At 42.8% G+C, this 72089-nt stretch overlaps 3 protein-coding genes and 1 pseudogene across 3 annotated transcripts; 1 reads left to right on the forward strand and 3 right to left on the reverse strand.

The window, feature by feature from the left end:
* Positions 1-20255: 20255 nt before the first annotated feature.
* Positions 20256-21512, reverse strand: LOC123990380 (sex-determining region Y protein-like). The gene is made up of 2 exons (XM_046290943.1): positions 21118-21512; positions 20256-20920 (listed from the first exon to the last, which is right to left on the reverse strand). The coding sequence occupies exons 1-2, from the start codon at positions 21494-21496 to the stop codon at positions 20256-20258; spliced, it is 1044 nt and encodes a 347-aa protein (XP_046146899.1). The 5' UTR covers positions 21497-21512.
* A 10339-nt stretch (positions 21513-31851) lies between these two features.
* LOC123991714 (39S ribosomal protein L15, mitochondrial-like) lies at positions 31852-48924 on the reverse strand. The gene is made up of 5 exons (XM_046293363.1): positions 48743-48924; positions 37081-37238; positions 36670-36835; positions 36245-36368; positions 31852-32269 (listed from the first exon to the last, which is right to left on the reverse strand). The coding sequence occupies exons 1-5, from the start codon at positions 48845-48847 to the stop codon at positions 31932-31934; spliced, it is 891 nt and encodes a 296-aa protein (XP_046149319.1). The 5' UTR covers positions 48848-48924; the 3' UTR covers positions 31852-31931.
* Positions 48925-51392: 2468 nt separating this feature from the next.
* LOC123990309 lies at positions 51393-55307 on the forward strand (annotated as a pseudogene).
* Positions 55308-57446: 2139 nt separating this feature from the next.
* LOC123991715 (regulator of G-protein signaling 20-like) lies at positions 57447-69126 on the reverse strand. Its single transcript, XM_046293365.1, has 5 exons — positions 69029-69126; positions 67131-67291; positions 58891-58974; positions 58411-58645; positions 57447-58187 (listed from the first exon to the last, which is right to left on the reverse strand). The coding sequence occupies exons 2-5, from the start codon at positions 67286-67288 to the stop codon at positions 57993-57995; spliced, it is 672 nt and encodes a 223-aa protein (XP_046149321.1). The 5' UTR covers positions 67289-67291; positions 69029-69126; the 3' UTR covers positions 57447-57992.
* Between the last annotated feature and the right edge of the window lie 2963 nt (positions 69127-72089).

Consider the following 72089-nt stretch of genomic DNA (forward strand, 5'->3'; position numbering starts at 1 on the left):
GCGTGTGTGTGTGTGTGTGTGGGTGCGTGCGTGCGTGTGTGCGTGTGTGTGTGTGTGTGTGTGTGTACTCGATAAAACATGGGAATGATAATAGATTGACCATGACAGTGCTGGGCATGGTCACTATCTGGGGCCATATGTGTCATTAGGATTCTGATCTTCTTAGTCTCTTGATAAATACTGCATCTGGCCAATGAGGAGAACAATCCCACTCCACCTGAGGAGGAATGTCATTTGAATGAAGATGAGACAATATCTCACTGGGGGGAAAAACTGGTTGAATCAATGTTGTTTCCATGTCATTTCAACAACAACAAAATTAATGTGATGATGTTGATGTTGAATCAATGTGAAAAACTGAATGGATTTGCAAAAAGTTATCAACGTAAGGGAATTTCTTAGTTTTCTTCACCCAACTTTTAACTTAAATCCACTGACATGGTGACATCTTTTGCTGAATTGACGTTAGCTCACCACGTTATCTCAACCACGTCAGTTCACCACGTTATCTCAACCACGTTAGCTCAACTGTAAATCTAAACAAGAAGTTGAACTGACGTCTGTGCCTAGTGGGATATGCTGATGAATTGCTGAAAGCAAATTTCACATTACAAAACCTGCTGCCACATCAACTACCACATTAATATAATGCAAGGCACTAGTAGTAGATGACATTTTTTGATTCACCAGTGTGGTGCAATAAAATAAATTGCCGCAGAATTGTGATGTAGTGGAACGTATCTCTGATGCCACAATATTGTACGGTGGGTGATGCACAGTTTGAATTTCACTTGATTAGCTATGAGGTCAATCACAGATTTGATGGACCGTTTATTATGAGGTGCAGATCTACTCCCATTGTGTGATGAAGCACAGATTTGCAGAGAAAATCAAAGCTACTGATTTCCTGTGCTGAGGAAACCCCCTTTAGAGAGAATGGCTTTATAATGCCGAGTGCCCGGGGCTTCCTTAAAGATAAATAAAAACATAAATAAAAACATGCCCGACCACTTAACATTTATTGTTCCTCTTTCAGGCTGTGAAGTAGGAACCATATTGTTTATAATAAATAAGTCCATTAGCAGTTTTGGGCCAGGTGGGTGACAGTGGCCCCGGGATATCCCGCTATGCCCACCCCAGGCACCTACGCCCCTAGGCCCAGGGCAGAATTCTTCCATTTAAGGCGGTCGTGGCCTAGGAAGGGGGGTGCTGGGTAGTGGCGGGCTGACTAGGCTGAGGCCCTGTCACGTTTTCTCTAGTGATAAGAGCAGGAGCAGGAAGCCATGCAAGGGCAGGAAGGAAGAGCGCTTAAGCTGCCTGGAAGGTGTGAGAGAGGGAGAGAGAGAGAGAGAGAGAGAGAGAGAGAGAGGGGAACAGGGAGAAGGAGACTGAGGGTAGAGAGAGGAATATATATATGAGAAGGCAAGGAGAGAGGGAGTAAGTGAGAGGAGAAGGGAGAGAAAGCAAAGCTGAGTAAGAAATTCAGTTGATTAGTTAACTGTAGTCCAACCCAATGGTTAGTGAAATATCGCTGTCTGTCTAATGAAACATTTTACATTTACATTTTAGTCTTTTAGCAGACTCTCGTATCCAGAGCAACTTACAGGAGCAATTAGGTTTAGACAGGAAACCACAGGTTTAGACAGGTGTGAAGGACAGCCCTCTGGCCACAGAGTGAACTGGAGCTGTGTCCCAAATAGCACTCCTTTCTCTACATACTGCTCCACCTTTAACAAAAGCCCATAGGGCTCTGGTTAAAGTAGTTCACTATATAGGCAATAAAGGGTGATCAAACGACACGGGTAGAGAACTGAAAACTTTACTCTAAAAAAAAAATGAGCAAACAGGACCAAACAGGACCAAACAGTAACAACTAGGGACAGACTGAGACACAGCAAGGGCAGGAACAAGAACAGGAGAGATCATTTGGGATGCTGCCCTGGAGTTCAGAGGGGAAGTGGGTGAATTACTATATTTGGTCAGAGAGGCCAGCGTGTTTGTGCAGGAAACACTGCTATATACACCTGTTCAGTATACTCTTCCTTAAAATAGGCCGAATTAATCTAAGATGACTCAAGAAAGCTGTCATTAATTTTGACGTTTTTGCTGAGATCTTAGTCGTGCAATTTTACATCTAACTAAGATATTTGGTGCAGCATTTCTCAGGTGAATTTTCTTGCATGAAAACGAGTCTTCTCTTGACAACAAACACTTAATTGAAGAATCCATACTGTTGACGAATCACAGACGAAGGTGCGTAGACTTTGCCTACCGAATTTAGGCTTGCCTCAAGAAAATGTTTTGTGTGCACGAACCCTTGAACGAAGACCAAAACTAACAAAACACTTCACAAATTGTCATCATAATAGCTGCACGAAATGACATGAATGGACATTAGTTAGCTTAATGCCATATAGAGTATGTGTTGGGTTGGAGACGATATCTGGGTGAGAAAGGAGCAAAGAATAACAAGGTGGGTTGATTAACCTGTTCCGGAGGCTGAATGGTGAGAGAGGTCGGAGACCTGAAGCGGCCAACGGCATGCCGAAAATACAATCGCTGGGTCCATTCTTGGTCGGATCCTTCTGTTATGCAGGTGAATGAGGACCCAAAAGCGACTCAGAGTCTTTAATCCAGTAAAGTAAAACACAATCAAAAAACACAACTTCCACTCGTATTAGTAGCGATCAAATGTGATATAATGATCAAATGTAACACCTAGATACAGTGACACAGGCCTTAAGTCGCTCCCACAGAAAACCGACACAGCGAAATACATTCAAATGGCTCCTCCTTAATAACATGCATCCCTATGACAGCAAAAGATGAATGCTTTCGGGGGAAATCCCCCACCCATCCTTGTTATATGAAAAGTGCTAATAGCAGCAGTGAAGCCCTGTCACTTGACACACCTGAACTCTTTGGGTTGTCACAGTAACAGGAGAGAATCTCAGAATCTCAGCTCTACCACACATCTCTCGTTTTTTTTTCTGAATTCCCTATTTTTTAAATCAGTCTGTTCATCTAAAAAAAGGATTTAAGGGAGACCAATAAATAAAGCTGTCATAATGCCTCTGTGGAATTGAATTTCACTTGAAACGGGTATGGTCATGTAGGTCAATAGTCGCCGCCGCTTTTGTTTATTTTCCCTTCATATGAACGTTTGGAAACTTGGAGAAAGCAATTCCTGTTAACCAAAACTGAACAGGAAATTGAACGGAATTAAATTGTATGTGCACTAGGATTGACTATATGAAGAGCAGTCGTTGGAGAAATATAGCAAAGTAGGCCTATGGATGGGGAAAAATACAGGTTAGATTGCTGTGATTGTGGTGTTGCAAACTAGAGTGAGCCCTCCCCTGGAGCTAACTGGGATAACCACACTCTGCCAGGGCACTCAGGGCTCCCTTATGTCCATGTCTTCTACTTATTGACATAACATACCTATTACTGATTCAGTAGACCATCAACAACATTTAAGTTCCACACACAAATTGTATTCATTTTCCATTTTAAACTTATACATGTAGGCCTAACTATTCTGAGGTTGTAGGCCTTTTTCATTTTACTTCCCCATGTATACAAATATACAATATGCTCATCAAATGAAAGTACATTCCCACATTTGAGACCTAATGTCCTTGAATTGACTCCTTATTTATTGAAAGGCTTCAACCGGCGGAATGAGAGCCCCATCGGCCCTGGTCAAAAGTAGTACACTACATAGGGAAAAGGGTGCCATTTGAGACATACACAGCCTTGTAATAACCTTTAAGTGGGTGTAGTATCCTACGAAGCGGGGTTTCTCCCTTGCTGTAAACACTATCAGGTACAGGGGCCTCCCCGGCTGCCACTAAGCAGTAAATAAATATGAGGCTATTGTATTCCTGCAGCCTAACTGTCCTTGCTCTCTCGTGCTGAGTAAACGCAACATACAATGGGAGGCCGGGCTGCTGTGTCATTTGCCATCCCCCTGGATCCCCGCTCCAGCTCTCCTCACCATGGGAAAGTGGCTGCGGAGGAAAGGAGAGGCCGACAATAAGGTGAGTTGCAACCAATGCTTTTCCTAAATTAGGTTTAATATGGAGACAGCCCGCATATGTACGACAAAACAGGCATCTCACAATTTTTACAGCTTCCACAGTGACGTTTACGGTAAATATAAACGGGTCAGATTCCAACAGGGTTACATTATTGTTGATATGATTTTGAGTTATATGGCACTCTTTGGGTCACGTTATTATAAAACTTTCAGAGGAGAAAACAACTCTAGCCTTGGGCTTGTTGTATTTGTCCTCGCTGGGTGTGTTACCGCTGGGAGGATAAACCCAAGTAAAAACTGAAAGTTGGGAGGCTTGGTGGCCACCTTAGGGTGGGTGGCTTCCTCTGCTGTGTCTCCGCAGGAAAAAGGCGGACAGCCAGAGTTCCCTGGAAAAATGCGCTAGGAGACCTTGAGGCCTTGAGCTATAGGTACCCAGACCCAGAGAGGCCCCCAGGAGAGGCACATTACTCAGGCTTGTCACTGCCTCAAGCCAGGGAGAGCTGCCCAGGCCTGCCTATGCCAGGCACAGGCGGCGGTCACTGCAGCTCCGTCCCGTAATCACAGATGACATACTTGGAGTAGTTTTCCAGATTTGTTTTCCTGTCTCCCCAGCTGCGAGTGGGCAAACAGCACAGGAAGAATAACAGAGGTTGCAGCCAGGCTCCCAGAAAGTGGCGTTTATAAACAGAGCAAAAATAAAAGTTGAAAGGCACACTGCTCTCCTCCTGAGAGCCTCAGAGAGAGGGGGAAGTGAGGCCACGTCCTATGAGAGTCCAATCTCCCTTAACACCCCCTGCCTCAAAACACCCTACCACTCAAACCCACACAGTGTTTACAAAAGCAGTGCCACCCTGAATCACCACATTATGCTACATCCAAATGCTTCCAAACACATCTTAAAAACATTCTGAGACGCCCAAATTACCTCCAGGTGACAATTTTACCATTACAGTATAATGCCATGTCAATCCACACACCTTATACCACAAATCAACATATAGACTGTGTGAAATAACAACATCAAGCTCATGGCTGGTTAATCAGGTGTCAGTGAGCTTTATGTGGTGGCCCTGTTTGCTCAGTCAGTTCAGGTTTACATGGTGGCTATCATGTAGGTAGAAGATATGGCTCAATTGCCATACAGTGGTGCTCCGGTCATCATTGTGACTGCAGCTGAGAACCAGCTACCCTGCTGAGAGAATGGGGCTGTATCACTCAAGTTTACTCTGCTAAGCCAATTACTACAGGTTCTCATGTCAATACAAGCTAACAGGTGCCCACCATGGAGGGGAAACAGGAGGAGGAGAAGGCGGAGGAGGAGGAAGGTGTTAGGGGACAGACAGATTGTGCCCCCAATGAGAGATGTTGTTGGAGTTGCTACGGGAATTGTCATTGTATGGAGATTGTATGTAGTCACACACATCCAAGCACACACACACAGACACACACACACAGACACGAACACATGCGCAGGTATTGTTCTTGTCCCTGACTTTCATACATCGCTAACAGATTCCACAGACACATCAAAGCCCGTTGAAGAAGAACTGTGAATAAACACGTCTTCAATTTTATAAGCGCTTGTTATTGGGATTTAGAGTTTAAGTGTAGAGGAAGGTCATGCTTTGTTTTAACAGTCCACTGTTTACCTGATATTTAGAAACAACATAGTAAAAGCTACATTTTTATTACCTAATAAATACGTTTTTTTCCCCTTTGGGATTCATTGAAAATGGTAGTACTAACCATCACTAGAAAAACACAGTTACACATATCAGTAAATATCAAAAAATTACCCATTACCAAATGTTAGCATGTTGATGAATACATGCTAGTAATAATAATAATTAAATAGTATAATGTATTACCTTTATAAAGCACTTATTATTACATATGCCTATGAGGTTATATCCTGCTAAAATTCAAGTGACCTCAAACCATTTTGCTAATGAAGTGATGTCCCAGGTGTATTGAGGTGCGGAGAAAGCAGGGGGAATCTTTTCCTGTGACGTGTGGACACACCATCTGGAAGGCTCATCAAATCAGTCTCATCAAATCATAAAAACACAACTGCACAACACTCATATTCAAGTACATACTCAAACGCTGAGTCATAGTAGTGTACTCTGAGACATTCAGGAAGAGCCCTGACGTTATTTCCAGAGGACGTAGTGTAGTAGGGTAGGGTAATGGGCTTGCTAAACAAACTTCAGATGATCACAGCGCGGGTAGCTCCCTGTGAGTAACTCATAGTACATACACTGATCTAAGCGTCCAGGTGATTATAAAAAAAAGAACACACACACACACACACACACACACACACACACACACACACACACACACACACACACACACACACACACACACACACACACACACACACACACACACACACACACACACACACACACACACACACACACACACACACACACACAAACACACACACAGTACATACGACTATGCTTAGATTTAGGATTGTGTATGTAATCAGTTCCTATATGTGTTTATTGACAAGCTCTGGTCTCAGGAGCCTCTAATAGAGTATAGTATCTTCCCAGCAGGTCACAGGGGCCACACCTAGACGCCCCATTCTATTCAGTCTATCTGTCAGACTAAAACCCCATTACTGTAATCAGCTGTCTGGTTTTCTGGTGGTGTCTCCCTGCTCCAAAGGCACCCACTCCACTCAAAAGAAGGATCCCCACTGTGTTCCCCCCTGGAGACCGGAGGTCCCATTTACCCATCTCTTCTCTTCTCTCCTTTCCGCTCTACTATATCTCTTCTACAACATTCATTCTCCTCTCCTTTCTTGTCTCCTCTCTGCTCTACTCTCCATTCTTCCCCTATCCCCTCTCTTTTCTCCTCCACTCTCTATGTTCTCCCACCTCCATTCTCCCCTCTACTCCTTCCCTTTTTCCATCTCATTTCTCCATTGTCCCTGCAGATAGGAGCCAAAGCCAGGTTCCTGCCCAAGTTAGCCAATGATGGCCTGGCCTGCGTCTGAGCATAGACCTGTGAGACTCAGAGGTGAAAGCCCATTGAAACTGTTGAACTGAGGCTGAGACTGCCCTGATGAGGTTATTGTAATCTGATTGTCCAAACAAGAGCTTGATTGGAGTTGCCCCAGATAGACTCATAATTAACTGTTCTGCCTTAGATTTTTATCAGAGACTAATTAATGGGTTGTAATAGAACTGGTTGGTTTTTAAGCTTTTCATTTCATTTCAAGCACACTACACACCTACAGTGGATGGTGGTCATTTTAAGCTGGAGTCAGAAATGTCTTAACATGTCTCCTTAGTGAATCCCCTTGCCAATTTATTTGTATTTCTAAATTCATTAATTTAATTATTTTCCAAGCTCTTTACGTTGTCCATTCCAGTGCCAAGTCTATCAAACAGCCTCTCTATTAAATTATAGAGATAAATAAAATGTGTTTCTAGTCAAGAAGCCGCTGAGAGTCTCAAATCAGACTTTCCTGTTTCCTGTTTGACTTTTCTTCTCGTCCATAGACAGAGAGACATTCCTGAAGGAGAATTCACGAATGAGCACTATCAGTAGAGAGCAAGTATGGGTAGCTGCAGCCCAATATGGCAACCAGACTATGAGCAAGTGGTTGGGTCGAAAGAAGTAGGTGTATGGAAAGCGAATCAGCTAATTGGGCAGATTTCTTGTCACTCAAGACTGTTTTGCCTGGCTGATTGGGCTGCACGGCCAGTTGATAAGCCGATGACTAGAGTACTGGTGTTGTACGGAAGTGCCTGCCGACCTGAGGTGCTTCACCCTGGGCAGCTGTATCAAGGTATTAACGGCAGTAGTTAACGTAGCAATATTTTTTCCAAACATGATTTTATTTCCACATACCTGACGATAAGTGACTGCAAGCAGACTGGTGCCACCATAGGTCCTAGAGCGGTGGGGCAATTCTTACATCCTGGGGCTCAGAGTTTTTCCTTATCTGTTAACCTAACCAGGAAAACTCTGGACCCTTATAAGGCTTGACAGTGATTAATCCGCTGTAAAAAGGTTTTGTATGGGCTATGATGGGACCAGTTTTTCCTAATCAGGCCACATGGTTTTAAAACACTGGGGGGAAGAAAACCCTGTCAAACTAGCAACCTTATACTTGTTCATATGAATTATATTTAGACTAGATTAGAGGGGGATTTCCTCTACACAGACACATAGACAACAAGTGATAGACAACAGAAATCACAGGGCTGAGCTTGCGTTATGCATGTTTGCATCATGCAGGCCTACGCAAAAAAAAAACTCACTAATTACTCATTATCTGTCATCACAATTATGACAATTGATTCCTTCCAGTTAATCATTTTGGATTGAAAACGTATAGGCAGCATAGCCAGCCAGATTTGGAGTATAAACCGATTTTGATCACATTCACATTTTCTCCTGACACACAAATGGATTATAAATACATAACGTTACCAATTTGTTTACCCTGACCAAATGGGCAGCGCACATTAGTAGTCTACAGTTGTCTCGTTTTCATCCCATACAGTATGTCAGATCTCGAATGTTTAGGTGTAGCCTAGGCTGCTGCAACATTTATGTATTGAGTTGTTGCTTGTCTGTCTGGAGTGATTATGTGTTATCATCTTTGCTACGTATGTGTTGGAAAGTTTCTTCAAGTGCAATCGCACAAACCAAGCGCTTTGATGAAACTGGCTCTCATGAGGGCCGCCACAGGAAATGAAGACCCAGAGTTACCTCTGCTGCAGAGGATAAGTTCAGTAGAGTGAACAACCTCACATTGCAGCCCAAATAAATGGTTCACAGAGTTCAAGTAACAGACACTTCTCAACATTAACTGTTCAGAGGAGACTGCGTGAATCAGGCCTTCATGGTCGAATTGCTGCAAAGAAACCACTACTAAAGGACACCAATCAGAAGAAGAGACTTGCTTGGGCCAAGAAACATGAGCAATGGACATTAAACCGGAGGAAATCTGTCCATTGGTCTGATGAATCCAAATGTGAGATTTTTGATTTTTGTCTTTGTGAGATGCAGAGTATGTGAATGGATGATCTCTGCATGTGTGGTTCCCACCGTGAAGCATGGAGGAGGAGGTGTGATGATTTGTTGGGTGCTTTGCTGATGACAATGTCTGTGATTTATTTATAATTCAAGGCACACCTAACCAGCATAGCTACCACAGCATTCTGCAGCGATATGCCATCTCATCTGGTTTGGGGACTTTTTTTTCTGGTTTGGGGACCATTTTTTTCAACAGGACACCGCCAGGCTGTGTAAGGGCTGTTTGACTAAGAAGAAGTGTGATGGAGTGCTGCATCAGATGACCTGGCCTCCACAATCACCCGACCTCAACCCAATTGAGATGGTTTGGAATGAGTTGGACAGTATAATGTTGGAAATGCATACCAGGTGAAGCTGGTTGAGAGAATGCCAATAGTGTGCAAAGCTGTCATCAAGGCAAAGGGTGGCTACTTTGAAAAATCTAAACTCTATTTGTTTAACACTTTTTTGATTACTACATGATTCCACATGATGGAGGGAGGGTAGGGCTACCGTCTTATCGGCTCTTGACCATCCATGCTACTTTACTAGTGTTTTTGCATTGTTTTGTACATAATGTTGCTGCTACCGTCTCATGTGACCGAAAATAGTTTCTGGACATCAGAACTGGGATTTACTCACCTCAAATTGGAAGAGGAGTTTTCTTCAATGAGTCAGACATGAGGGATATACTATGGACCAGGCCCAGATTCACAGGAAAAGGAAATGTGGGTTTCGCGGAAAGAAATCAGGCTGCCTTGTGAGGATCAGGCGAAGAGTGGCTAATCTGCCCTTTCCTTCCGTTCTGCTAGCTAATGTTCAATCGCTGGAAAATAATTGTGACGAACTGAAAGCGTGTATATCCTACCAACGGGACATTAAAAACTGTAATATCTTGTGTTTCACTGAGTCGTGGCTGAACGATGACATTAAGAACATACTGTCATGTTTTGTCATATATTGTCTTGTCCTTGTGCTTTCCCTTCTGTTCGTTTCCCCCTGCTGGTCTTATTAGGTTCGTTCCCTTTTTCTATCCCTCTCTCTCCCCCTCCCTCTCTCTCTTCTCTCTATCGTTCCGTTCCTGCTCCCAGCTGTTCCTCATTCTCCTACTCACTCATTTACTCTTTTCACACCTGTCCCCTATTTTGCCCTCTGATTAGAGTCCCTATTTCTCCCCTTGTTTTCCGCTTCTGTCCTTGTCGGATCCTTGTATGATGTTCGCTGTTCTGTGTCCTTGTCTCGCCCTGTCGTGTTTTGTCTCCTTCAGATGCTGCGTGTGAGCAGGTGTCTTAGTCTGCTACGGTCGGTGCCTTCCCGAAGCAACCTGCAGTCAATGGTCGAGTCTCCAGTCTGTCCTCGTTACTACGAGTGGATTTAAGTTTTTTCCTGTTTTGTTTTCTTCTTGATTTTTCCAGGATTATTACTTTTGTCATATACTGGAATAAAGACTCTGTTTTCGTTAAGTCGCTTTTGGTTCCTCATTCACCAGCATAACAGAAGGATCCGACCAAGAATGGACCCAGCGACTACGGATTCTCGTAACACTGCCGTCGAGATCCAGGGAGCTATGCTCGGCAGACACGAGCAGGAATTGTCTGCTGCTCGTCATGCCGTTGAGACCCTGGCCGCTCAGGTTTCCGACCTCTCAGGACAGTTTCAGAGTCTTCGTCTCGTGCCACCAGCTACTTCCTGGTCTTCCGAGTCTCCGGAACCTAGGGTTAATAACCCACCATGTTACTCGGGGCAGCCCACTGAGTGCCGCTCCTTTCTCACCCAGTGTGATATTGTGTTCTCTCTCTCCAACCCAACACATACTCAAGAGAGAGAGCTCGGATTGCTTACGTCATTTCACTCCTTACTGGTCGGGCTCGAGAGTGGGGCACAGCTATCTGGGAGGCAAGGGCTGAGTGTTCTAACAATTATCTGAACTTTAAAGAGGAGATGATACGGGTTTTTGATCGTTCAGTTTTTGGTAGGGAGGCTTCTAGGGCCCTGGCTTCCCTATGTCAAGGTGATCGATCCATAACGGATTACTCTATAGAGTTTCGCACTCTTGCTGCCTCTAGTGACTGGAACGAGCCGGCGTTGCTCGCTTGTTTTCTGGAGGGACTCCACGCTGAGGTTAAGGATGAGATTCTCTCCCGGGAGGTTCCTTCCAGTGTGGACTCTTTGATTGCACTCGCCATCCGCATAGAACGACGGGTAGATCTTCGTCACCGAGCTCGTGGAAGAGAGCTCGCGTTAACGGTGTTCCCCCTCTCCGCATCGCAACCATCTCCTTCCTCCGGCTCAGAGACTGAGCCCATGCAGCTGGGAGGTATTCGCATCTCGACTAAGGAGAGGGAACGGAGGATCACCAACCGCCTTTGCCTCTATTGCGGTTCTGCTGGACATTTTGTCAATTCATGTCCAGTAAAAGCCAGAGCTCATCAGTAAGCGGAGGGCTACTGGTGAGCGCTACTACTCAGGTCTCTCCATCAAAATCCTGTACTACCATGTCGGTCCATCTACGCTGGACCGGTTCGGCTGCTTCATGCAGTGCCTTGATAGACTCTGGGGCTGAGGGTTGTTTTATGGACGAAGCATGGGCTCGGAAACATGACATTCCTCTCAGACAGGTAGGGAAGCCCACACCCATGTTCGCCTTAGATGGTAGTATTCTCCCCAGTATCAGATATGAGACACTACCTTTAACCCTCACAGTATCTGGTAACCACAGTGAGACCATTTCCTTTTTGATTTTTCGTTCACCTTTTACACCTGTTGTTTTGGGTCATCCCTGGCTAGTATGTCATAATCCTTCTATTAATTGGTCTAGTAATTCTATCCTATCCTGGAACGTTTCTTGTCATGTGAAGTGTTTAATTTCTGCTATCCCTCCTGTTTCTTCTGTCCCCTCTTCTCAGGAGGAACCTGGTGATTTGACAGGAGTGCCGGAGGAATATCATGATCTGCGCACGGTCTTCAGTCGGTCCAGAGCCAACTCCCTTCCTCCTCACCGGTCGTATGATTGTAGTATTGATCTCCTTCCGGGGACCACTCCCCCTCGGGGTAGACTATACTCTCTGTCGGCTCCCGAACGTAAGGCTCTCGAGGATTATTTGTCTGTTTCTCTTGACAGAGCGTCTGCTAAATGACTTAAATGTAAATGTAAATGTTGACGCCGGCACCGTTGTGCCTTCTTCCTCTCCTGCCGGAGCGGGGTTTTTTTTTGTTAAGAAGAAGGACGGTACTCTGCGCCCCTGCGTGGATTATCGAGGGCTGAATGACATAACGGTTAAGAATCGTTATCCGCTTCCCCTTATGTCGTCAGCCTTCGAGATTCTGCAGAGAGCCAGGTTCTTTACTAAGTTGGACCTTCGTAATGCTTACCATCTCGTGCGCATCAGAGAGGGGGACGAGTGGAAAACGGCGTTTAACACTCCGTTAGGGCATTTTGAGTACCGGGTTCTGCCGTTTGGTCTCGCTAATGCTCCAGCTGTTTTTCAGGCATTAGTTAATGATGTACTGAGAGACATGCTGAACATCTTTGTTTTTGTCTACCTTGACGATATCCTGATTTTTTCACCGTCACTCGAGATTCATGTTCAGCACGTTCGACGTGTACTCCAACGCCTTTTAGAGAATTGTCTCTACGTGAAGGCTGAGAAGTGCGCCTTTCATGTCTCCTCTGTCACATTTCTCGGTTCTGTTATTTCCGCTGAAGGCATTCAGATGGATCCCACTAAGGTCCAGGCTGTCAGTGATTGGCCCGTTCCAAGGTCACGTGTCGAGTTGCAGCGCTTTCTAGGTTTCGCTAATTTCTATCGGCGTTTCATTCGTAATTTCGGTCAAGTTGCTGCCCCTCTCACAGCTCTTACTTCTGTCAAGACGTGCTTTAAGTGGTCCGGTTCCGCCCAGGGAGCTTTTGATCTCCTCAAGAAGCGTTTTACGTCCGCTCCTATCCTTGTTACTCCTGACGTCACTAAACAATTAATTGTCGAGGTTGACGCTTCAGAGGTGGGCGTGGGAGCCATTCTATCCCAGCGCTTCCAGTCGGACGATAAGGTCCATCCTTGCGCTTATTTTTCTCATCGCCTGTCGCCATCGGAACGCAACTATGATGTGGGTAACCGCGAACTGCTCGCCATCCGCTTAGCCCTAGGCGAATGGCGACAGTGGTTGGAGGGGGCGACCGTTCCTTTTGTCGTTTGGACTGACCATAAGAACCTTGAGTACATCCGTTCTGCCAAACGACTTAATGCACGTCAAGCTCGTTGGGCGTTGTTTTTCGCTCGTTTCGAGTTTGTGATTTCTTATCGCCCGGGTAATAAGAACACCAAGCCTGATGCCTTATCCCGTCTCTTTAGTTCTTCTGTGGCTTCTACCGATCCCGAGGGGATTCTTCCTTATGGGCGTGTTGTCGGGTTGACTGTCTGGGGAATTGAGAGACAGGTTAAGCAAGCACTCACTCACACTGCGTCGCCGCGCGCTTGTCCTAGTAACCTTCTTTTCGTCCCTGTTTCTACTCATCTGGCTGTTCTTCAGTGGGCTCACTCTGCCAAGTTAGCTGGCCATCCCGGCGTTCGAGGTACACTTGCTTCTATTCGCCAGCGGTTTTGGTGGCCTACTCAGGAGCGTGACACGCGCCGTTTCGTGGCTGCTTGTTCGGACTGCGCGCAGACTAAGTGAGGTAACTCTCCTCCTGCCGGTCGTCTCAGACCGCTTCCCATTCCTTCTCGACCATGGTCTCACATCGCCTTAGACTTCATTACCGGTCTGCCTTCGTCTGCGGGGAAGACTGTGATTCTTACGGTTGTCGATAGGTTCTCTAAGACGGCACATTTCATTCCCCTCGCTAAGCTTCCTTCCGCTAAGGAGACGGCACAAATCATCATTGAGAATGTGTTCAGAATTCATGGCCTCCCGTTAGACGCCGTTTCAGACAGAGGTCCGCAATTCACGTCACAGTTTTGGAGGGAGTTCTGTTGTTTGATTGGTGCTTCCGTCAGTCTCTCTTCTGGTTTTCATCCCCAGTCTAACGGTCAAGCAGAAAGGGCCAATCAGACGATTGGTCGCATATTACGCAGCCTTTCTTTTAGAAACCCTGCGTCTTGGGCAGAACAGCTCCCCTGGGCAGAATACGCTCACAACTCGCTTCCTTCGTCTGCTACCGGGCTATCTCCGTTTCAGAGTAGTCTGGGGTACCAGCCTCCTCTGTTCTCGTCCCAGCTCGCCGAGTCCAGCGTTCCCTCCGCTCAGGCGTTTGTCCAACGTTGTGAGCGCACCTGGAGGAGGGTGAGGTCTGCACTTTGCCGTTACAGGGCGCAGACTGTGAGAGCCGCCAATAAACGTAGGATTAAGAGTCCTAGGTATTGTCGCGGCCAGAGAGTGTGGCTTTCCACTCGTAACCTTCCCCTTACGACAGCTTCTCGTAAGTTGACTCCGCGGTTCATTGGTCCGTTCCGTGTCTCCCAGGTCGTCAATCCTGTCGCTGTGCGACTGCTTCTTCCGCGACATCTTCGTCGCGTCCACCCTGTCTTCCATGTCTCCTGTGTCAAGCCCTTTCTTCGCGCCCCCGTTCGTCTTCCCTCCCCCCCCCGTCCTTGTCGAGGGCGCACCTATTTACAAGGTACGTAGGATCATGGACATGCGTTCTCGGGGACGTGGTCACCAGTACTTAGTGGATTGGGAGGGTCACGGTCCTGAGGAGAGGAGTTGGGTTCCATCTCGGGACGTGCTGGACCGTTCGCTGATTGATGATTTCCTCCGTTGCCGCCAGGATTCCTCCTCGAGTGCGCCAGGAGGCGCTCGGTGAGTGGGGGGGTACTGTCATGTTTTGTCATATATTGTCTTGTCCTTGTGCTTTCCCTTCTGTTCGTTTCCCCCTTCCCTTTTTCTATCCCTCTCTCTCCCCCTCCCTCTCTCTCTTCTCTCTGTCGTTCCGTTCCTGCTCCCAGCTGTTCCTCATTCTCCTACTCACTCATTTACTCTTTTCACACCTGTCCCCTATTTTGCCCTCTGATTAGAGTCCCTATTTCTCCCCTTGTTTTCCGCTTCTGTCCTTGTCGGATCCTTGTATGATGTTCGCTGTTCTGTGTCCTTGTCTCGCCCTGTCGTGTTTTGTCTCCTTCAGATGCTGCGTGTGAGCAGGTGTCTTAGTCTGCTACGGTCGGTGCCTTCCCAAAGCAACCTGCAGTCAATGGTCGAGTCTCCAGTCTGTCCTCATTACTACGAGTGGATTTAAGTTTTTTCCTGTTTTGTTTTCTTCTTGATTTTTCCAGGATTATTACTTTTGTCATATACTGGAATAAAGACTCTGTTTTCGTTAAGTCGCTTTTGGGTCCTCATTCACCAGCATAACACATACAGCTGGTGGGTTATACACTCTATCAGCAGGACAGAACAGCAGCCTCTGGTAAAACATGTGGCGGGGCTTATGCATATTTGTAAACAATAGCTGGTGCACGATATCAAAGGAAGTCTTAGGGTTTTGCCCACCTGAGGTAGAGTATCTCATGATAAGCTGTAGACCACACTATCTATCTAGAGAGTTTTCATCTGTATTTTTCGTAACTGTTTACATACCACCACAGACCGAAGCTGGCACTAAAACCGCACTCAATGAGCTGTATTCCGCCATAAACAAACAGGAAAACACTCATCCAGAGGTGGCCACTCCTAGTGGCTGGGGACTTTAATGTAGGGAAACTTAAATCAGTTTAACCTCATTTCTATCAGCATGTTAAATGTGCAACCAGAGGGAAAAAAATTCTAGACAACCTTTACTCCACACACAGAGATGCGTACAAAGCTCTCCCTCACCCTCCATTTGGCAAATCTGACAATAACTATATCCTCCTGATTCCTGCTTACAAGCAAAAAGTAAAGAAGGAAGCACCAGTGACTTGGTCTATAAAAAAGTGGTCAGATGAAGCAGATGCTAAACTACAGGACTGTTTTGCTAGCACAGACTGGAATATGTTCCTGGGATTCTTCCGATGGCATTGAGGAGTACACCACATCAGTCACTGGCTTTATCAATGAGTACATCGTCCCCACAGTGACATTGAGCTAAAGGGTAGAGCTGCCACTTTCATGGAGCACGACTCTAACCCGGAAGCTTCTAAGAAATCCTGCTGTGCCCTCCAACGAACCATCAAACAGGCAAAGCGTCAATACAGGAATAAGATCGAATTGTACTACACTGACTCCGACGCTCGGTGGATGTGGCAGGGCTTACAAACTACTAGAGACTACAAAGGGAAGCACAGTCGAGAGCTGCCCAGAGACACGAGCCTACCAGAAGAGCTCAATAACTTCTTTGCTCGCTTCGAGGCAAATACCACTGAAACACGCATGAGAGCATCAGCTATTCTGGACGACTGTGTGATCACGCTCTCCACAGCCGACATGAGTAAGATCTTTAAACAGGTCAACATTCACAAGGCCGCTGAGCCAGACGGATTACCAGGATGTGTACTCCAAAAAGGCGCTGATAACTTGCAAGTGTCTTCACTGACATTTTCAACCTCTCCCTGTCTCAGTCTGTAATACCAACATGTTTCAAGCAGACCACCATACTCCCTGTGCCCAAGAACACTAAGGAAACCTGCCTAAATGACTACCGACCCGACCCGTAGCACTCACGTCTGTAGCCATGAAGTGCTTTGAAAGGCTGGTCATGGCTCACATCAACACCATTATCCCAGAAACCCTAGATCCACTCCAATTTGCATATAACACCAACAGATCCACAGGTGATGCAATCTCTATTGCAATCTCTATAGGGTACAGAGATGGATGGGGTGGTCATTTAACAATCATGTTAAACACTACTATGCACACAGATTGAGTCCATGCAAATTATTATGTGATTGTTAATCACAGTTTTACTCCTGAACTTATTTAGATTCGCCATGACTAAAGGTTGAATACTTATTGATTCAAGACATTTCAGCATTTCATTTTTAACTAATTTATAAAAAATATTTAAAAAACATAATTCCACTTTGACATTATGGGGTATTGTTTGTAGATCAGTGACACAAAATCTGAATTTAAAATCTGACTTTAAAATGTGATCCATTTTAAATTCATGCTGTAACACAACAAAATGTGGAAAAAGTATGGGGTATGAATACTTTCTGAAGGAACAATATATTTATGCATCAGCACAATAGTGCACAAGGATGGATAATTCATAGTATTTCCTACATCACAAGTAGATTCACTCATTATAAATCTTAAAAATGGAATGATTTGTTTCCAATCGTCCTACTGGTGTCTGCTCTTTACTGTTGATCATATGAACCCTTTCACTGCTATCATTGACACTGTCTCTGTTGGTCCTTCAGGAAATTCCTGAAACGGAATATTGATTGTTGCTAAGAGACCAAATTACAACAGAGAAACACAGTAGAGAAATGTAGGATTAGTTTAGAGAAGGCATAGACAAATTGTGCATGATAGAGAGAGAGAGAGAGAGAGAGAGAGAGAGAGAGAGAGAGAGAGAGAGAGAGAGAGAGAGAGAGAGAGAGAGAGAGAGAGAGAGAGAGAGAGAGAGAGAGAGAGAGAGAGAGAGAAAGAGAAAGAGAGGGAGAGGGAGAGATTGAGAGAAAGATTCTAAAATGAAGCGATTCCCAAACCATCCATAACAAAGCCATCACCTACAGAGAGATGAACCTGGAGAAGTGACCCTAACCAAGCTGGTCCTGAGGCTCTGTTCACAAACACAAACAGACCCCACAAAGCCCCAGGACAGCACCACAATTAGACCCAACCAAATCATGAGAAAACAAAAAGATAACTACGACACATTGCAAAGAATAAACAAAAAACTATGCAAAACTAGAAAGCTATTTGGCCGGGACACACACACACACACACACACACACACACACACACACACACACACACACACACACACACACACACACACACACACACACACACACACACACACACACACACACACACACACACACACACACACACACACACACACACACACACACACACACACACACACACACACACACACACACACACAGTGACAGAATACCTGACCACTGTGACTGACCCAAAAGTAAGGAAAGCTTTGACTATGTACAGACTCAGTGAGCAGAGCCTTGCTATTGAGTAAGGCCACCATAGGCAGACCTGGCTGCCAAGAGAAGACAGGCTATATGCACACTGCCCACAAAATGAGGTGGAAACTGCACTTCCTAAGCTCCTGCCAAATGCATTACCATATTAGAGACACATTTTTCCCTCAGATCACACAGACCCACAAAGAATTTGAAAACAAATCCAATTTTGATAAACTCCCATATCTTTGGGTGAAATACTACAGTGTACCATTCCAGCAGCACGATTTGTGACCTGTTGCCACAAGAAGAGGGCAACCATTGAAGAACAAACACCATTGTAAACACAACCCATATATATGTATGTTTATTTATTTACATTTATGAGTGTAATGTTTACTGTTCATTTTTTATCGTTTATTTCACTTTTGTCTATTGTCTATTTCACTTGCTTTGGCAATGTAAACATATGTTTCCTATGCCAGTAAAGCCCTTTGAAAGGAATTGAATTGAGAGAGGAAAGGAGAGATTTCAAACCTTCAAAATATCCTGTGTATTGAGCTTGTTGTTGTATTTATGTGTGAGAGAGATAGTGTCTCTCAGTCACACATAAACACACACTGTCTGACGGTTTTTCATGAGTGTCATGGGAATGGACCTGACGTCAGATTTCTTCCGTTCATTCAGGGAACTGTGGGTTAGAGCCTGGAAGTGCTGAGCGGAGCAGCTCTTTAGGTCCCTAATCAGCCCTCTCTCCCTGGGCAGGTCGCTGGACCTCAGTCCCCTGGCCTCCATCTTGCGCTTCCCCCTTCCCCACATAATAACCATCCCTGTCATTATTCAATGTTTCCTCATGTGAACCCTCAATAAAGGATGCATAAAAAATATATGTGTTGGTGAATTTGAGTGTGGAGTGGGGACTTGTGATGTGTTTTATTGTAGCGTTCATTGTTTGGCTGATGGAGCTACCCTGCCTGGTCCTATGCCCAGTCAGGTTGGGGCAGAGTGAGAGAAACATTTTCATAAATGGGTAAACATTTGGCAGCCAGAGGCATATGAGTCGGGAGATGTGCGGATATTTGGCATATTTTTAGAGCCTTTGTGAGATGTTTTAAAATGAAACAGGAAGTGTGGAGGTTTATGCCCCTGGCACCCACCCTATTTTCCTCCCCTCGCCCAGTCAAGAAAGACATAGGCCCAGAGATAAAACAGTATGTCAACAGCCTGGCTTCTGCCAACGGCTGGGCAAGAAATAAACCCAACAGCCTCTCAGTCCACTCCAGTTTGTTGACACGAGTAATAAATATTCCAGATCATTTGTTGCCAGTCATCCACCAAAAGACAGTTTTCATTATAAGTGAATCTGTTGAAATGTTGTATAATTTAGTGCACCACACATGTTAATCTGTTAATTTTATAGCATTCACTTGAGAGTAAGGACATCCAAATGTAAGATTATTTTAGATGTATTTATTTATAAGAAATACTGGGTTGGAAACATTCATCAATAAGAATACATTTTGACAAAAACAAAATATACAATATAAATAACAATGCTAAAAATGTCATCTTTAAAACATGTAATACCATTTCCATACTTCTAAATAGTATCAAATAAGTTGGGGGAAAAACAATCATTTAAATAATACATTTTGGAGTTGACATAGACAGGTTGGTTGTTCAGTAACTAAACCGAAGTGTGCACAACTATGGGGGAAAACAGACAGGTTTGGCTTAGATTGCTGACAGCATGTAAACTATATTTTGTCTCCAAATGTTTATTGAAAACATAAAACCTTTGCACAATGAGCACTTGTTATCTCTCAAATACATGGTTAGCTGATTAGAGAATTTTAGCCATATTAGCATAGACATGACATGAGTCCAAACCCCCTCAAAACAAGAAATGGTATCAATAACAAGATACAACGAGCTGAAACAAGCCACCTACGATTCCCCACATGGCAGCTTCTTGTCATGGTTCCTAGCTATCTGATCATTCAGAATCATAACACAACACAGCCTTCTGCCTCATCGATGAGAGTGCATCATGTTCATGACGTTGTCAGCCAACCCATCTATACTGTACACACAAAAACAGCTCAAATCTTTTCCATATATGGCAAATGACATAGTAGGCTGCCTTGCTGGTGATAACTGGACTCCATTGGCTCAGGCCTGCATGGGGGCGGGCTCAGGTACTGTTCAAACTCACTGCGGTCCAGATCATACAGCATATCTAGGTGAATCTGCTCCAGATAGAACTCCAGAGAGAGGTCAGTGGAGGAGAACACCTGGAGGCCCTGGGTCATGAAGTCCCCCTGCTCCCAACGAGACACAGCATAGGCTGGGCTGGGGACCTCACACTGCTGCAGCCCATGCTGGGTAGAGTAGTATGGGTGAGGCTCTGCTGGGTATGTCCCTGTGTTAGAGTATTCTAGAAGCTTGTTAGGGAATGTGGCTGATGGGTCTGGGTAATTGGACCTGTTTGGGTAGGTCCCGGGCATATGGGAGAAGTATGCCTGGGAGTTTGGGTAGATGGCTGGGTTTGGGTAGGCTTGCTGCTGATGGCAATGGTTCTGAATTAGGTAGTTGAGAGGGACCAGGGCCTCCACAGGTAGGGTTTTGGGGCCCTTCTTCAGATGCTTCTTCCTGCGGGGCCGGTACTTGTACTTGGGGTGGTCGATGGTGTGCTGTACTCTCAGGCACTCTGCTTCCTGCATGTAGGGCCGCTTCTCCGCCAGAGACATGTCCTTCCAAGTTTTACCTGCGGCAACACAATCATATTAGTTATTAGTATAGAAACACCACAAAACACACAATATGCATGCTACATTCAGCTAACTTGCCATGTCTGTCCTCATCAATTGGTTAATAGGCGAATAATGATTTTGGTAATTGTTGAAATATGAATAGTCTCATTTTAGTTTTAAGACAAATGGAAATGATGTGAATAAAAGTTACCGAGCATTTTGCTGAGTTCCTTGTTCTCTAGTTCAGGGTTGAGTTTGGCAAGGCGTCTGCGTTCCTCCTTGGTCCAGATAATAAAGGCGTTCAGCGGTCTTCTGACCCGTGGCTCTGCCAATGGTTTCGGCTCAGGACTAGAGCAGCTGGAGTCGGAGTTGACCGAGAGATGACTGGATGGGACAGAGCCGAGGGACTGCGCCTCGGACATCTGCTCACTCTGGGAAGACGCACCGCAGAACTCGTCGCTTTCAAACATGGCTTTCGTTATGCAAAGATCGGAATGTGGGGGGATCCGATCAAAGTACATGGTTATGTATCTTTTTTTACCTTTGATGTTGCTTTGAGGTTGCTCTCCTACTCCACTAGTGATGAACATTGGCTATATGCGTTCCCGGGTGTCTATCCACCAATAGTAGGCCAGGAGGAGTGGATTTAAGGTGTCAAATCAAGGTGTTCTCTCAAGTCAGTGATAGTTCTTGATGCCTCGCTCAACCTATCATCAATCAATCAAATGGCCATTTAATGTTAAATAAAAAATAATTACATGTAGGCCCTATTATTTGCCTATCGAATTTAATATATATATAGAATTTACTTTTTTAAATGATCCGTGATAAATGCTCTCATGATTCGGTACAATGACTGCTCGATTGGATCACGACAATCTTGGCAAATTTGATGTAGGCCGTCTTTCCCTTTGAAGTTGGAGGCTAAAAATAACAACGTATCCATTATGGATTTACCTTTTATAAAGCTGGCAAATTCCTAAGCCTTGCCTTGTGCCAAATTAATCGGATGCCTACTTTATTCCCCTTTTGAAATATATTTCGTTTTTCTATTGAGGCCTTACTTCACTTTCCTCTGTGTGTTATAAATAGAATTAAATCAATTGGACATCCATCCTCTAACATCAAAGTTCTCTGGCAGAACATTAGTTATTCATTATAAGTCACGTGCCAATTGCCCGATCCTCAAATCAAATCAAATTGTGTTGGTTAGCAGATGTTATTGCGAGTGTAGCGAAATGCTTGTGCTTCCAGTTCCGACAGTACAGTAATATCTAACAGTAATCTAACAATTCCACAACAACTACCTAATACACACAAATCTAAGTAAAGGGATAGAATAAGAATATGTACATATAAACGTATGGATTTGCGATGACCGAGTGGCATAGGCAAGATGCAATAGATGGTATATAATATAGTATATACATATGAGATGAGTAATGCAGGATATGTAAACATTATTAAAGTGACATTATTAAAGTGACTAGAGATCCTTTTATTAAAGAAGCCAATGATTTCAAGTCTGTATGTAGGCAGCAGCCTCACTTATCAGGTCCACTGTCTCTCTCAAAGCACGTTTTACACATATAGGGACACTGAAACAAACGTGATCAAGGCAGGTTTATTATAGGATTATATACACACATATTTACCCACAACAAAAGCCATATCTAAACGTTTGATAGGGGTGCTTGACAAGCTTATCTTTGTGTGTGACAGTGGCCTATTTCAAGTCGATTCATCTGCAGGCATATAATACAATAGTCTATTGAGCTAAAGCCATCTTGGACATTCTGGGGGTTTTCATGGGTTAGCACAAAGACATATCCAGTATGTAAAAATATATACGTAAGAAAAATATGAAGCCTATTTTAAACAGGCCTTTTTGACATCTTGGCCATGTTCGTGTTGCCTTTACCGTGTCAGCCATTGCCGTGTCAGGTTTTTCAGAGTGATAAGATTTGCACAGGAAGTCCTAAAAGGTCAGGAAGGAAAATCTATTGGAGTTGTGTGGGACAGTACAACCCCCCAGGGAGCTAGGGCGAGCTTGTTTTCATATAAACATGTTTCATTTGAACAACTCGTGATATTGTTCATGAACTCACAAATTTAGATATTAAAATGACCTTTAAGTTCAGTCAGTATTCCTTTTGATTTGCAATTTGCATGACTGGTCTATTACAGAAAAAGGCCTAACATGATAGAATTCCTCTTGGTTTTATATGATAATCCCACTCCATTGATACCACATCTGATTATACATCCCATCAACTTTAACAAGAGGCTAGTGTCATTACAGTAGTTTATGCAGATGTAGAATCAACAAGACACAGGCGAGCGCCTGTCATCCATTCTGGTTTGCACCACCTGTCATGTTTTGTTGTGGCTAGGCGTTGTGGAAAATACACACGGCAGTGTCATTTTAGGCCTTCACTTGCACTGTTTTGCAGTGACAGATGAATTGCTGAATATGTCTTCAGGCCCTGTATAAAAAAAAGGTAATGGAAGTTGACACCTTGATCAAACAGACGAGTCAGTTCTGATGTTGCCTCGGTTCAGTCAATAACAGGGTGATCAAGGTTTCTTTTTCTCCGAGATGCTCCTCTTTTAGACTCTTCAAAGTCAAAGATCAGTCTGGGCGTCGGCGCAACGAAACTTTGAGCCCTGAGGTGTATGTTTGTGAATCGATATAATGTATGTTTGCTTATTAGACAGTCTAATGATAACAGAACGAAGTAATCGAATTTAGGCGCTCCAATTAAAGCATAGGCTGATGGCCACACTAAATATGTGTTAGTTGGCTATAGCCCGATTTGTTCAAATTGATCTGGCCCCTATAATTAAAGATGTCAATGACATTTTGTCACATACTGCGTTCATGATCTCTCACAGGGTTCGTTAATCAAGATTATGCGCTTGACATTGCATATGAAACTAAATGATTTAGCCCAATAAAAATAAAACATAGTTAAAAAAATATATCCTTATTATTTATTAGCGTACTTTAGAAGCCTAATATTAGCCTAATAAGACACATAAAACATTTTATTTTATCCACACAATATGTATTGCAATATATTTTAGGAAATATTATAATTAAGGTTGGAATCCACATCCGAGTGTTAAATAGCACACACAGGCAGCGGCTGTGTGAAAACCGCTAATGGTTTGAATTAATTAGCTTGAATGACTCAGCATGAATACAATAATATTCGTTTCGGTTGACATTTCTGTAAATAATGTTTGACATTCAAAATAGCGTATCTTATTTCCCCCTTATCTCTGTTATCTATTTACCTTTGGCATTTACTGGTCAGAAAATAAAAACGTGATTTATTTTTTATAGTTGTTCCAAATGTTCATTATATTCTTAACCATGATTTTGTTATGAATTGCAGGTAGATGTGTGTAATCCCATTGGTTTCTTAATAAATTAATGGATGGCAGTTGACCAACAGTAGGCCTATCATTGCATTGTTTCATGCATGCCATTGTGAGTGTTGAAATCCAAACAGCTAGGGACAGTGATGTTGCTGAATGGTCACTATAATGTTTGAATGGGGATTGTTCTCTGAAGATTCCCCATCACAATGTTCCATTGTATTGGACAGAAGTCATATATGAGACACTCCCGAGACACTCTCTGTCTTCAGTCTGATTTGGAGTGAGCCAGGATAGCCCAGGTGGAGCGATCAGCATTGGAGGTCTCCAGGGGTCTCCACTACAGTCTCTTCACTCGAAGAGCACCTTCTCTGGAATGGGTCACCTTCTTCATGGATGTAAGAACAAGGATTCCTGCTATGACAGTGTCATGGATGTGGATGAACCTAGGACATGCTGGAGCCACTGCTGTCCCTCGATGGACCAAGGATGTACAGTACAGTTGGAAGAGGAAGCTCTTTGGATGGGTCAGAACAAAGATTCTTGCTATGACACAGTCTTCGATGTGGATGTTCCTACACTATCCATAACCTAGAAAGGTTCTTCAGCTGTCCCCATAAGATAACCCTTGAAGAAACATGTTTGGTTCCAGGTAGAACCCTTTAAGGCCCAGGTAGAACTCGCTTGGGTTCAATGTAGAACTCTTTCCACAGAGGGTCCTATATGGAACCCAAAAGGGTCTACCTGGAACCAAAAAGGGTTATTTTATGGGGACAGCTGAAGAACCCTTTTGTAACCTGTGTAGGATATGCTGGAGCCAATGCTGTCCCTCAATGGACCAAGGACATACAGTACAGTAGAAAGAGGAAGCTCATTGGATGGAGTGACATGAGGCTGATAGCCATTCCTGGATATAATTATCATCACCACCAATGGGACCATTTTGTTTTGTGTCCGTGTGGTTTGCATGCAGGGGTTACGTTTGCATGTGGTGGAACTGAAAGTAAAATGTTCAGATCCTACTGTTCACCATCTCCCATCCTAGGACGATCTTCACCAACTATACTTTGAAGCTCTGTGTATTAAAGTAACTCCAATGACAAATGTGTCACTGCAAAAAGGAGACATAAAGAAAGAGCATTTCTAACAAGAGGATGTTTGTTGACGGAGCTCTTATAAAAGAGTCCCATGTGGAGATACAGGTGAGTTTCCTCACAGTGGTTCATCATAGGAACCTGTGATGAGGTTTGAGCTGTGAGCTGCATTGGTTCGTGAAACTGTGTGAGAGGGAGTGGAGGGGGAACCTGGTGACTTTTGTTCAGACTCCTAGTGTATTGTATGGGCTCAGATACACTGTCAAGCTAAGGCACTAATCTATGTAACAGTCGTGTTCCCCTCCTCTCCCAATTCAATTCAGCAGGCTTGCCCCCCTCCTCTATTCCTGCACCCAGTCAGTGCTAATCATGTGTCTGCGCACACACCACATAGACCCAGGTCTCAGCCCTGGGTGCTAGCCCCGGCACTTGTAAACAGTACCCTGCCCTGTCCTACGTAGGGATAGCTGAGACGATTACATGCCCCCTGGGGTGGCGGGGCTTAATGTGGTCTCGTTAGCTGAACACAATGATGTCCCCACCTCTCAGAGCAGATAACACACCAGACCCCAAACAGAACTTACAACGGTACAACCACATCCTCAGACCACCAAACCCTGGCTGGCTAATGTGCTGCAGCAGCATGGACCAGACACAGAATGGGTGTATTCGGCTCCATTTTTGGGATCATTTCATCATGATTATTGCTTTATTAGGGTGATTTGTGCTTTTACATACATTCAAAATAGCACATCTGCTTTTCCTCAAGTTTTGTTTTCAACATTTAGTTAAACGTCCATATCTTGGTCACTGAAATAAGACAAAAGGATAACAACATCAAGGTATTTATATTACGGTGTTGTAATACATTCAGTGATGAGGAAGTACATCTAAACAGTATAACCCGCACCTTTGCGAGAGCACAACACAGCTGGTTCAGAAGAACAAAAGACACCTCTAGAGATCCAATAGGAATCAATGATGACTCTGTCCATTGTGTCAGCCTACTGTGTCACGATGCAGAAACAAACATCAGTGTTCATATCCCATGAACCGATTCAAACTTTATTCCTCCCTAGTGAGTTATCCATAAGTGTCTTTCCCTGTAAAATGCATTGCTCAGCAGCTCTGAAATACACTATTGAAGGAGGCTTCAAACCTTTCGAGTCAATTCTATTCTTTGCAAATTAGGAATTGTATTCTGGACCTGGCTCTCTGATAAGACCCTTATCTGTTGAATTGAGTGGTTTATTGTCCGGGCTGTTGAGCTTTGGCATTTGATGAGGTATTGTATTGCCACAGCGGGCTATTGCACTACATCCAATACAGGCAGTCTCAATCTCTGAGCCTCTCTGCCGTTCTACCCAAGCACTGCTGTCATGGAAACTGTATCTCATCATGGTCCTATGCAATGTGCAAGATTCTCATCTTTTACCCAAAGGTAAAAGTGTATAGCCCCTTGATCTGACCCACTGCTCCTCCCTGTTCTGTCCCCGGTCTTGTCTGTGTGATCTGCCCATTGCCCAGGTCCCCTGGCAGACAGATAGATAGAGCTCTAATTGTCTCTAATTATTAACTGGTCTAGAATCAGTATCAATGCATAGCCCTCACTAGACCTCTGCGATACCATGATATCTGTCTGTCCTAGATGGCCTACTCAGAGATAGCAGATAAGTAATCACAATGCTCTGATCTGGTCTGCTCGGACAACGACAATATTTGAATGTTTAATTAGATAGTGTGAACTGGGCAGACTATCAGACTCAGACATTAGGTTATTTGTAGCACAAGCCATGGTAAATGCTTGATAAACTCACGGCAAATCGTTTTAGTCTTAAGTAGGAGAAATGTTTAGACCACTCGATTGACAGGCCATGTGAATGAAGTTTCGAACAAATGTTTAGTCGGGCTAAAGTGTCATTTAGTTTAGTCTAAAACACTTAAGTCTACTATTATACAAATGTGGATGCTTTCTGCATAGATACTTTAAATTCAACTTGAACTCCAGACCAGGGATTTCAGAGAAACCTCTCAAAATTTTAAACAGTCTCTTCTTTTTTTTAAATGTTCAGACCTGATCCAGATTAAAAAGGATTTCTGTTGCTTTGAAGATAAGGACTGCAGCTCTGCCATAAACAGTAATTGTGTAGTTTCTTTCCTGTGGTGTGATTTATTTAAAGTATTATGCTGTAAGGTTTCAGGCTTGTTTTCCTGGCAGGGCCTGCCATGTGTGTACTGTATCTACTACGTGTGTATGGAGTTTATTATTGGCAACAAGATGCCAATCCAGACCCCCCCCCATACCCAGAAAAACACTCATGATGGCCTTCGAATTCGAATGTGACATTTGTACAGTATATACAGAAATAGCATAAGACATTTACAAACGCTATAACTAAATGCGTAGTAAGATTAGGACATTTTACATTTAAGAAATTAAGTTGTACACTAAAATTCCCCTAATATTGCAAATGTAAAAGTCTAAAAGGATGTTCAGATCCATTTCACCTTTGGCAATTGATATTACAAAACACCCAAGCAATTTGATTTACATACTGGAAGATAATGCAGATAAAATAATACAAATAAATATGAAGTTATTTATGGAGAACACATATAGAAGAGGCCGGGGAGTATGACCTTTCTGATGCCATTTATTCTGTATTGCCAATAGGACAGTATGTTGTACATTCAATAGCTTACATCTGTTGGGAACAATATGTACAGACGACTACACAGTATAAATATGCGTTGTTTAAAAGAATGTATCTGATCGAATTCAAATCATTAGGAATGATGAAGAAATTAAAGGTGATTAAGTATATGGATGTTGTTTTGCATGTGCACATATTTCCGTTTGCATCAAAGAAGCCCTTTAGTCAGATGCATGTTTTCTGAACTGGGGGTGCACTCTAATGGTGGAATTCCAGAAATGTGATGTGGAATACCTTGTCCCCTTCCTGTCTGAAAGGGTGATCATTTAGATAACAACCAGGAAGTGTTTTTTGAGCATTACATTAACATCATGACATTTTTAAAATACCTTTTACGTTTCAGTCAGCTTTAGAGCATAACAGGGGCAAAACGGCAAGTGTCTGCTTCAGATTGTGTTCCAAACAGGGGGTGTAGAATCATTCCAATATCCAGGCCAGGATACAGCTGCCTATGACTAATTTAAAAACCCCTTCTCAATCTAAGGCAGGCCTTTTCACATGTAACACACAGCATGCATCTGTTTCCTGTTTTCATTCAGAGTTTTTATTTTCCTTATTTCCCCCTCACCTGTTGGGGTCTACGTTCCTTCCATCGTGTTGATCATTGGTCTATCTCAGTAAGGGGACCTAAAGCACCGCCAGCGGATGTGATCATTACAGCACTTTCATCTGAGACTGCCGTGCGGACATTAATCAAAGTCAATACATTAGTCAAAGTGTGAGCTATCCCAAGGCTATCCCTCTTCAGTGTATACCATATATACAGTACCAGTGAAAAGTATGGACACAGCTACTCATTAAAATGTTTTTTCTTTATTTTTTTACTATTTTCTATACTGTAGATGAAATAGTGAAGACATCAAAACTATGAAATAACACATATGGAATCATGTAGTAACCAAAAAAAGAGTTTAATCAAACCATATTTTATATTTGAGATTCTTCAAAGTAGCCAACCTTTGCCTTGATGACAGCTTTGCACACTATTGGCATTCTCTAAATCAGCTTCATTAGGTAGTCACCAGGAATGCATTTCAATTAACAGGTGTGACTTGTTAAAAAGTTCATTTGTGGAATGTCTTTCCTTCTTAATGCGTTTGAGCCAATCAGTTGTGTTGTGACAAGGTATGGGTGGCATACAGAAGATAGCCCTATTTGGTAAAAGACCAAGTCCATATTATGGCAAGAAGAGCTTAAATAAGCAAAGAGAAATGTCAGTCCATCATTACTCGGAGACATGAAGGTCAGTCAATCCGGAAAATATCAAGAACTTTGAATATTTTTCAATTGCAATCGCAAACACTATCAAGCGCTATGATTGAACTGGCTTTCATGAGGACCGCCACAGGAAATGAAGACCCAGAGTTACCTCTGCTGAAGAGGATAAGTTCATTAGTTACCAACCTCAGACATTGAAGCCCAAATAAATGCTTCACAGAGTTCAAGTAAGAAACACATCTCAACATTACCTGTTCAGAGGAGACTGCGTGAATCAGGCCTTCATGGTCAAATTGCTGCAAAGAAACCACTACTAAGAAACCACTACTGAAAGGACACCAATAATAAGAAGAGTCTTGCTTGGGCCAAGAAACACGAGCAATGGACATTAGACAGGTGGAAATCAGTTCTTTGGTCTGATGAGTCCAAATTTGGGATTTTTGGTTCCAACCGCCGTGTCTGTGTGAGATGCAGAGTAGGTGAACGGATGACCTCTGTATGTGTGGTTCCCACTGTGAAGCATGGAGGAGGAAATGTGCTTGTGGAGTGCTGCATCCACAATCACCCAACCTCAGTCCAATTGAGATGGTTTGGGTTGAGTTGGACAGCAGAGTGAAGGAAAAGCAGCCAACAAGTGCTCAGTGTATGTGGGAACACCTTCAAGACTGTTATGTAGAAAATAGTACAAATAAAGAAAAATCATTGAATGAGAAGGTGTCCAAACTTTTGACTGGTACTGCACATACAAAAATATGTGGACACCCCTTGAAATGAGTGGATTTGGCTATTTCAGCCACACCCATTGCTGACAGGTGCATAAAATCGAGCACGCAGCCATGCAATCTCCATAGACAACCGTTGGCAGTAGATTGGCCTTAATGCCTCCTGAGTGGTGCAGTGGTCTAAGGCACTGCATCGCAGTGCTAGCTGTGCCACTAGAGATCCTTGTTCGAGTCCAGGCTCTGTCGCAGCCGGCCACGACCGGGAGACCCATGGTGTGGCGCACAATTGGCCCAGCATCGTCCGGGCTATGGAATTGTTTGAAAGGCAAGGATGTCCTTGTCTCATCGCGCTCTAGCGACTCCTGTGCCGGGCCGGGCACATGCACGCTGAAACGGATGCCAGGTGTACGGTGTTTCCTCTGACACGTTGTGGTGCGGCTGGCTTCCGGGTTAAGCGGGCATTGTGTCAAGAAGCAGTGCGGCTTGGCTGGGTCGTGTTTCAGAGGATGCATGGCTCTTGACCTTCGCCTCTCCCGAGTTTGTACGGAAACAACAAAACACGGCCTAACTGAAGAGCTCAGTGACTTACAACATGGCACAGTCATAGGATGCCACCTTCCCAACAAGTCAGTTTGTCAAATTTCTGCTCTGCTACAGCAGCCCGTCAACTGTAAGTGTTGTTATTGTGAAGTGGAAACATCTAGGAGCAACAACGGCTCAGCCGCGAAGTGGTAGGCCACACAAGCTCACAGGTCGGGACTGCTGAGTGCTGAAGCATGTAAAAATAGTCCGTCCTCGGTTACAACACTCACTACTGAGTTCCAAACTGCCTCTGGAAGCAACATCAGCACATTAACTGTTCGTCGGGAGCTTCATGAAATGGGTTTACATGGCCGCGCAGCCGCACACAAGCGTAATGCCAAGGGTCGGCTAAAGTGGTGTAAAGCTCACCGCCACTGAACTCTGGAGCAGTGGAAACAAGTTCTCTGGAGTGATGAATCATGCTTCACCATCTGGCAGTCCGATGGACAAATCTGGGATTGGTGGATGCCAGGAGAATGCTGCCTGCCCCAATGCATAGTGCCAACTGTAAAGTTTGGTGAATGAGGAATAACGGCCTGGTGCTTTTTTTCAATGGTTCGGCCTAGGCCCATTAGTTCCAGCGAAGGGAAATCTTAACGCTACAGCATACAATGACATTCTAGACAACTGTGCTTCCAACTTTGTGGTAACAGTTTGTTTCAACATGACAATGCCCCCGTGCACAAAGCGAGGTCCATATAAGAAATGGTTTGTCAAGATCGGTGTGGAACAACTTCACTGGCCTGCAGAACCCTGACCTCAACCCCATCAAACAACTTTGGAATGAATTGGACCGCCGACTGTGAGCCAGGCCTAATCACCCAACATCAGTGCCCGACCTCACTAATCCTCATGGCTGAATAGAAGCAAGTCCCCACAGCAATGTTCCAACATCTAGTGGAAAGCCTTCTCAGAAGAGAGGAGGCTGTTATAGTAGCAAAGGGGGGACCAAATCCATAATTTAATGCCCATGATTTTGGAATGAGATATTCGACGAGCAGTCGTCCACATACTTTTGGTAGTGTGCATAACCTAACCTCAATTTACTCCTCCATTCACTATAAGCATTGATCATTAAGCATGGTGCCTTTCTTACAGAGATGTACAATAGAATTTGGGTGATTTTTTTCAGATTTTGGGTGAAACGCCCCTAAGACAAATGAGAGAACCACGGCATTAAATTATGAACATTTAATACAGTTGTGTTGAAAAAGCTGAATCCGTTGGCCAGTTATGCTAAGAGACGTTTATTTTAAATCACCCATCATGACATTTATGTATATAAACTGAGCATGTTTATGTTAATCATTTTTAAGAATTGTAATATTGGAGCAGTTTGTCGTCAGTCGGTTTCAGGATCTTTTTCTCCGTCATGTTGACCACCCAGCCTGGCGAGAGGCCAAAGAAGATCTGTCTGGGGTCCTTCCTCATAAAGAGCATGTGGAACAACTCGTCTTTGGAAATGTCCGGTAAAATGTAGCCATACTTCTGGGCCAAGGCTATCCGTGCTTTTTGAATCTTCTCTGGGTCTGCCAGGTAACCACGGTTGGCAGCATCTGTGTAGTACGGGACCATGTCCTCCCCAGGCAACATTCTCTTTGGAATGGGCTGTCCACTTAAGAAGAACGGCACAGGCTTACACAGGACCGCTACAGACAGAACAAATACAGAGTTACTACCTCTCCAAGTGTAAAATGTAAGTGGTGTCATAGCAAGATGATCCAAGTTTTGGCTGAATGTGTTTCTACGGAGTAACACTTTACAATAGGGTTCTATTTGTAAAGGGTTTATAAAAGGACTTATTATTACGTAAATGCATAATAAATCATTAATAAATAGGTTATAACAAAACACCTCCAGCTATTAACCATTTATAAATGTACTTACAAATGCGTTGTATATTCATGCAACCTTATTTTCAACGGTTGCAAAGTTAAAACAATAGTTATTTTCTCAATTTTGGGTATGATGCATTCTTGCTCTTTTCCATGGAACAGAAATGATTGGTTTTCAGACCAATGGTCAACTCCAATGATATGTCTGGTCGAATCCCAGAGCTGACAAGGTAAAAATCTCTCGTTCTGCCCCTGAACAAAGCAGTTCAGGGGCCCACTGTCAATTAAGGCAGCCCCCCGCACTTTAAATAAAAAAATACAATTAGTACACTTATTTATTCAAGGAATGAAGGCTTCATCTCAAGATCACAAGCCAAGATCACAAACTACTGGTGCAGTTTGCTGGTTTCCGAACATGTTGGCACTGACATCATGTGACAGTGCGCCGTGAAGAATCATGATGGACGTGGCTATGGGAAAGGTGCGAAGGCCAGACCAAAAAGATTGCGCAAAATAAACGTTCATAAGATACAAATGTTGACAGCGGAGAAAGGGTCAATTCTCTATGCAATTTCTTTCAGTTTTGAATACAGAAGTTGTCCTGGATGATTTAGCATGCTGCTCAGCTAGCTAATGTTTGCTAGCACATCTGTCCTGCCTAGATAGCTAGGAAACGTTAGCTTGCCCGCTAGCTAGCAGTAGATAAAACCTAAAATGTATTTTTTAATATAGACATTCTGGTAGACGATTTAACACAAGATAATCTTTGGCATGATATAGCTAACTAAATAAGTAGATCACTTAGCTAGAATAAGACACCCCCTGTTTTAAGACTTAACTTGCTAGCTAGCTAGTGTATTAGCAAAAAATGTGGTAACTACCTAGCTAAGCCCTTTCATCAGTGTCAACTATTAGTGTTGACAAGTAATGTTAAACTCTAGCTATTATTAGCTAGCAGTGGAAACATAATTAGCTAAGCCTAAATGGTAGAAATTATGATAATGATGGTAGTAGAGTAATGTAGCTAGCTAGTGTCTATGCTAAGTTGCCATAAATTCCCAACTGTCAAGTTTTCTGAACAAACATTTGCCCGCGCTGAATCTAGTTGATGATCCCTGCCATAAGGTCTCAGACTCCAGGATGGGAAAATGCTTAACAAGAAAGAAACAGATGAAGACACAGAAGGGGACTGTGTTGTATTTTAAATAGTTCATCTGTTATACATTCCTATTCTGACTTGTAAATGTTAAAAAGGGGAGAAAGACCCCCCCCCCCCTGTTTATCCAAATTAGATAGGCTACAGATTTGAGTCCCCCCCCAATGTATCCTTCTATTAAATTAAATGTTATTCTTAGTATGTATTGCATGTTTGAGGAGGTTATATACTGTTATAAAATGGCAAGAATCTGTCTCCTCACCACGCGCTCTCACCACTGGTGTCCCCCAGGGCTCTGTTCTAGGACCTCTCCTATTCTCGCTATACACCAAGTCACTTGGCTCTGTCATAACCTTACATGGTCTCTCCTATCATTGCTATGCAGACGACACACAATTAATCTTCTCCTTTCCCCCTTCTGATGACCAGGTGGCGAATCGCATCTCTGCATGTCTGGCAGACATATCAGTGTGGATGACGGATCACCACCTCAAGCTGAACCTCGGCAAGACGGAGCTGCTCTTCCTCCCGGGGAAGGACTGCCCGTTCCATGATCTCGCCATCACGGTTGACAACTCCATTGTGTCCTCCTCCCAGAGCGCTAAGAACCTTGGCGTGATCCTGGACAACACCCTGTCGTTCTCAACCAACATCAAGGCGGTGGCCCGTTCCTGTAGGTTCATGCTCTACAACATCCGCAGAGTACGACCCTGCCTCACACAGGAAGCGGCGCAGGTCCTAATCCAGGCACTTGTCATCTCCCGTCTGGATTACTGCAACTCGCTGTTGGCTGGGCTCCCTGCCTGTGCCATTCAGCTCATCCAGAACGCCGCAGCCCGTCTGGTGTTCAACCTTCCCAAGTTCTCTCACGTCACCCCGCTCCTCCGTTCTCTCCACTGGCTTCCAGTTGAAGCTCGCATCCGCTACAAGACCATGGTGCTTGCCTACGGAGCTGAGGGGAACGGCACCTCAGTACCTCCAGGCTCTGATCAGGCCCTACACCCAAACAAGGGCACTGCGTTCATCCACCTCTGGCCTGCTCGCCTCCCTACCACTGAGGAAGTACAGCTCCCGCTCAGCCCAGTCAAAACTGTTCGCTGCTCTGGCCCCCCAAAGGTGGAACAAAGTCCCTCACGACGCCAGGACAGCGGAGTCAATCACCACCTTCCGGAGACACCTGAAACCCCACCTCTTTAAGGAATACCTAGGATAGGATAAGTAATCCCTCTCACCCCCCCCCTTAAGATTTAGATGCACTATTGTAAAGTGACTGTTCCACTGGATGTCATAAGGTGAATGCACCAATTTGTAAGTCGCTCTGGATAAGAGCGTCTGCTAAATGACTTAAATGTAAATGTAAATGTAAAAATGTTTGTAACTTGACATTAATAAATGGCCAGAAGGTTTCTTTCTTTTAAGGTATATTCTTTGAAGATATAAATATTGGTAGGCCTAGCTCATTAATAAATGGTCAGTAGGGTTCCACTTTCTTTAAAAGGTTCTAGATCTGTCATTCTCATTTAAAGCAAGTCTCATAAGTGGTACATCTGTTCTATGCGCGCTATTTCTATGCTTCCTGTTTTTACCTTCATTTTTATACACCAACTTCACACAGCTAAAAATATGATATTCTGGGTTATGGGAAAAATATTTTACAGCGGCCTAGATGGTTCAATGATTGTCTACACAATGAATGCTTGTTTTGTCACAAAACTGAAATTAGGCAACCAGGAAATGGCAGAGCGATTTCTGCGACGTTTAAAGGAATCTTTTCAGCAGTTATAAATATTGGTGACTAATTTGTTATTGGTCTGTGGATTGACACTTTAAAATAAGGTATAATTTGAGCAGTTATAAATGTTCATAGATCTGTTACTTAAAATAAGGTACACTTTTAGCAGTTATACATGTTGGTAAATCATTCATAGATTTGAGAGTTCACTCAGAGTTTAGACATACTTATAGGACAGTATTGGGTACTCCTCACCACATACATGAGAGAAGATAGCACATAGTTAAGCATGTTCAGTCAATTAATTGTGGGTATGAAGACCAAAACAGTCCATGTTGTGAGAGGATATATCTTCCACTGTTACACAGACCAAAGATATTAGGGTTACCATTTCACACCAGAGCGTTCACCATACTTGGACTATCACAGAGAAGTGGTAAGTGTGTGTTGATATAATCTGGTAAGCGGTAATAATTTAATCATGTCCTGGAAGTAAATTTGTCCAGGGCATCAGGGTTTCAAACGTGGGCCAAGACACATGAAAACAAAGCTTGTCTGTTCCTGGGACAGAGCACCAATGCATCACACCCAAAAGTGAGAAAATAACTATTGTTCAACTATGCAACTTTTGACAATAAGGTTACATAAGGGTTCATCAATATATGCATTTGTAAGTGCATTTATAAATGGTTAATAACTGGAGGTAAATATTGTCTCACAATTTGGCAAACACTGACCATTTATTGCACTATTTTGACCAGTGCGATATAACCGTTTATTAATAGTTTAATGCATTTGATTAAATAACTTAACATAATTATAACCCCTTTATAAACACTTTACAAATGGAAACTTCTTGTAAAGTGTTACCTACTACGACATTACCATCACTACTACTCACCGAGACTTCTGGGGTCATAGAAACCTGTAGTGACGATCCCTCCGTTTCTCTCAATGGCAGCAATGGCCTCCTCAGACGCCATCTGAACTTCTATGTTGACTTTCGCTGCAAAGATACCAGCACCCTGATAACACACACAATTGGATGCAAGCATAGAGAAAATAGATTTTCAATCAATACAGAACAAACCTACAGAACAGGAAAAAAAACTGCCTCTGGTCTAGCATAATCACACTACAATCTAATTAGCTAAATACTGCCCCCTACTGGCTAAATATATGTGCACTAAATAACAGATAAGTAATCAACTACCTTGGTGGGATCGTGATTCATCCCCAAGCTTCCGTAACAATGAATTCACCCCCAAATCAAGCGGAGACACAGTCATGACAGCTCATAGTTGTAAATGTAGCCAATGTAAATACCTCGCCAACAAGCTGAACACCATAGTCCCTCTTCTGGGGCTGGATGGTCACTCCCCTGCCGTTGACCAGCTGTGTCAGGTCAATGGGCTGAGTGGGGTCAATCCGGCCCAGGTCAATCAGATACTGCAGCCTGTTCAAGGTCAGTGGCTGGTACTGAGCCCTTCGACTAGGAAGAAAAGCACACATTTGTGAGCATAATCTCCTGTCCCTAAACAAACGGCTATAACGTATAGAAAATGTGATTGACATCAAGGCAATAACAATTACAGTACAGAGATACAGTATGAAAAGCTACAAAGCCTTACTTTGTTGCTTCTCAGACTGCATCTATGTATTGGAACGTTATGCCCGTTTGATAGTATGACCAACGAACATGGCGTGTTCAACAATGCACATGGAACAACAATGTACCTGTGTCCCTCATTGTAGCCGTATTTGGGGATGGCTAGATAGAAGGGAGTCTGACCCCCCTCGAACCCCAGACGAGGTCTGTTGCCTCGCTGCCTCTCCCCTTTGTGACCCCGGCCACTTCTGTTTCCTCCATGTTGGCCTCTGCCTCTCTTCTTCTCCTACAAAATGATAGATGAGACAGAATTTGATTCACATTATCAGTGTTTGTGCCATTCTTTCTTCACTATTAATGTTTCATAATGTAACAATTGACATATTACATAGTAATCAAAAGTCAATTATTTGTCATTGTCACAATGAATTCATGCAATGAATTAGCTAGATTGGTTATATCACATTATCTGGCATACAAATATTTTTTATGTCCATTATTTGGCAGTACCAGGGCCTCGTTTCCCAGTTGTGATGTAACTTAAGCATTACAATGATTGATCCAGATATAAAGTTGTTTCTTAAATAACGATGTAAGTGTTTTTCCCAAACAAGCACATGGAGAGAACGTTTGCTATGTCTGTAGTTAGACCATGTGTTGCTACCAATAGGATCAAAAGAAAAGCAGTGCTGCTCTCGGATCAGCTTTCACTATTCAAATCTTTCCTTTCCTTAGTAATTATAATTACTCCACAATATTGACGACGGATCAGTTCCTAGAGTGATATTACCACCAATGGCTGCAAAAATTGAGGCGGCTTATTCTAAATGCTTACCCTATATTAATGCACTAAATTAAGATTTGGCACATCATTGTGCACATGTTGTTATACATCATGAAATATATTTAGCCAAAATGTACAAACAGTATAACAGAAGTAATTTGAATGAACATAACATTTATTTTAATGTGATTGAAATGTGCAGTGCATTCGGGAAGTATTCAGACCCCTTTACTCTTTCCAAATTTTGTTTTAGTTACAGCATTATTCTAAAATGTATTAAATTGTTGTTTCCCTCATCAATCCACACACAATACCCCATAATGGGGCCTCCTGAGAGATGCAGCAGTGTAAGGCACTGCATCGCAGCCCCAGGTTCAATTGCAAGCTGTGTCATAGCCAGCCGTCATTTACATTACATTTACATTTAAGTCATTTAGCAGACGCTCTTATCCAGAGCGACTTACAAATTGGTGCATTCACCTTATGACATCCAGTGGAGCAGTCACTTTACAATAGTGCATCTAAAACTTAAGGGGGGGGAGAGGGATTACTTATCCTATCCTAGGTATTCCTTAAAGAGGTGGGGTTTCAGGTGTCTCCGGAAGGTGATGATTGACTCCGCTGTCCTGGCGTTGTGAGGGAGTTTGTTCCACCATTGGGGGGCCAGGACAGCGAACAGTTTTGACTGGGCTGAGCGGGAGCTGTACTTCCTCAGTGGTAGGGAGGCGAGCAGGCCAGAGGTGGATGAACGCAGTGCCCTTGTTTGGGTGTAGGGCCTGATCAGAGCCTGGAGGTACTGAGGTGCCGTTCCCCTCACAGCTCCGTAGGCAAGCACCATGGTCTTGTAGCGGATGCGAGCTTCAACTGGAAGCCAGTGGAGAGAGCGGAGGAGCGGGGTGACCTGAGAGAACTTGGGAAGGTTGAACACCAGACGGGCTGCGGCGAGTCAGCGGGAGATCCATGAGGCGGCGCACAATTGGCCCGTCATCGTCATCGTTAGGGGAGGGTTTGGCCGGCCAGGATTTCCTTGTCCCATCGCACTCTAGCGACTGCTTGTGGTGGGCCGGGCACCTACAAGCTGACTTCGGTTGCCAGTTGTCCTCTGACACATTGGTGCAGCTGGCTTCCGGGTTAAGTGAGCAGTATGTCAAGAAGTAGTGCGGCTTTGGCAGGGTTGTGTTTCGGAGGATCTCATTATTGTAATATTTTTTTAAATATTTGATAAAGTCAACAGCTGATATTCAACGGAGAGAGATGCTCTGACATATTCAGTGCACTGAATTCAGAACGTTATATAACCTGACAAAATGTAATTTAAATAAAAAACAAATAGAGTGTAGTGATATGAATATCTGGTTAACTGGTGGAACCAGTGAGCTAGGTAGCTAGTAAGGAAACCTGAGCTTAAAGAAAGAACTGGACTACCCTAAACCGAGAAGGTTGTGATCAATATGATGAACCCGTATTCACATTTACAAACCTGGTGATATAAAACGGGGTGAACGTAAAAATCACAAATCGACTTATTACTCAAGAGTAATTTAGCCAACTCTTAGCGTTATCATTTGATTTGTAAAGAATAGGATGAAATCAACGTCAAGTCAATGTAGCTATCTACCTGAGCACAGCGTTTTCAAAAACATTCAGTACTTTCATGACATTCACTTGACCTCCTTGTATCTCTAAACGCCAGGGGTTTAGAAAACATAACTAAAAGAAAAGCACAGTTTTTATTTTGTAAATACTGTAATGTAGATTTAATTCTACTACAGGACACTCCCTCCTGCGATTCAGATTCTAGCTTTTGGAAAATACAATGGAGAAATACTGTTTATTATAGTCACGGGTCTAACCACTCAGCTGGTACTATTACGTTGCTTCATAAGTTTAGAGGTGATATTTCAGAGTTTGGTGTGTCCAAAGATGGCGGTACAAGATAATGCTTGTTTTATTATATGCAATTTAATAATTCTCAAACAATTCTCACACCACAAATAAGACTTTATTTTTTGGATATTGCTGATAGGCTTACTGAGCTGCAAAACAAGTATACAAATGCATGGCTTATAAAAACTGGAGACTTTAATGAAACACCTGATAACTCTTTAGATAGATTTCCACCTAGAATAGCTCTGAGATCTCAGAAAAGGGACATCATCACCTCATGTTGCAGTAAACTGACCGTGGTTGATACATGGCGTTTCTTTAAAACAAACTTAAAACAAATACACCTGATGTAATAGGTCAATGATGGTCAGATCCAGAATTGATCTGTTTCTCATTTATCCCCCACTTGTACAAGTAGTAAGTCATAAACATGCTCCTTTGACTGATCATACAATTATTTTTATTGACGTTAGAATGTTTTGAAAATTCCAGTGGCATTCGAGGACACTGGAAATGTAATAATTCACTCCTAAATGATCCGGTCTTCAACAAGAACACAAAAGAACTTGATCATAGACTCGTTTAATTCAAATGATTTAGAACCAAAGCATGGAAGTGGGAAATATTTAAATTCAAAGTAAGATCTATCACCATTACACGCAGTAAGGAACTAAAGAAGCAAACATTTTTGAAAGAAGATGAGCTTATGAATAAATTGAATGTTATTTTAGAAAAGGATACCCTTTCAGCAGAGGAAGAATGAGATTTGAATACAGTGTCTCTGTGTTCACATCTCTGGAATAGAACTAGATAAAATGTACATGGATTTAGCTAAAGGGCCCTTTATTAGATCTAGAGCAAAAATTAGAGATGCTCTTAAATCTATGAAGAAGGGCAAAGCACCTGGAACAGATGATCTTTCTGTGGAATTCTATTTACTCTTTTGGGAACATTTAGAGGGACCAGTATTCAACATGTTCCAAGCTAGCTAAAAGGTGAGATGATAAGTACCATGAAACAAGGGCTTATTTCCTTAATACCAAAACCTGATAAAGATCCCCTTTTCATAGATAATTGGAGACCTATTACATTATTAAATACAGATTATAAATTGATAACTTTGGCATATGCTAAAAATACTTTTTATTTTATTTTTTTAAACACCTTGTTAACGAAGCCCAAACTGGTTTCATGAAAGGTCACCACATCAGCTGTAACATTAGGTTAGTTTTAGACTTGATTGATTACGCCGATTCAATTGAATCAGAAGCTATTATACTATTCCTCGACTTTCGTAAGCATTTGATACAATTTAACACATATTCCTAATGCATTCATTGTACACTATCTCGGAACTAGTTTTGTCTCCGTTATTAATATATTTTATAAAGATATTAATAGTTCTATACATATCTAGACGATATAGCCATTTCTAAAAGACAAGGATCAAGTTACTAGTGCACTTAATATGATCAAATCAGTCTCTTCTGCTTCTGGTCTGGAACTTAAGTTAAATAAAAGCTAAATGTTATCCATATATAAGTCAAATGATGAATCTGTTGAGTATATTCCAGTGAAAGATCATGTGAAATATTTAGGGCTGAACATGGCAAAAAAAAAACGTTGTCCGTCAACATCTCAATTTCTCTCAGAGATTAAAGAATACAAAATCCATCTTTAATAACTGGCCCTAGCCTGACCTCTCGATTATTGGAAGGTTTTTATTGTCGAAAGTAGAGGGTCACGTTTCGTCTACCATGCTCAATCCCTATTTGTAGTGGATCAAACCAGCAAGGATATCAACAAAACTTTCCTAGACTTTATATGGAAAAATAAACAATGCAAACTTAAGAAGTCTGTAATATCAAACCAAAGAGCTGATGGTGGGCTTGAAGTACTAGATTTGATTGATATCAACACTATCTTTAAAGTAAACTGGATTTTAAAAAAGTATGCTTAGGTCTGAATCTATATGATACTTCATTCCCTGTCATATTTTTATGAAATTGGGTGGTCTTACATTTGTGGAAATGCAACTATTCTCCAGCAAAATTACCCATCATACTCTCCAAATTTCATGAAAAATACATTTTAGCCTGGAAATTAAGTTATGTCCACAACTTCTCCCCACACAAGGCACTTTTGTAGAAAGACACTGTTGTTAAAAACAAGTATTTGTTCTTGATTTATTTGATAAAAAAGGAATTATTCTCTCTTATAGAAAGTTCTTAGAAACATATAACTTCCAAATACATCAAATAATTTAATTCTATATGTAAAGCAATACCTTCAGGACTTAATGAAATATAATGTGTTTAGGAGAACATGTCAAGATAGGTGCACAACTTAGTGCATTCAGACCCCTTCCCTTTTCCCAAATGTTATGTTACAGTATTATTCTAAAATGTATTCAATAACCCCCCCCCCCCCTCAATCTACACACAATACTCCATAATGACAAAGCCAAAACAAGTTTAGACATTTTTGCAAATCTATAAAAAAAACAGAAATACCTTATTTACATAAGTATTCAGACCTTTTGCTATGAGACTCGAAATTGAGCTCAGGTTCATCCCTGTTTCCAATGATCATCCTTGAGATGTTTCTACAACTTCATTGGAGTCCACCTGTGGTAAATTCAATTGATTGGACATTACATGGAAAAGGCACACACCTGTCTATATAAGGTCCCACAGTTAAGTCATGTAAGAGCAAAAAACCAAGCCATGAGGTTGAAGGAATTGTCCGTAGAGCTCCGAGACAGGATTGTGTCGAGGCACAGATATGGGGAAGGGTACCAAAACATTTCTGCAGGATTGAAGGTCCCCAAGAACACAGTGGCCTCAATCATTCTTTAATGGAAGAAGTTTGGAACCACCAAGAACCCGATGGTCAATCTGACAGAGCTCCAGAGTTCTGTGGAGATGGGAGAACATTCCAGAAGGCCAAACATCTCATGAAACCAAGACGGAACTCTTTGACCTGAATGCTAAGTGTCACATCTGGAGGAAACCTGGCACCATCCCTACGGTGAAGCATGGTGGTAGCAGCATCATGCTGTGGGAATCTTTTTCAGCGGCAGGGACTGGGAGACTAGTCGAGTTCGAGGGAAAAATGAACGGAGCAAAGTACAGAGATATCCTTGATGAAAACCTGCTCCAGAGCGCTCAGGACTTCAGACTGGGCGAATGTTCACCTTCCAGCAGGACAACGACCCTAAGCACATGGCCAAGACAACGCAGGGGTGGCTTGGGGACAAGCCTCTAAAGTGTCATACCCAAGAAGACTTGACTGCCAAAGGTTCTTCAACAAAGTACTGAGTAAAGGATCTGAATACTTATGTAAATGTGATATCAGTTTATTTTTTAATGCATTTGCACAAAAAAAACTTTTGTTTTGCCATTATGGCGTATTGTTTGTAGATTGATGAGGGGGAAAAACAATATAATCCATGTAGAATAAGGCTGTAAGGTAACAAAATGTGGAAAAAGTCAAGGGGTTTGAAGACTTTCAGAATGCACTGTATGTTAGAAGGTTGCCCCGTTGGATAAGAAATGTAGTAAATGTAGAACAAGATCTCTCCAAGAGGGAAATTCTTTTGGAATGCATTTATTCTTCAAATTAAATGGAAGAAAGCTTGGTTGCTCCCTCACAAATTGTGTATATCAAATGAAGTAAAATAAATAGATAAATAAATAAATCTTGCACAAAATATACCTTTGCAATAACTTGTCTAAATTCACGGACTTAGAGCAGTGATTCTCAACTGGGGAGAGTGGGGTTCATGACCGATGTTAATTGGTCGCGGGAATATGCAAGAATATACACATTTTTAAAAACAATATTTTGAAAGGTAACCCCCGCACCGAAACTTTTATTTTGAAAGGATACCGCTGCACCACTTATTGTTGCTGACTTAACACAAGCAGTGCGTCCACAGTGGTGAAATGGCTAGTTCAGACTCTGAAGCTTTTTACGCTGCACTCACTGACCCAATACAATAACGTCTCCCCCCCCACACACACATTTCGCTACACCCGCAATAGCATCTGCTAAATTTGTGTATGTGACCAATAAACCTTTGATTTGACACACAGATCCAATAAAAATGTCATTCTGAAACATTGTTTTGTTTTAAATGTGACACGTCCAATCAAATAATACAGATATTCTTCTGACAGCTAGCTTGATTGATAGCTAACTATGCAGACGTGTTCTGAAGGCATTGCACAAGTGGATAGTTGGCTGTCATTTAACTCATGTAGCTATAGCTGTCTGAGTAAAATCATGGACAAGTTTTTAAAACGTGCAGCTCCCTCTTCATTTACTGCTGCTTCCAATGTCAACAAGGCAAACAGCAAGGTCCCTGTCAAGAAGAGAAAATACCTCCGACTTCATCAAATATGGTTTGACATAACATATATAGAAGAGAGGCAGGGTGAGGACAGACTGCAGTGGGTCCTATGCAATGAGCTAGCTAATAAGAGCATGAAACCCTCCAAAATGAAAAGGCATCTGGGCACCAAGCCACAAAGATAAGACAGTTGACTTTATTTTTTAAAAGATATGTCAATATCTGGAGGCCTCACAAGATTAATTTAACAATGTATGCACGGTACAAGAAAAGGCAGCTTGCACATCATACCTTGTGGCCCAGCATATTGCTAAGAGCAACCTGCTGCATTGACATGTGCACTAAAATTGTGGGAGAGTCAGCCACCAACAAACTTAAAACCATACCCCTAGCCAATGACACCACAAGGAGAATCCAGCACATGTTTGAGGACATAAGTGGTGCAAAAAAAGTATTTAGTCAGACACCAATTGTGCAAGTTGTCCCACTTAAAAAGACGAGAGAGGCCTGTAATTGTCATCATAGGTACACTTCAACTATGACAGACAAAATGAGGGGAAAAAAATCCAGAAAATTACATTGTGGGATTTTTAATGAATTTATTTGCCAATCATGGTGGAAAATAAGTATTTGGTCACCTACAAACAAGCAAGATTTCTGGCTCTCACAGACCTGTAACTTCTTTAAGAGGCTCCTCTGTCCTCCACTCGTTACCTGTATTAATGGCACCTGTTTTAACTTGTTATCAGTATAAAAGACACCTGTCCACAACCTCAAACAGTCACACTCCAAACTCCACTATGGCCAAGACCAAAGAGCTGTCAAAGGACACCAGAAACAAAATTGTAGACCTGCACCAGGCTGGGAAGACTGAATCTGCAATAGGTAAGCAGCTTGGTTTGAAGAAATCAACTGTGGGAGCAATTATTAGGAAATGTAAGACATACAAGACCACTGATAATCTCCCTCGATCTGGGGCTCCACGCAAGATCTCACCCCATGGGGTCAAAATGATCACAATAACGGTGAGCAAAAATCCCAGAACCACACGGGGGGACCTAGTGAATGACCTTCAGAGAGCTGGGACCAAAGTAACAAAGCCTACCATCAGTACTACACACTACGCCGCCAGGGACTCAAATCCTGCAGTGCCAGATGTGTCCCGCTGCTTAAGCCAGTACATGTCCAGACCCGTCTGAAGTTTGCTAGAGAGCATTTGGATGATCCAGAAGAAGATTGGGAGAATGTCATTTGGTCAGATGAAACCAAAATATAACTTTTTGGTAAAAACTCAACTTGTCGTGTTTGGAGGACAAAGAATGCTGAGTTGCATCCAAAGAACACCATACCTACTGTGAGGCATGGGGGTGGAAATATCATGCTTTGGGGCTGTTTTTCTGCAAAAGGACCAGGACAACTGATCCGTGTAAAGGAAAGAATGAATGGGGCCATGTATCGTGAGATTTTGAGTGAGAACGTGCTTCCATCAGCAAGGGCATTGAAGATGAAATGTGGCTGGGTCTTTCAGCATGACAATGATCCCAAACACAATGATCCCAAACACATCGCCCAGGCAACGAAGGAGTGGCTTCGTAAGAAGCAGTTCAAGGTCCTGGAGTGGCCTAGCCAGTCTCCAGATCTCTACCCCATAGAAAATCTTTGGAGGGAGTTGAAAGTCCGTGTTGCCCAGCAACAGCCCCAAAACAGCACTACTCTAGAGGAGATCTGCATGGAGGAATGGGCCAAAATACCAGCAAAAGTGTGTGAAAACCTTGTGAAGACTTTGACCTCTGTCATTGCCAACAAAGGGTGTATAACAAAGTATTGAGATAAACTTTTGTTATTGACCAAATACTTATTTTCCACCATAATTTGCAAATAAATTATTAAAAATCCTACAATGTGATTTTCTGGATTTTTTTTCTCATTTTGTCTGCCATAGTTGAAGTGTACCTATGATGAAAATTACAGGCCCCTCATCTTTAAGTGGGAGAACTTGCACAATTGGTGGCTGACTAAATACTTTTTTGCCCCACTGTAACGCACCAGACATCAGAGTGCAAACGTCCATTATGCACTGCAACTTGATGAATACACAGATGTGGCTAAGCATGCAATTCTAATGGTCGATGTCAGACATGTCTGGGGTAATAACTTCGAGGAGCGGGTCCTTTTTAATGCTGATTTGCCCGCCACCACCGCAGAGACTGTCTTTAACACAATGGATATGTGCTTGGGCTCCGTGGGACTTGCCTGGGGTGGGTGCGTCGGTGTGACCACTGATGGGGAAGCTGTCATGACGGGAAAGCACTCCGGAGTATTACAGTGGATCCTGGAGAGCACACAGAGGGCGACGTTGAACCACTGCTTCCTACACAGGGAGGCATTGGTAGCGAAGGACATCGTGCCTGAGCTCCACGTCACTTTACAGAATGTGATCAAGTGTGTCAACTATATCAAAAAGAGTTTGACGAATAGCAGGTGTTTCCAGGCCTTCTGCAGGGATATGGGGAGCGAGCACCAACAGGTGCTTTATCAAGCAGAGGTTGGCTGGCTTGCTTTTATGAGCTTCAAACATTTCGATTGAGAGGAATGGCTCGCGCAGGTTGCCTACCTGGCGGATATTTTTGGTCATGTGAATTCGCTCAATGTGTCAAAGCAAGGGAGGGAGGGGGCACAATCAATTTGAAGAAAGGAACAACATGGATTTGCAGTTTGGGCAAGTTTCTAACAGGAGGATTGACATGTTTTCCAATGCTGATTTTGAGATTAAAAATCTGACCAACATAGCACATCGTGATACACTGAAGAAAAAAAATGCTAAACAGCATCTTGTCACGCTGCAGGGAAAGTTTTGCGACTACTTCCCGGTGGCGAACAGGAGACTAGACTGGACATGGGAAGCGTCACGTTGCCAAGCAACGAAAAGGATCTGCTGGTGGAGCTGTCATTTGATCGCGGACACAGCCACAGTTCTGGTGCAGAGTATCCTGCTTTCGCCTGTAGTGAATCAGCACTGCCTATCTGTGTGAAAGTGGCTTCTCTGCTATGGCCGTGCCGAAAACTAAAAGCAGAAACAGACTGGACAGCCAGCACGACCTCTGAGTTGACCTGTCAACCATCACTCCAGACTTCAATAAACTTATCAATCTGAAGAAACCCCCAGCTTTCCCACTGATAGGCCACACACACAACAAATAGGTTAATGAGTTATTGTTCACTATGTTAATTTTTATTGTTCATTAATTCTGACATTTATATGACATTTTATTGAACTAGTTAAAAACGTACACCTTTAAAAAACTTTAAGGTTGTGAAACTATTCACATGGTAATTGATGATTACGAATTCCTAATGATTGTTGTTTTTTCTATTTTAAACGCTGGTATGTGTTGCTGTTCATTAACATTATTGGACTGGTTTTAATGTCATGTTCTGAGTCTGATCATTTATTAAACCCCACAGGTGAACTGGTCGCCTAATTAAATGGCTTATTCTCTTGAACTGATAATACATGTTCTCTCAGTTAATCCAGGCTGCATCACATCCAGCCATGATTGTGTCCAATAGGGCGGTGCACAATTGGCTCAGCGTCGTCCGGGTTTGGCCGTCATTTTAAATAAGAATTTGTTCTTAACTGACTTGCCTTGTTAAATAAAGGTTCCTTTTAAATAATTTAGAAAAATATTTGAATGACTTTAATAGCAGAATAGTACACCGTGAGACAGTCTATTTTGCAAGTAAAGCCTGCCCAAGAAGGCAGCTGCAATACAACATTACAAAATGTAATCATCAACAGTCCATAATATTGGGTCGCGACTCAATTGTCATTGTCAAATTTGCGTCCCCAAGCAAAACCAGTTGAGAACCACTGACTTAGAGGACATATGACTTTTCTGTGATAAAGAAGGGGAAACTATTATACACATTTTTTATGAGTGTGACTCTGTGAAGTTATTTTAAGTATTTAAGAGTTAAGGATTTACATGTTTTATTTTATTAATAAGACCAATGTATTCAAATGAAAACCAAACTTCTGAATTGGTCATTAATTTCTTAATTCTCTCTGGTAAATTCTATATACAAACACAAATATTTTAAATCTGTCCCCAAATGCAATATATTTCTACTTCAAATCCAATATAATCTCTAGCATTAGTCAATAACAAAAAAAAACACTGTATTCTTACAACTCTATCATAGATTTGTATCCCTTGACCTTATTTAAGGCACTTTAACTTTAAAACTCAATTCATGCTATTTCATTTTTTACTTTAATGTTATTTTATGTTTCTTCAGAGAAAACATACGTGTACTGATATCCTATGTTTTTGTGCTTAATGTATTGTAATTTGAAATGTAATAATAATAAAAGAGGATTTAAAAATAATAAAAATAAACATGCTTTGACATGAACATGCTTAGCCATCTCGAGACAACTCAGATGTAAAGTGTTTTTTCTCAAAGTTGCAGGGATGTCACATCTCCTATTTATACCAATACACTCGTAACAACTCAAGCATTAGGAAACATCTATTTGATCAAATAAACCTCACGTAGCAAATACGCCATTATATTTTGTTGTTGACCAAATTCGACAGCAATAACTCCTTGCTTGGTGGGCGAAAAACGCCACCTGTTGGAGGGACAGATTTTACGCCGAGTTGGGCCCTCTTTTCCTCTTCCTCTCTGGCTATTCTAGCTATGATAGCTAGCTTGCTAGCTTTTCAGAAACGTTTGGGCTAGCTAATAAACGCATACTTACAGCTTTCTTCGTCCCCGGTTCCGGTCGCAAGTTTGCTAACGTAATACGAGGCAAATTCTGCAAAATATCTAATGCCCTCCCACCAGGTTTTTTGGTAAAAGACATTGTCCTCTTCACATGCCAGTGTTACCCAAGGACAAAATCAGGAACCATGGATGTGGCTCACGTGACGTGACACAATCCACATGCCGGAAGCGGAAGTACCATTGTTTCACTGATTTTTGGAACATCTAGATTTCCTACAGCTTGATTGGATTATAATATTGTCCTATCCATAGTTTTTATTTTTTAAATTTTTAATATCAAATCAATACATAAAGCACATGAGGGAACACAAGCATACATATATTACAAACAATAGACAATCGAGCTTGGGGGTACAATATCACATTACAATTACACAAGGACCTTAAGGGACATGCATATACTTACAATTCTAACAGCTTTTTTTGTTAGTAGAAAATTTAACCGTCTTAAAATACAGTTCAATTATTTTTGTAGGATACGAAAATGTGGTTTTCTGTTTGTAAATTTACATTTGTGTATATGAAATTTGGCCAAAAGAATAATGAAATTAAAAAATAAAAATGATTCCGCTTATTTCTATTGTATGTAAAGAATCCAAACAGTACATCTCTCCACAATAGTGTAAAATCTTCAGAAATGTGTTCAATTATAAACCTACTGATGTCTTGCCACAGTTTTCTTACATGTATACAATGCCAAAAAAGATGCACAACTGTTTCTGGGTGGTCATTACAAAAGGAGCAATTTGAGTTGATGTTTTCCTTAAACTTCTTCATATAGTGGTTGGCAGGATAATATTTATGAATAATTTTAAAGGAAACTTCCTTAACTTTGTTAACAAGTAGGTATGTCTGTGGCAACATCCAAACTTTTTTCCAACAGATATTATCAATAAATCCATTCCAATAAGGCATGACATAAGGTATAGATACAACGTTGATTAATGTGCACTGTCCCTGTAAAAATAAAATAAACTAAACTAAACTAAACATCCTGCTGAAACAAGGATCGTATCGCTCTGTTGTTGAATGGACCAAAAGAGAAACAAATCCTTCCTACTGATGAGTCAACAGGGTCAATGGAAGGTAGGCTCTGAGGGTCAGGTTAATTTATTATTCATGTTCCTGAATAATAAAGCAACACCTGAGGGAATGGCATCTAAAATAATTGCAAAATCTTTAGGTGTCACAGGGACCTTGTAAAGTGATAATAATTATTTATAACTGAGTAAAATACCCTCTGCATTTACCAGTTGGCTCACCAATAGGATATTATTTCTGAACCAATATTCTAAAAACAGAGAGGTATTTTTATACAATATATCCCGATTATTCCATATATAATATCTGTGTGGAGAAAAATTGTGTTTATAAATTAAGGACCATGACAAGAAAACCTGCCGATGAAAAGCAGAAAGTTTCACTGGAACTTTGTCAATATTATAATTGCAAAACAACATGAAATTAAGGCCACCAAAAGTAGAGAAGACATGATGAGGAATAAAATTCCAGATAGAAGTGGGTCTTCTTAGGAATTGTTTTATCCAATTGATCTTGAAAGTATTATTTAAAGTAGTAAAATCCAGAAAATTCAGTCCACCATTCTCATAAGTGTTCATTACAACAGTTGTCCTAATGTAATGGGTACGGTTTCTCCAAAGAAAGTTGAAAAGCATCTGGTCTATCTCCTTGCTTATTTTACGGTCAAGATATAAAGATAGAGCACCATATGTTAGTCTAGAGATACCTTGTCCTATCCATTGTGTTTACCAGTTAATGAATGTGTACTGCGCTCGCTCTCTGCCAAACTGATGCCCGCGACTACGTAAACAAACTGTACCCTCATAACTATCGCAAATCATAGGGCCAAGGGCGATACAAATTGAACGCTTTCTTCCCATCCAAGCAAACATCGTCAATTATGTTGTTGAACGCAAACTACGTACGTTGTATGCAGCGGCGGTTCTAGCTTGTTTGGCTCCGTGGGCGAACCCCCCCTTCAACGCCCCCCCCCCCCCCCACCACTAACACATTTTTTTCAGACATTTGGAACACAAAAAAAATATAATTGAAAACTATATAAATATACAACTATTTATAAAATAAGACTCATACATATAAAAAAGAAGTAACAAAGAAACAAATTTGTGTTGATTAGGCACTTGAGCATCAATACATTACCCATCCCCCAACACTGTAAACCAAGAGTCAAGACTAAACCAATTCACCTTGGTGGTGTGCAGTACTGTACAAAGTTAGAGGTGCACTATTTGATAGATTCCCCCGCTCTCCCTACCTCGGGCTTCCAGTGGGGAGACCTGAGGTCAACCTACCCACACCCCCCTCCCCATCTCGTACTTCTGAGTGGGAGACCTTCCCAGGCAGTAGCCTGCCTAGCTCACAAACTAGAATCAGGGCGCCCACTCTGACAAGGTTTATTGACCCACAGTCCCACACGGTGACATGATATCATTGACGTAACATGCAAATGAGCGATAGAAAACTGATCACGCAAATGTCACCATTACGATTTTTTTTGGTGTGGGTGCCCCGTGCCGCCACTGGCAAGATGCCGCCCTGGGCGGTGGCCCATGTCGCCTATACCTAAATCTGCCACTGGTTGTATGTGCGGTAATAATATGTCATTGCCGTTGCCTGCTATTGTACCTGCCGCTCGGAAAGCCACTGCAGCGGTGAGTGAGGGATGTTTGGCAGCGAGCATTGAAGGCAACATGCATGTTGTTGCAGACAATAGCTCTCACATTATTGTCTCACATACGTCTGTATTCACAGTAAGTGCCCCCCTAGTGGGCTGCTAGTACCAGTTGTTTTAGTGTAGGGCTGTAACAAAAGCCTGCACTGTTGCTTGCAGGTGGAGGGTTGAACGCCCCAAACCGAGACCGACAAGCCATTAACATTAAAGTGTTGTCAATAAAGCTAACCACATTGTGCATTTATGTATCTCTTTTGCATTACTGGTGATATTGCTTCATGGCCTGGGTGACACTGGGTATGTGCAGTACAGCTCATTCATTTCATCCCTCAATTTACTCCTACCACTCACCATTGACTCAAGAGTTATCGGTCATATTATTTCCATTTACTGTAGTCTTCAGCTCATAAGATATCTTTTGCTTTTGTTCATAGCAATGGCTGGGCAGAGGCCTTTGCTGGGATCCAGACACCACATGTGAAATACATGTGTCCTCACTCGTGAGTACCTCTGTGGACAAGCACAGCTCCTGTATATGGAGATTGTTGATGATAGTGATTATTGATTACATTTTGTTAATACAGTTGAAAACGGAAGTGTACATACACTTAGGTTGGAGTCATTAAAACTTGTTTTTCAACCACTCCACAAATTTCTTGTAAACAAACTATAGTTTTCGCAAGTCGGTTAGGACATCTACTTTGTGCATGACAAGTAATTTTTCCAACAATTGTTTACAGACACATTATTTCACTTACAATTCACTGTATCACAATTCCAGTGGGTTACATACACTAAGTTGACTGTGCCTTCAAACAGCTTGGAAAATTCCAGAAAAGGATGTCATGGCTTTAGAAGCTTCTGATAGGCTAATTGACATAATTTGAGTCAATTGGAGGTGTACCTGGGGATGTATTTCAAGGCCTACCTTCAAACTCAGTGCCTCTTTGCTTGACATCATAGGAAAATCAAAAGAAATCAGCCAAGACCTCAGAATTCTATATTATTTTTAGACCTCCACAAGTCTGCTTCATCCTTGGGAGCAATTTCCAGATGCCTGAATGTACCACGTTCATCTGTACAAACAATATTACGCAAGTATAAACACCATGGGACAACGCAGTCGTCATACCGCTCAGGAAGGAGATGTGTTCTGTCTCCTAGAGATGAACGTACTTTGGTGTGAAAAGTGCAAATCAATCCCAGAACAACAGCAAAGGACCTATTGAAGATGCTGGAGGAAACAGGTACAATTATATCTATATCCACAGTAAAACGCGTCCTATATCGACATAACCTGAAAGGCCGTTCAGCAAGGAAGAAGCCACTGATCCAAAACCGCCATAAAAAAACAGACTATGGTTTGCAACTGCACATGGGGACAAAAATCATACTTTTTGGAGAAATGTCCTCTGGTCTGATGATGTCAGACGGTGGGCGTAGCTGCTGCATGAAGTCAGGCGCAGGAGAGATGAGTGAACAACGCACTTTACTCAAGAAAATAGCACAATTAACAGTACCAATGTGCGAACAATAACGGTTGCCACAAATCCATCCGGAAACGTAGCGACATGAACAATAAACAATCACACACAAAGACATGGGGGAAACAGAGGGTTAAATACATGACCAGTAATTGGGAAATGAAAACCAGGTGTGTTGGAAACAAAGACAAAACCAATGGAAAATGAAAAGTGGATTGGCGATGGCTAGAATGCCTGCAATGTCGACCGCCGAGCGCCACCCAAACAAGGAGAGGACAGATTAAACAAAAAGAGAACTGTTTGGCCATAATAACCATCGTTATATTTGGAGGAAAAGGGGGGAGGCTTGCAAGCCGAAGGACACCATCCCAACCATGAAGCACGGGGTTGGCAGCATCATGTTGTTGTCGTGCTTTGCTGCAAGTGGGACTGGTGCAATTCTGAAAATTGATGGTTTCATGAGGAAGGGAAATTATGTGGATATATTGAAGCAACATCTCAAGACATCAGCCAGGAAGTTAAAGCTTGGTCGCAAATGGGTCTTCCAAATGGACAATGACCACAAGCATACTTCCAAAGTTGTGGTAAAATGGCTTAAGAACAACAAAGTCAAGGTATTGGAGTGGCCATCACAAATCCCTGACCTCAATCCTGTAGAAAATTTGTGGACATAACTGAAAAAGCATGTGCGAGCAAAGAGGCCTACAAACCTGACTCCGTTACACCAGCTCTGTCAGGAGGAATGGGCCAAAATTGACCCAACTTATTGTGGGGAAGCTTGTGGAAGACAACCCGAAAACGTTTGACCCAAGTGAAACAATTTAAAGGCATTGCTACCAAATACTAATTGAGTGTATGTAAGCTTCTGACCGACTGGGAATGTAATGAAAGAAATAAAGCTGAAATAAATCATTCTCTCTACTATTACTCTGACATTTCACATTCTTAAAGTAAAGTGGTGATCCTAACTGATCTTAGACAGATCATTTTTGCTTGGATTAAATGTCAGGAATTGTGAAAAACTGAGTTTAAATGTATTTGGCTAAGGTGTATGTAAACTTCCGACTTCAACTGTATATGCATTTATTAATGACAGTGAAACTGTTTAATTTAATTTAAATGTTTCAGTCCATTCAAGCCTGTTACATTAAACGTGGGCATGAACATGCCCTCCTGGTAAAAAGTCAAGTTTATTTAATTTTCTAAAAAGGAAGGCAATATCCAAGAACAGTAGCCGATTTGGGTTAATCACTCCCCTCTATGTTATAGGTTTGACATCATCGGGTTGCAAACAGATGCAGAAGAAGACGAAGCTGGTATTAAACATGTTTCAGAGAAAAGTGAGTCTACATGGTTTGGATGTAGCTGCACTAGGGCATACAGTACTGTATGAACCTGAGCTTGATTCTATTTGAGTTTGATTTCATTGAGTGCTGCCTGTCTTCTCAGCTAAAATGCTGATTGATCAAGAAGTGAAGATTGGAATAACATCCCACAGAATTGTTCTTGGTGGGTTTTCTCAGGTAGACTAGCCTGTGACAATAAAAACCTGTAAAACAATGCTCACATGTACTAAACTCAGTAGTAAGACATAGCGATAGTAATTGTTTGTGTGTTTTGGTGTATACAGGATGGAGTGTTGTCTCTCTATACTGCTCTCACGACCCAACAGAAACTGGAGGGAGTGGTTGCTCTCAGCTGCTGGCTCCATCTACAGTACACCCTCCCTCAAGTATAGGCTACCCTGCATTAGAAGTGTTCTGTGGTGCACTTAGGTTATACATAAGATCCATTCTATTGTTTTGGAATGTAAACAGTCTATTTGCTTGTTACTTTTATCAAACCACACAAATCAACAATGGTCAAAGTAAATTCCCAGACATGGACAAAATCGTTCTAGAGACGTCACAAGTCGTAGCTGATTTGAAATATAAACCTAATGTTGTCCTTTCTCAGGCGTCGGCCAACTCTGCCAACAAGGAGATGTATGCCCTGCAGTGCCATGGCGAGGCGGACCCTCTGGTGCCCGTAATTTTGGATGTCTCACAGTGGAGAAACGGAAGAACCTCTGTAACCTATCCAACATCACCTATAATACCTATCCCAGAATGCCTCACAGTGCCTGCCCTGAGGTTAGTATGGTTTGTACAGCAGCTCTGTGAATTCTGTAATTATGGTTCAACTTAGAAGATTGGCACTTTTTGAAGTCTTTAAACATGCATAATAGAGTTGACATGAAATTAATGTATTATATTTTGTGTTGTAATATTTGTCTCTCTTGCGTCCAACAGGAAATGATGGATATCAAGCAGTTTATTGACAAGCAGCTTCCTCCAATCTAAGGGTTAGACCTACACACCCACTGCCATTAGAGCTCCTTGACGGTGACTCCTGTGATGCTCCATAGACTGTCTGAACCACATATCTCACTCAATATAACCTGCTGCTAACTCAGACTGACAGAGACATAGTCAGGGACAGGCCTGAGGGCTAGCTAGAGACAAGCCAATGAGAGGGACACCATAACTTCAAACAATTGTATTCTCTGCTGGAGCCTGGTGGAATCTTTTAATGTTTGAATCTGTTTGCCAGTGGCCAGTGCTGTTGTCGGTGTAGCTATTTGCTATTGAAAAGCCATCTCTTCCAGGGATTTTTTTTTGATTGTATCGTTTTGAAAATATGAATCTTAATATGTTGATTTGCTATGGGGAAATAAAACCCTGATATAATGCAATAGTAAAAGAAGACGACAACATATGAATTATTGTGCTTTATTCGATTTGTAAGACTTGAAAGCCATTTTCTGTTAATTCAATACACAAATACAGTATATGAATGGTCACATAATATTTATTTCATACATGTGTGTTCCTGTTTATGTTTTGACGGAGAAATAGGACTAAATTAGCATCACAGTATTCATATCACAGGCAAGATCTTTTTTCCAGGTATCAGCTCACACTGTACATAAAAAGTTACTATTCTTTGAGAAGAGCTGAAAGCACCACAATTTAATATCAAGTGTGTTCAACTGCTGCACCATTTTTGTGATATTTTATTCAAACTACAGTTCCAGTCAAAAGTTTGGACACACCTACTCATTCACCTACTCATTTTTCTTTATTTTTACTATTTACTACATTGTAGAATAGTAGTGAAGACATCAAAACTATGAAATAACACATGGAATCATGTAGTAACCAAAAAAGTGTTAAAGAAATCTAAATATATTTTAGATTCTTCAAAGTAACCACCCTTCGCCTTGATGACAGCTTTGCACACTCTTGGCATTCTCTCAACCAGCTTCACCTGGAATACTTCCCACATGCTGAGCACTTGTTGGCTGCTTTTCCTTCAATCTGCGGTCCAACTCATCCCAAACCATCTCAGTTGGGTTGAGGTCGGGTGATTGTGGAGGCCAGGTCATCTGATGCAGCACTTCATCACTTTCCTTCTTGCTCAAATATCCCTGACACAGCCTGGAGGTGTATTTTGGGTCATTTTCCTGTTGAAAAACAAATGATAGTCCCACTAAGCCCAAACCAGATGGGATGGCGTATCGCTGCAGAATGCTGTGGTAGCCATGCTGGTTAAACTTTCCTTGAATTCTAAATAAATCACAGACAGTGTTACCAGGAAAGCACCATCACACCACCTCCTCCATGCTTCACGGTGGGAACCACACATGCAGAGATCATCTGTTCCCCTACTCTGCGTCTTACAAAGACACAGCGGTTGGAACCAAAAATCTCAAATTTGGACTTATCAGACCAATGGACAAATTTCCACTGGTCTAATGTCCATTCTTGTTATTGGTGTCCATTAGCAGTGGTTTCTTTGGAGCAATTCCACCATGAATGCCTGATTCATGCAGTCTCTTCTGAACAGTTGATGTTGAGATGGGTCTGTTACTTAAACTCTGTGAATACTTTATTTGGGCTGCAATTTCTGAGGCTGGTAACTCTAATGAACTTATTCTATGCAGCAGAGATACCTCCGGGTCTTCCTTTCCTGTGGCGGTACTCATGAGAGCCAGTTTCATCATAGCACTTGATGGTTTTGCGACAGCACTTGAAGAAACTTTCAAAGTTCTTGAAATGTTCCATATTGACTGACCTTCATGTCTTAAAGTAATGATGGACTGTTGTTTCTCTTTGCTTATTTGAGCTGTTCTTGCCATGAAATGGACTTGGCATTTTACCAAATAGGGCTATCTTCTGTATACCAACCCTACCTTGTCACAACACAACTGATTGTCTCAAACACATTAAGTTAACTTTTAACAAGGCACACCTGTTAATTGAAATGCATTCCAGGTGACTACCTCATGAAGCTGGTTGAGAGAAAGCCAAGAGTGTACAAAGCTGTTATCGAGGCAAAGGGTGGTTACTTTTAAGAATCTCAAATAGAAAATATATTATGATTTGTTAAACACTTTTTTGGTTACTACATGATTCTATATGTGTTATTTCATAGTTTTGATGTCTTCACTATTCTACAATATAGAAAATAGTAAAAATAAAGAAAAACCGTGGAATGAGTAGGTGTTCCCAAACTATTGACTGATACTGTATGTTGAAGGTGTAGTGGTAAACGATCTAATGCCAAGGCACTTTCCCATGTCTTCTTAATATTAAGTGAAATTAGATTTCATTAAAAATAACTGAAAATTATTTAAGTCTGACAATAGAACTACACACAAATGCAGTGCTAACAGATACAACATGCTTTCCCCTCATACAACTATAGAAAAGTGCAATGTGAAGTGCTAGGCAATATAAAAATATAAATATATTTGGAAACATCTTGAAATCTGAATTGGAATACAGCGTATGTTCTTGCTCGCTTTGAGGATTTTGGAAAGCCAATATTTAAGGTAGCACACAGTAGTTACACCTTAATATCAACATTTTTGTAAATAGAGCCTATTGATCAATCAACATGTGAACTGTAACTGAAAGCTGGACCTAAGATAAACAAGTGTCATCTAAGAGCAATGTGTAGAGTGATTGACGGAGAATGGAAATCTATGGCTCTGTGGCAGGTGGTGGTTCTTCCAGGCCCTGCAGTAATTCGGCATATGCTGTCGAGTTCATGTAGCGTGGGTATGAGTCTCTCTGCATCAGCGTGTAGATCTGCTGCTGGGCGTCCTCAAACGTGTGGGACGTGGGCTCCAGCATGTTCTTGTTGATCACGTCTCGAACATGTGAGTCCAAACTCACCTGGAGAAGTAATTAAACAACCAGAGAAGTTGAATAAGAGCAGTAGCGGTCTAATGAATAACTGTAATAGGTCGGAGGAATGTGAAATCAAGAGTAGTCTTGCTGAAGCAAGTCACACTAATGAGAATACTCTATGGAGAAAGCATTTTAGGCTTACAGCTATAAATGAGCACAATTATAGGATAGTTCAGTCTCAAGAAAGGCCAAAGCGGTGTAAACTCACCTCTTTAGGGGAGAGGATAGAAATGAAGTCCTCATAGATCTGTCGTACTTTCTCCTCCACCACAGTTTTGTTGGTCTCCTTTTTGAGCTCTTCGCAGGCCAACCAGAACATCATGTTCTCTTCACTAAACTCTGTCCTTAGGAACTGTCGGAAGCAGCCCCGCCCTGCGGGGCTCTTCATCAGCCTCTCAAACGACATGGTCCATATTGTCGCATCCTCCAGAGTAGGCTTGGGGCTTCAAAAAAAGGGGCCGGGCTCTTTATTTCATACAATAGATGTAGTTGTTTAATGTTGACGTTTCAGCTCTAGCTCTATATAATTACATATAGAACTCAAAAGATTACATCACATATTAGTAATTTAGTAGGATCTCTCTGTCTGGAGATTTTATTAAACAGTCTCAACCATATCCCCTTTTCTTGTTTTTCCTAAACTATGTAGCTAAACCTATGGGGTATATTTACTGTGTAGTACTGTTACCTGTCATCACAGTTTGCGATTCCATCTGCCCTCCTCTCATAGGTGCTTCTTTGAATCCTCTCATCCTCTGTCATAACAGTCAGACTGAAAAACAGTGAAAAACGGAATAGAAATAGAAAATGTACTGTATGCACAATGTAGGGTTTTCGGCTATTGTCAATTGGCGTGGAGGGCAGCAGGCATGTTGTTTGTTCCAAACTGTGATCAACAGTGGTGGTAGGTGCACATGTCCCGGATGCGTGAGTTCTGCACGGAGGTCTTGTGTAAACACTACTGTCATCCAGTCCTTAGAGATGTGCTGGAGTTAATTTAAACACCTAGTGTAGCAGTCACCTGTAGCCTAATTAAAGGCAAGTGAGAATCCACCACATCTGGGCTCTCCAGCCACACACTGTAGCTCTGCGACAATTAGCACAACTTAATTGAGGTTGATGTGGAGACAGAGACTATTCCCACTCCCTGAGGTGTGAATTAGCATGCTCTTATTCTGCACACAACAGGTAGTGCTGTCCTAAGAGAGCAGTCAGAGGAAGAGGCATAATCCTTGCTTACGTATACATCTATGACTTCAAAACATAAATGTCCCTGTGGGTTTTGTCCACAGAGACTGTGTGTAGCTGGCAGATGCTCTGTTTGTGCCATGTGCAGATTATATTGTACAGTACATTCGGGAAGTATTCCCTTGACTTTTTCCACATTTTGTTATGTTACAGCCTTATTCTAAAAATATGTTTTCCCTCATCAATTTACACACAGTATCACATAATGACAAAGCAAAAACTGTTTTTTCTAAATGTATTACAAATAAAAAACAAAATACCTTAATCAAACCTTTTGCTCTGTGACTCGAAATTGAGTTCAGGTGCATCCTGTTTCCATTGATCATCATTGAGATGGTTCTACAACTTCATTGGACAATTAAATTGATTGGACATTATTTGGAAAGGCACACACCTGTCTATATATGGGCCTACAGTTGACAGTGCAGTGCATGTCAGTGCAAAAACCAAGCCACGAGGTCGAAGGAATTGTATATAAAGCTCCGAAACCGGATTGTGTCGAGGCACAGATCTGGCGAAGGGTACCAAAAAATGTCTGCAGCATTGAAGGTCCCCAAGAACACAGTGTCCTCCATCATTTTTAAATGGAAGAAGTTTGGAACCACCAAGACTCTTCCTAGAATTGGCTGCCTGGCCAAACTGAACAATCGGGGGAGAAGGGCCTTGGTCAGGGAGGTGATCAAGAACCCGATGGACTCTCTGACAGAGCTCCAGAGTTCCTCTGTGGAGATGGGAGGATGTTCCAGAAGGACAACCATCTCTGCAGCACTCCAACAATCAGGCCTTTATGGTAGAGTGGCCAGACGTAAGCCACTCCTCAGTAAAAGGCACATGAAAGCCCACTTGAAGTTTGCCAAAAGGCACCTGAAGACTCTCAAAATGTGAGAAACAAGATTATCTGGGCTGATGAAACCAAAATTGAAGTCTTTGGCCTGAATGCCAAGTGTCATGTCTGGAAGAAACCTGGCACCATTCATACGGTGAAGCATGGTGGTGGGAGCATTATGCTATGGGATTTATTTCAGTGGCAGGGACTGAGAGACTAGTCAGGATTGAGGGTAAGATGAATGAAGCAAAGTACAGAGAGATCATTGATGAAAACCTGCTTCAGAGTGCTCAGGACCTCAGACTGAAGTGAAGGTTCACCTTCACTAAGCACACAGCCAAGACAACGCAGGAGTGCCTTCGGGACAAGTCTATGAATGTTTTTGAGAGGCCCAGCCAGAGCCCAAATTGAACCCGATTGAACATCTCTGAAGTGACCTGAAAATAGCTGTGCAGCAACGCTCCCCATCCAACCTGACAGAAACGGCAGAGAAGAATGGGAGAAACTCCAGAAATACTGCTGTGCCAAGCTTGTAGTGTCATACCCAAGAAGACTCAAGGCTGTAATCGCTGCCAAATGTGCTTCAACACAGTACTGAGTAAAGGGTCGGAAAACTTATGTAAATGTGATATTTCAGTTTTTTATTTTGTAAAAATTTGCTAACATTTCTAAAAAACAAACATTGCTTTGTCATTAAGGGGTATTGTGTGTAGAATGATGAAGCAAAAGACAATGTAATCCATTTAGAATAAGGTTGTAACATAACAAAATGTGGAAAAAGTAAAGGGTTCTGAAGACGACCGATTGCACTGTATGTAGGTTGCTCCAGATAACGGCGTCATGTGCATAGGGGGCACGTGCCCCCTCAGAGATGTCCTGTAAAATATAAATATGTTTCATTTTTTGTTTGTTGTCTCTCTGTAATACTACTATCCACCTAGCAATTTTATGAAGTTGGTGTCAGGACCCGGTTGCGAACCCGGGTCTCCGGAGTGAGAAACAGTCACTAAACCAACTGAGCCACGAATAGTCAGCAGAACCAAGAAGATGAGGCAGACACAGCAGTACTTGAGACGGTGTATTTAATGAAGTAAAAAGTGAAGTTCTTCAGGAAAACATGTAACTCCACAACCTCAAAAGGAATTCCACAAGAACAAAGGCAATCCTCCAAGACAAAAAGGCAAATCCACAAGGTGGAAGGCACAGCACAAAAAGCCTCAAAAGATACTCAAGCACAAACAAATAAGAACAAAAAACAGAACTCCACAAGAGTCCACCGGGATCAACAAGAGCTCAAAGAGTACTAGGGCTGGGTGCTAAATACAAACACAGAGCAAAGAACTGAGTAAAACAAAGGGTTTAAATACAATCAGGGGAAACGAGGCACAGGTGCAAATAATAATGGGGATCAAGGGAAAACAAAAGGTCAAAAGGCACAATGGGGGCATCTAGTGACCAAAAACCGGAACAACCCTGGCCAAATCCTGACAGAATCCCCCCCCTAGGAACGGCTCCTGACGTTCCTACCAGCTCTCTCAGGGTGGAGGGCCCTGAACTGACGAATGAGGTCAGTGTCCAGTATGTCTTTGGCAGGAACCCAGGAGCGCTCCTCGGGACCGTAGCCTTCCCAGTCCACCAGATACTGCCAGGACCGCTGCACCCAGCAGGAATCCAGTATCCGATGGACGGTATAAGCCGGCTGGCCTCCAATGACACGAGGCAGAGGTCTGTCTGCCGGGACAAGGGGAGAAAAAACAACAGGTTTTAATAAGGAAATGTGAAATGTGGGATTAATCTTAAGGGATCTGGGTAAGTGTAGGCGATAAGAAACAGGGTTAACTCTCCTGGCAACCTTAAAGGGACCGATGTATTTTTGGGACAGCTTGCGAGACTCCACCCATAGTGGTAAGTCTCTTGTGGAGAGCCAGACTCTCTGGCCGGGGTGCAGGGTAGGCCCGGGACGGCGACGTCTGTTGGCTTGTTGTTGGTACCTCTGTGAGGAACGCATAAGATTAAGACGGGTCTTCCTCCACATAAGCCGACAGCGTCTGACGAACTTCAAGGCTGAAGGCACTCTGACTTCTGCCTCCTGGTCCGGGAACAATGGAGGGGCATAGCCAAACTGACACTCGTGCGGGGACATACCAGTGGAGGAGGAGCGCAAGGTGTTGTGCGCATATTCGGCCCAAACAATGAAGGACGACCATGTGGACGGGTTGTTACGAGTCATACATCGGAGGGTGGTTTCCAGCTCTTGATTCATCCTCTCTGTTTGGCCGTTGGACTCCGGATGGTACCCTGAAGATAGACTGGCAGAAGCCCCCATGAGTTGGCAGAAGGCCTTCCAAAACCTTGAGGCGAACTGGGGACCTCTGTCAGAAACCATATCTTGAGGAATGCCGAAGACTCGGAACACATGATTAATTACCAACTCAGCCGTTTCCTTGGCAGAAGGTAACTTAGTCAGAGGGACGAACCTGGCCGCCTTTGAAAACCTGTCGATTATGACTAGGATAGTAGTATTGCCATGGGATGGAGGAAGGCCAGTAATAAAGTCCAACGAGATATGGGACCAGGGACTGTGGGGAACAGGTAAAGGGTGAATGAGTCCTTGCGGGCGGAGGTGAGAAGATTTGCCCTGGCAGCACACGGGGCAAGCATTGACGAAAGTGGCAACGTCTTCTCTTATGGTAGGCCACCAGAACTTACGCTGGATGAACTCCAAGGTGCGACCTACGCCCGGGTGACAGGTGAGGCGAGAGGAGTGCCCCCACAGAAGGACCTGAGTCCTCACTGCCTTGGGGACAAACAACCGATTGGTAGGACCTCCTTTCGGGTCCGGTTCAATAGCTTGAGCTCGTCTCACGGTATCCTCAACTTGCCACGAGATCGGAGCCACGATCTTAGCAGCAGGAAAGATAGGCATGTCCGTGTCATCTCGAATGGCAGGAGCGTAGACTCGGGACAGGGCATCCGGTTTGAGATTCTTCGACCCGGGCCGATAGGTGAGGATAAACTGGAATCGATTGAAGAAAAGAGACCATCTAGCTTGTCTAGAGTTCAACCGCTTCGCCTGCTGGATATACTCCAGATTTTTGTGGTCCGTAAGCACTTGAAACGGGTGAGAAGCCCCCTCGAGCCAGTGTCTCCATTCCTTCGATGCCATCTTAACCGCTAGGAGTTCACGATCCCCCACATCGTAGTTCCTCTCAACCGGGGTAAGCCGGTGTGAGAAGAAAGCGCACGGATGAAGCTTCTTGTCTTCACCCCTCTGAAACAGGACAGCTCCAACACCAACCTCTGAGGCGTCTACCTCCACCACAAACGGTTCATCCGTAGTCAGTAGTATCAGGATGGGAGCAGAGAGGGCGTGCTGCTTGAGTCCTTGGAAGGCCGTCTCAGCTTCTCTTCCCCACAAAAACCTTGCATTGCCATCCTTGGTTAAAACTGAGAGAGGGGCTGCCACCAAGCTGAAGTTCTTGATGAACTTGCGGTAAAAGTTAGTGAAGCCCAGGAAACGCTGAACTTCCTTAACGGATTTGGGGGTGGGCCAATCCGCTACCGCCCCTACCTTCCTGGGGTCCATTTGGACTCGACCGGGTTCCACTACAAATCCCAGGAATTGTACTCGGGATGAATGGAATTCACATTTTTCCGGCTTAACGTACAGATGGCTGTCTAGGAGGCATTTGAGTACTTGTCTGACATGCTTTGTGTGTTCTTGAAGAGAGCTCGAAAAGATGAGGATGTCATCCAAGTAAACGAACACAAATATGTTAAGCATATCCCTAAGAACATCGTTTTTGAGCGCTTGGAACACCGCTGGGGCGTTGGTCAGGCTGAAGGGCATCACCAAGTATTCATAGTGACCAGTAGGCGTGTTGAAAGCGGTCTTCCACTCGTCACCAGGTCTGATCCGCACAAGATGGTATGCGTTCCGCAGGTCAAGCTTAGTGAAAACAACTGCTTCCTGGAGCAGCTCGAAGGCTGTGGCCATAAGGGGTAGCGGGTAACGGTTACGGACGGTTATGGCATTGAGTCCCCGGTAGTCGATGCAAGGACGTAATCCACCGTCTTTCTTGGCCACAAAGAAAAACCCTGCTCCCGCCGGGGAGGTGGATGGACGCATGAGGCCTGCTTCCAGAGCGTCCTTGATGTAGGTATCCATAGCAGCTCGTTCGGGTGGAGATAGGGAAAAGATCCGACCCCCGGGGGCAAGTGCCCGGAAACAGTTCGATGGGGCAATCATAAGGTCTATGGGGTGGTAGCATGGTGGCCCTCTGTTTGCTAAATACCAGTTTGAGGTCATGGTAACACTCGGGAACTCGGGTCAGGTCGATGGATTCTAAAGACTCGGGAGTAGAACTCGGGGAATTCGGGAAAATACAAGTAGCTTGGCACGTAGGACCCCACTGCTTGATAGTGCCCACAGACCAGTCGATGTGAGGGTTATGGCTGTGAAGCCAGGGGTATCCAAGGACGAGAGGGAACTCAGAACAGGAGATCAAATGAAAGTTCATCAATTCCTGGTGTTGTGAAACTGAAAGTCGCAAGGAGGTAGTGACATGAGTGACAAGTCCAGATCCCTAAGGGCTTCTATCCAATTTAGTAACCCTCATGGGGTCAAGGGTGACTAGAATGAGCAGACGGGAGTTGGACGGATGGGAGGAAGTTATGTTTCCCGTTACAGTTCCCCCCGGTCTGTACGGGACAGAGCATTTCCCTGGAGCCCGGGACACGTGGAACGGAAATGGCCCGGTTTGCCGCAATATAGACAGCGTCGCTCCCTCATCCGGCGGTCTCTCTCAGCCTGGGAGATGCGTCCAATCTGCATGGGTTCCGGTGGAGCCAGCGAGGATAAAGGTGGGGACTCGGAGCTGGGACTGATAGGGGCTAGAGGTCTACGGTTGAGTTCTCTCTCTCAGACGCTGGTCAATGCGTGAGGCCAACTTGATCAGGGACTCGAGATTGTCCGGTGGTTCCCGAGTGGCCAGTTCATCTTGGATAGTGTCGGAAAGGCCTTTCAGAAAGCACACCGTGAGCGCCTCGTTGTTCCAGCCACTCGCTGCTGCCACAGTGCGGAACTGGATGGCATAGTCCGTCACGCTGCACCGACCTTGGTGGAGAGTCAGGAGCTGTTTGGCTGAGTCAGGACCACTGCTTGGGCCTTGAAACACTCGTTTGAATTCCTCAGCAAAGGCAGAGTAGCTGGCACAGCAGGAACTATGGGCATCCCACACAGCAGTAGCCCAGGCCAGGGCTTTTTCCGACAGCAGGGTGATGATATATGCGATCTTAGACCGGTCGGTGGTGAACGACGAGGGTTGCAGCTCGAAGGAGAGAGAACATTGGGTGAGAAACCCTTTACAAGCACTTGGATCACCTGAGAACCGTTGGGGAGGTGGAAGACGAGGTTCAGCCAGAGGGTTAACTGCCATGGGTACGTGAATCTGAGGTACTGGGACGGGAACTGTTGCCGGGGTAAGTCGATCAGATATCTGCTTTATGGAAGTCAGCATCTCCGACAGAAGATGATAATGTCTAGCCATTAAGGCCTCTTGCTGAACCAGGGCGGCTTCGTGGCGTTGGACAGTCTCCTGGTGGTGGGACAGCATGGCAACAAGGTCCTGGGAACTGGCTGCCTCTGGGTTCATTTCTGGCACTGTGTTTCTGTCAGGACCCGGTTACGAACCCGGGTCTCCAGAGTGAGAAACAGTCACTAAACCAACTGAGCCACGAATAATCAGCAGAACCCAGAAGATGAGGCAGACACAGCAGTACTTGAGATGGTGTATTTAATGAAGTAAAAAGTGAAGTTCTTCAGGAAAACATGTAACTCCACAACCTCAAAAGGAATTCCACAAGAACAAAGGCAATCCTCCAAGACAAAAAGGCAAATCCACAAGGTGGAAGGCACAGCACAAAAAGCCTCAAAAGATACTCAAGAACAAACAAACAAGAACAAAAAACAGAACTCCACAAGAGAGTCCACCGGGATCAACAAGAGCTCACAGAGTACTAGGGCTGGGTGCTAACATACAAACACAGAGCAAAGAACTGAGTAAAACAAAGGGTTTAAATACAATCAGGGGAAACGAGGCACAGGTGCAAATAATAATGGGGATCAAGGGAAAACAAAAGGTCAAAAGGAACAATGGGGGCATCTATTGACCAAAAACCGGAACAACCCTGGCCAAATCCTGACAGTTGGCTTTAGCTAGCCCAAATAGGTCCCCAATCTCCCAAACTCATAACTAGATACCAAGAAGCAATTTCAGGCTATCAATCAAGTAGCTAGCTTGTCTAACTCTCTTAGCTGGCATGCCAGCTGTCGGTGGACTTTAGAAACACAAAAAAATACTAAATTCACTGAATATGACCCACATTCCTTTCAATCTTATACTCAGATTTGAGCATATTTAGTTTCTTTAACAAAATAACTACAGAGGATACAGACAGCTCAAGAGGTATGCTTAGATATGCAGAAAAATAAACATATATTTTTTAATAGAATTAAGTATAATGATTATGGCTCTTGATTGCAGGAAAGACCGTTTCAGGTGTTTGAAAAATGCTAAATTCTACAACTTTCTGACTGGGGGCTTAGTCCCACTCCAGACCACTCCCCAGCCATCTTCACATACTTGGTGCCCCCTCAGATTTTTGGGGTGCATGACGCCCCTGCTCCGGAGTGCAGAGTTTTGGTATAAGCATGGTATATATAATGGAAGGTAGCTATGGGTTATGTCCCAAATGGCACCCTATGGGCCCTAGTCAAAAGTAGTGCGCCATATAAGGAATAGAGTGCCATTTGGGACACAAACCCTTACTATGGATAGTATAGTGGTACCTACCAGGAGCAGCTGCAGCAGCAACACCAGCAGAAACAACAGGCATTGGAGGCGTTGGAGGGCATGTTCCCCATCCTGTGCTGTGATTGGAGGACACTGGCCGCGGCTTCCTGGTGCATTTGCATCTGTCTCTTGCGCATCTCCAGCCGCTCTGACCCCATGGGCTGCAGACCAGGACACACAACACCACCCTGAGGTTGTAGTTGAGACAGACTCACAATACTGCAGACCCCCCCCCCTCAATACAGCACACTGCACTCACAATACAGCACACTGCACTCACTTAGGCTGTACAATCTGGAAACTCGAGTTGGTTCAGATAATTCCCACATAGAATGCAGGCATCAGTCATCTACCCATATACTTATATCCATATCTTCTTGTAGATAACATTGAGGGAGTGAAAAATATGCCATTTTAAAGACTTGTACACAGTGGCGGATTTAGGTATAGGCGACATGGGCAGCCTCCCAGAGCGGCATCTTGACGGGGGCAGAACGGGGCGCCCACACACATTTTTTGGAATGGTGACAATTGCGCGATCGGTTTTCTAGCGCTCATTTGCACGCCACGTCAATGATAGCATGTCACCGTGTTGTACTGTGGGTCAATTAACCTTTTCGGAGTGGGCGCCCTGATTCTAGTTTGTGAGCGAGGCAGGCTACTGCCTGGGAAGGTCTCCCACTCAGAAGCAGGAGATGGGGAGGGAAGCGACCTCAGATCTCCCAACTGGGAGCCGGAGATAGGAGGAGCAGGGGAATCTATCAAATAGCGCACCTCTAAATTCGTATAGTACTAATGCAATTAGTAAAATCAGACACACTACGAAATGCTACCAAATAAACCACAATTCATTCATAATACTGTGAATATATAGTTACACAGACATATTGTTGCATTTTTTTCCTGTTTTGTGCGAAATCGTTAAGAATAATATTAAACCAGTCTGCACACCACCAAGGTGAATTGGTTTGGTCTTGACTCTTGGTTACCAGTGTTGGGGGATGGGTAATGTATTGATGCTCGAGTGCCATATCAACACAAATTTGTTTCTATTTGTCTTTGATACTTCTTTTTGATATTTATGAGTCATATTTTTGGGGGTGGTTCGCCCAGGGAGCCATACAAGCTAGAACCACCACTGCTTGTACAAAATCTCGAAACCACGTAAAAATAGTAGTCTATTGAGGGAATCCCCACGGCATGTCGTCACATCAGCTCGAGCGCGCATGTCTTGCGGAATGCTCTGACCACTTCAACAGAGCAGAATGATCGCTGTGCGAACTTCTTTTCACTGTCAAAGCGATAACTTATTATAGCGAGAAATGTAGTACCAGTTGGCTATGCAAAATACCGTCATTGACATTACATACATAAACATATATAAGCTATATCTAAGCTATTAAACGCCTATTAAGCCTAACATTCGCAGGATCAAATCATTTTAACGCGCTCTGGGGTGAGAAATGCATGGGATGAGAAAGACGAGGCGTTGCTGCCTCCATTCAAGCATCCTCAGATACAACACAGATGGAGACTTGGGGGTTAGAGCGCTTTTGTTTTGTTTTGACCATTTATTAGGTTAATCAATATTGAGAATATTTTAAACGAAATACTGTATGCTGACAGTATAATAACGCATAAGGTGTATTTTTCTTTCAAGATGGAGAATATGGCATCTAATGATCTGATGCAAATGATGACTACAACAGCAGCAATAAATAAATAAATGACCATTAAATTCGGTAGCTATTTCCAAAAGATAGAACGAGATTGTCAAGAAACCATGCTGGCAATAATTATCTAGTGTCCATCATTTTCCATTTAGATTGCTGAATCTAATTCAAATTGTAGCATTCAATTATATTTCATAGCGGAAATTCCAATGTAACTGTACTCACTGTGTCACCATGAATGCCAAAATACAGGTGATTCTTGCCTCAATCACAACCGTCTGCACTGTGTTGCAATTCGTTTGCTCCATGCGCATGCGTTTTGTTTGAGTGCAAAAAAATATGTTCTGCAGCTGAATCGTTGAAGGGCAGACCAGCTTTTACTGGAGGCTTCAAGCAATGTTTGATGATGCTCTCATAGCCTCATCTGTAGCAAAGGCTACTTCACAACCACTGAATGAAACCTATCCATGATCCACCCACCATGAGTAGCTAGATTTCCATCCAACTGGCGGCAGATTTTCATGAAAATATTCGAAAATCCACATGTAGAAAATATGCGCAATTTAACCAGCACTAGTGTTGTCACCAAACGGACTCGTACCAGATACAAATCAGTGCGTGATGACATAGTCCACACAACAATATTTGTTTCGCTTAATTTTTAATTGTACCAAATAAAATGTCAATCGCATTTTCCAAAACTGTTGCAATAGCCTTCTCTGGTTTTGGCACGTGCGCTCTAGGCAACAACAGTGCGGGTAGGCTGTGCGATTAGGCTAGTCTACATGATGAGATCATTATAATTATAAAATTTGTATTTGTCAAACAGCAGTCAAGCATCGATCTGATCATCATGTCTCCAGAACATGACCCTCGATATGTATTGGAAAAGAGCATCAAGCTCATCACATTGCACTTTCACAACCCCGTGAAGTTCATCATAATTTATTTAATCTGTAGCCTGATAAACTGCATGGTTTCCTGACAGGTCGCAGTGGGAGGACCACACAACATGTATTTTATTTGTATTTATTTGTTTTACCACACAACATGTCATCGCGTGACTCCATGTGTACTTCGATATGATGGTTATTGTATCAATATTTGCGCATGAAAGCGTTTCCTCCTAAATTTCTCGCATAATTAATTTTACTGACACAAATAGATCCCACCTTGTCGAGCATATTTTGTTTCGTAGACATTTGTAAAGTGTACCGATACATTGTATTTCCATTATGACTGTCATTACATGTTTTATCCAACATATACTTTATGCGCATAAACATGTTGGATGGAAACCTGGTTAGTGATAGATATTTTATTCTATAAATTCATCATCAGGATACAGTATAGCCCCTCTGTAATTCACATAAAGACCACAGGATGTCACCAAATTATTTCCCCCAAACGTACCCTGGCTGCCACTGCTCATGCTCAACAGAACATTTCCTCCGTGTTGTCACAACTTTTGGAGGTATTTCAAGAAAACGATTTGATGAGAAGTTGATCACATTTTTTTGAAAATTTGAAAAACTTGTAGATATATTCCAATGAAGTGAGATCTATAATTGTTTTTTTTTAAATATGCAAGTAGGAAAGCCTTAAAATAAATAATCCACTTGTTTAGAGAGAAAATGTAGATACTTTTTGAGTAAAGTAGTAATATGTTGGATGAGTGTGTTGAGGGCAACTTGCCTTTTAGCAATTTTACACAGCATTTTATGTCATTTTGATGGGATAGCTAGCTACATTGTTAAGACAGAGCTTTTCAATTGGCATCTCTCCCTCTGTTTTCAGTCACAGGTGTGGACTAGATTAGGTGTGAGCGGTGCAGGAGGTGGACTCATGAGTTGTGCTCCAATTTGACTGGGGATAGCTTTATTCGTGACCTATGCACAAATTAGAATTGTGCAATAGCAGAGCATAAGAGAGTTGCCACATCAATGTTACACTGAGTTAATTAGTTATTGTTGTTATTATTGTTATTAAATGTTATATTTAATTTGGGAAGTTATATTATATTTCCAATAAATACATTTCTTTATGAATTAAAAACAACTTTTGATAACCTTTTGCTCATGAATGTTATTTTAAAGACTGCTGGGTTTTAAAATCTTGCATTATTTAAACAAGATTTAGTGTAATTGTACATAATGGAATGTACGGGAAAGGAACCATGAAGAAAGAACAAAGAAAATTAAAAAGGAGGGACTTTACATAAAATCTCCTCAAAGTGAGGTTAGTAATGGTGACATGTGCAACACCATTCCCCCCCCATATTTTATTTAAATAATTCAAATGAGACAACTAGACTTAGCTTTGAACTATTTCTTACTAAAGAATTTCTAAATTAAACAGAGTAAATTGATTTTAACACACTTGGGTGAAACCCTTTGCCATGATCTTCTACCGGTGTCAGGTTTTGAAGGTAAGACCCAGATGCAGACTGTGTCAAAGTAACAATGTTTATTACAGCAACATGGGCAGGCAAACAACATGTCAAGGCAGGCAGGGGGCGGTAATCCAGAGGTGGGGCAAAGGTGCAGGATGGCATGCAGGGTGGTCAGGCATGCGGGCTCAGAGACAGGACAGGCAAGGGTCAAAACCAGGAGGGCGAGAAAAAGAGCAACTGGGGGGAAGGGGGGGGAGCAGGCACTGAGACAAACCACTGGTTGACTTTACAAACAAGACAAACTGGCACAGACAGATAGAAAACACAGGTATAAGTACCCAGGGGATAACGGAGAAGATCGGCGACACCTGGAGGAGGGTGGGGACAAGCACAAGGACAGGTGAAGCAGATCAGGGCATGACAACCGGGGTAACTGGCACACCCGTGGTTACAGCCTTTTTCTAAAAATGTTTGTCATGAAAAAAAAAACTAAGTCTGAACTGTAGCCATTAACTTCCCTTTATGGTTGATTTGCCTAAACATGACCTTCATCCACATAGCTTTTTTTTCTCCAAACATTTCTTTTTTTTATGTCAGCAATTAGATATTGTTCATTGCCTATGCAACGGTGTGGGTCATTGAGATGTGATGTGTTAGAATTTGTGACCCATGTCTTCCATGATACAAGGCCAACTGTGTCAACCAACTCACAACTGGTCTCTTTGCGTAACGGCAGTAGGAGCATACAGCCACAAGAGAGCAGTAGCGATCTATGTTGAAATGCACAATGCAGTTTTCATAGGACTTGATGGACGCTGTGTGGAATTAGTTTCCGATGGAGCGAGAAGTTAATTAACAGATCTCTTTGCTGCTAATACGAATGTTAAAACACAT

This window comes from Oncorhynchus gorbuscha, linkage group LG12 (genome assembly GCF_021184085.1).
Source record: "Oncorhynchus gorbuscha isolate QuinsamMale2020 ecotype Even-year linkage group LG12, OgorEven_v1.0, whole genome shotgun sequence".
NCBI classification, from domain to species: domain Eukaryota; kingdom Metazoa; phylum Chordata; class Actinopteri; order Salmoniformes; family Salmonidae; genus Oncorhynchus; species Oncorhynchus gorbuscha.

Coding starts and splice junctions, on each gene's coding strand:
- LOC123990380 (XM_046290943.1), bottom strand. CDS start 21,496: ATGTTCATCACTAGTGGAGTAGGAGAGCAACCTCAAAGCAACATCAAA. Junction 20,921..21,117: donor GGAACTCAGCAAAATGCTCG/GTAACTTTTATT, acceptor GTGTTGCCGCAG/GTAAAACTTGGAAGGACATG.
- LOC123991714 (XM_046293363.1), bottom strand. CDS start 48,847: ATGTCTTTTACCAAAAAACCTGGTGGGAGGGCATTAGATATTTTGCAG. Junction 37,239..48,742: donor AACCGGGGACGAAGAAAGCT/GTAAGTATGCGT, acceptor ATCATTTTGTAG/GAGAAGAAGAGAGGCAGAGG. Junction 36,836..37,080: donor GGCTACAATGAGGGACACAG/GTACATTGTTGT, acceptor TTTTCTTCCTAG/TCGAAGGGCTCAGTACCAGC.
- LOC123991715 (XM_046293365.1), bottom strand. CDS start 67,288: ATGGGGTCAGAGCGGCTGGAGATGCGCAAGAGACAGATGCAAATGCAC. Junction 58,646..58,890: donor ATCGCAAACTGTGATGACAG/GTAACAGTACTA, acceptor CTTTTTTTGAAG/CCCCAAGCCTACTCTGGAGG. Junction 58,188..58,410: donor CTATCCTCTCCCCTAAAGAG/GTGAGTTTACAC, acceptor TTACTTCTCCAG/GTGAGTTTGGACTCACATGT.